This window comes from Tyto alba, unplaced genomic scaffold (genome assembly GCF_018691265.1).
Source record: "Tyto alba isolate M040663 unplaced genomic scaffold, T.alba_DEE_v4.0 Super-Scaffold_21, whole genome shotgun sequence".
Lineage (NCBI taxonomy): Eukaryota > Metazoa > Chordata > Aves > Strigiformes > Tytonidae > Tyto > Tyto alba.
The window spans coordinates 1,762,516-1,833,813 of NW_024881295.1; the positions used below are offsets into that span (position 1 = coordinate 1,762,516).

At 43.8% G+C, this 71,298-nt stretch overlaps 3 protein-coding genes across 5 annotated transcripts; 1 reads left to right on the forward strand and 2 right to left on the reverse strand.

The window, feature by feature from the left end:
* Positions 1 to 1,387: 1,387 nt before the first annotated feature.
* STYK1 (serine/threonine/tyrosine kinase 1) lies at positions 1,388 to 22,241 on the reverse strand. 3 transcript variants are annotated; one of them, XM_042795467.1, is made up of 12 exons: positions 22,021 to 22,241; positions 16,646 to 16,692; positions 16,155 to 16,509; positions 8,336 to 8,436; positions 7,282 to 7,428; positions 6,066 to 6,314; positions 5,568 to 5,749; positions 3,869 to 3,952; positions 3,406 to 3,614; positions 3,119 to 3,159; positions 2,742 to 2,838; positions 1,388 to 2,036 (listed from the first exon to the last, which is right to left on the reverse strand). In XM_042795467.1, exons 4-12 carry the CDS (start codon positions 8,400 to 8,402, stop codon positions 1,832 to 1,834), a joined length of 1,281 nt encoding a protein of 426 aa, XP_042651401.1. In that variant the 5' UTR covers positions 8,403 to 8,436; positions 16,155 to 16,509; positions 16,646 to 16,692; positions 22,021 to 22,241; the 3' UTR covers positions 1,388 to 1,831. The 3 variants fall into 3 exon arrangements, with proteins under 3 accessions (XP_042651401.1, XP_042651404.1, XP_042651402.1); XM_042795470.1 differs by lacking the exon at positions 22,021 to 22,241 and adding an exon at positions 17,226 to 18,843; XM_042795468.1 differs by lacking the exon at positions 22,021 to 22,241 and adding an exon at positions 17,061 to 18,843.
* A 148-nt stretch (positions 22,242 to 22,389) lies between these two features.
* SYCE3 (synaptonemal complex central element protein 3) lies at positions 22,390 to 25,889 on the forward strand. Its single transcript, XM_042795471.1, has 3 exons — positions 22,390 to 22,553; positions 23,734 to 23,842; positions 24,916 to 25,889. Exons 2-3 carry the CDS (start codon positions 23,734 to 23,736, stop codon positions 25,074 to 25,076), a joined length of 270 nt encoding a protein of 89 aa, XP_042651405.1. The 5' UTR covers positions 22,390 to 22,553; the 3' UTR covers positions 25,077 to 25,889.
* A 7,217-nt stretch (positions 25,890 to 33,106) lies between these two features.
* YBX3 (Y-box binding protein 3) lies at positions 33,107 to 57,800 on the reverse strand. The gene is made up of 9 exons (XM_042795387.1): positions 57,052 to 57,800; positions 53,185 to 53,248; positions 51,429 to 51,462; positions 46,373 to 46,462; positions 45,548 to 45,670; positions 39,207 to 39,301; positions 34,840 to 35,011; positions 34,103 to 34,203; positions 33,107 to 33,656 (listed from the first exon to the last, which is right to left on the reverse strand). The coding sequence occupies exons 1-8, from the start codon at positions 57,311 to 57,313 to the stop codon at positions 34,138 to 34,140; spliced, it is 906 nt and encodes a 301-aa protein (XP_042651321.1). The 5' UTR covers positions 57,314 to 57,800; the 3' UTR covers positions 33,107 to 33,656; positions 34,103 to 34,137.
* Positions 57,801 to 71,298: the final 13,498 nt, after the last annotated feature.

A 71,298-nucleotide genomic window follows, 5' to 3' on the forward strand; every position in this document is an offset into this window, starting at 1 on the left:
CGGTCTGTAAGGACTTTTTCCTGAGACAAGCATGGGATAATACACTTTTGTCTTGGAGTACACACTTGACTGAAGAGCTACTGCAATGAAGGTACACTCTATGTGAAGATGTGTTACATTAATGTAATCTCTGCATCCACAAATATGCAAGGGATTTGGTGTGGGGTTTTTGTTTTGTTTGGTTGGTTGTTTTTTTTTTTTTTTAATACAGTACCCATTCTCCCATGGGAAGCTAGAGTATGAAGTACTGAAGAAACCCCAGACATTTATTGAACACTTAAAAGGCAAGAACACAACTACCTTGAAGAGGTCCTTAGTGAATGGACAGGAGATTACCCATTTGTATTACCTACTTTGTGTACTTTTTCCTATCAGGCTGTGCCCCGTAGCGTATTCCCCAGGACATCTCTTGAGTATCTAACTGATAGAATTTCCCGGAGCAGAAAGGATAGGGAAAGATTTCCAGAAACCTATTTGTGGTGGGTTGACCCTGGCTGGACGCCAGGTGCCTCCCAAAGCTGCTCTATCACTCTCCTCTTCAGCTGGACAGGGGAGAGGAAATACAACAGAAGGCTCGTGGGTCGAGATAAGGACGGGGAGATCACTCGCCAGTTACCGTCGCTGGCCAAACAGGCTTGACTTGGGAAAATTAATTTAATTTATTATCAATCAAATCAGAGTAGAATAATGAGAAATAAAACCAAAATCTTAAAAAACACCTTCCCCTCACCCTTCCCTTATTCCCAGGCTCAGCTTCACTCCTGATATTCTCCACCTCTTCCCTGCCAGCAGCCCAGGGGGACAGGGAATGGGGGTTGCAGTCGGTTCATCACCCCTTGTCTCTGCTGCTCCTTCCTCCTCAGGGGGAGGACCCCTCACACTTTTCCCTGCTCCAGCGTGGGGTCGCTCCCACAGGAGACAGTCCTCCAGGAACTTCTCCAGCGTGAGTCCTTCCCAGGGGCTGCAGTTCTTCATGAACTGCCCCAGCGTGGGTCCCCCCACGGGGTCACAAGTCCCACCAGCAAACCTGCTCCAGCGTGGGCTCCTCTCTCCACGGGGCCACAGGTCCTGCCCGGAGCCTGCTCCAGCGTGGGCTTCCCACGGGGTCACAGCCTCCTTTGGGCACATCCCCCTGCTCTGGGGGGGGGCCCTCCCAGGGCTGCAGGTGGAGCTCTGCCCCACCGTGGTCCTCCGTGGGCTGCAGGGGCACAGCCTGCCTCACCGTGCTCTTCACCAGGGGCTGCAGGGGAAGCTGTGCTCTGGCATCTGGAGCACCTCCTCCCCCTCCTTCTGCACTGACCTTGGGGTCTTCAGAGTTGTTTCTCTCACATATTCTCTCTCCTCTCTCCCAGCTGCTGTTGTGCTGTATTTTTTACCTTTTCTTAAACATTATCACAGAGGTGCTACCAGCGTTGCTGATGGGCTTGGCCTTGGCCAGCAGTGGGTCTGTCCTGGAGCCAGCTGGAACTGCCTCTATCAGACATGGTGAAGCTTCTGGCATCTTCTCACAGAAGCCACCCTTGTAGCCCCCCAGCTACCAAAACCTTGCCATGAAAATCCAATACACTCCCTTTAACTCAAGTTTCTCAGCTTCCTAAACCCAATTTGCTTCCAAATGACCACTGGCAGAACGATATCAACAGATTGATGTAATAAGGATAATAATAATAATAGTTTGTTGTTTCTGGCATGAAGGAGAGATCTGATATATATAAAGTGTCTGAAAAACAAACGCATCCCTCCCAACATACACACCTTATTCTGAGTTTGCAAAGTGTCTGAAACGGGCAAACTCAGATACTTCTCCTTTACCACCATGTGAAAGGGTCCTTCAGAGTATAGTGTATTCCCTCACTAGACTGTGCACATCAACACCAGCAACATTAGCATAGAGTTCAGGCACCACTAGCTCAGGCACCTGCAGCACTGCGTGGTCACTGCTGGTCTTTATAGCTGTTTGTAGGGACCAAATCAGGTCTGCTGGAGAAGGCCGGTTAGTTGCATTCCACTGCCAGCAGGACTTCATGATGCCGTACCTGTAGGATGGAGAAGTAGGGGAGCACTGGGAATGAGAAGCACCAACACAAAGTTTTACTACAGTCAAGTCATCTCCTATTTAAAATATCTAGAGACCTCCTCTTTTTTTTTTTTTTTTTTTTTTTTTTTTGCTTCAGATGAAGTTATTTCAATGACCCTTTGAAATTTGCAACCACGTAATAATGTATGGGGACAAAGGCATTCAGTTGTGTGCCAGGATGTCAGCTGTATGGGAAAAAAGGAGAAAGATTGCTTGGTATTCCCTTCTGAAACACAATTATGGAAGAAAAAGCCTCTAAATATTAAAAGAAATTATGTCTTCAGAAAAGGAAATATAATGTCTTAGATCTTCTCTGTGGATGCTTTTTTAATTTCAGGGAGAATCCTGCAACTTAGAGGAGAAGGATTCCTCCAGAACAGTCCTGCACCTTGCAGGGAAGCAGTGGAGCAACAAGCAGACAACAAAACAGAAACGAGAGCAGTTTTCAAAAGCAGGAAAGAAGGTATTTGGCAATCAAGGTTTCATGCACCAGAATCCAGTAAGGAGATGTGGCAGACATGTAAGAACAAGATTCCTCAGCTAACAGGTTACTGTTTCGTATAGCCTAGACTTTGAGGTATTCTGTAAGATCTATTTTTGTATGTCTCACTCCCATTTAGCTCTGCACATCTTGAGTTCAGTCGTCCGTAAAGAAGTGGCTTACATGGCTTGCTGGCAGCTTGAGGGCTGCTTCATAATGTTCTGTCTCTGCAGGTATGATAAAATGTCAGAAGGTGGCACCTCAGGATACGGTGGAGCACCTGGAAGGGCAAAAGGAATAGCAGTAGAAAAACTGTAAGGTAATGGTTGCAGATAGCAGCTTCTGTGTAAGTATGCCTTCTTCCCCTACCAAAATCCATTTTTCTCCTACCACAAATCAAACTGCCAAGAAGTCTAAAAGGAATTGTCATGACTTTGCAAGTTGGAAAAAACGGGATGTTTATTTAAACGGCCCAACTTTACATTCTAGAATTCGAGATTTTGGGTCTTGTTAATTTGCTGCTTCCTTACATATTTTTAATTATCATTAAATCTTCTCACCTAATGTAATCATTTCATACAGTAGAATTCCAAAAGACCATCTGCAAGAAAAGAAAACAAAGCAATGTTAAGTTTCCACTGTAGCTAGCTATCTAGCTTAAATACATATAAACAACTGAGAATGACCGGCAGAAACGAGAAGGGAAGGCATAAGCTGTGAAGTGAAGCATTACCCTAAGACTAGATATGCCTTAACGTGAACTTCGGGACACGAAATGATACATAAAAGAGTGAAAGAGATAGACCTGACAAACAGATGAACTTCTAGTCCAAAAATTAAATCATACATGTCTGCCTTAATGCTGGGGGGTTTCTTCATGAGCCGCTCTGGTGCCTGCCACTTGACTGGCACAATCTGCGTGACTGAGTTGGCTCCATACGTGTGAGTTTCATAGGCCAGACCCAAACCACAGATCTTAGCAGTGAAGTTGTGATGAAGGAGGACATTCCTGGCAGCAATGTCACCATGGAACAACTTCTTCTCTTCAAGGTAAGCCTGGAAAGTTGGAAAAGAAAGAGATCATGATCATTTTCAAAGGAATTTTAATTTATATAAATTTTCACGCAGTTTATGCCTGTCTTCCACGCTGTGGAATAGAGGCGTATGCTCACCAAAATAACACAAGCGTACTTGGCTCAGTTTTAACAAAGCACATCCTCAGTGCTTAGGCCAAGAAGACTTAGGCCAACATGTAGACTTGTGCTGAAATCAAGCAAGAAGGGAAAAACAGCAAATTTGAGCAGACTTACCAGAGCTGCTGCAACCTGCTGTCCAACTTCATATACCTGCCTCTCAGTGAGGTCGTAGGGGATACCATCCATTGTCATTACATCCTAGAGACAAAAGAGCAGACTTTGGTTCAGACAAACGCCATAGCTGTAGGGTACTGAGGAATGTTTCCTTCTAATCTCATGAGTACTCTCTAATCTTATGCTCCCCCAGCTGATTTCACAATTGGTCATAAAATTATTGAAATATAAGGGTGCATGGATGAATGATGCTGATGGATGGATGGTGTGCTGAAGGCTGGAGAAAAGATCAATAGGTTGGACAGAAATGGGCAGAATGACAGTGGAGAATGACAATCCATACAGATCAATGAAAGATATATTAGAAGGGAGAGTAGTAAAGCACTTTTATAACATACAAATGGTTACCTGGTATGAGACTAACAGTCCATCTCTCTTACTGCTCTGACTGTAACAGTGATCCTAGCTGAATGCCCAGATGAGAGAAAAAGGTAAGCACACAATGCTTTTCCTGTGTTGTTTTCCAGCCCCCAACTATTTTTAATTTAAGGAGTTCCTGAGATGTTTATGGTTTCAACACGTTTATTAACTTTTGAAAGGTTATCTTCCATTAATGTATTCAGCCTTGTCTTGAAACCACATAAAGTTTTGGTATCCATAGCTGTCAGTGGCAAAGAATTCTATTAGTCAACTCCCCAGTTCATGAAGAACCACCTCCTTTTTTTTGTTTTGAACATGGCACTGACTAGCTTTCTTTGCTATCACCTCGACCTTCTGCTGAAAAAGACAGCAAGCAATCTCTCTGTATTTAGTGTTCCAGATGTAGGAGAATGATGGATTTATATAGTGACACACCAGAGTTTTGTTTCTGTGCCTTTCTTAATAATGCCGAATATTTGGTTTCTTTTTTGGCTTGAGTTAGCATTTTCACCAGACTGTATATTTTCATACGATCAGAACCATCAGTTTACTCCTCATCAGCAATGGGCAGGTATGAAGCCATCATTACATATGTGAATCCTTTTATTTTTAACTATGCTGAATTTCATCTGTTCTTCTTATTGGTCAGTCCCTCAATCTTGGGATATTCTTCTGCAATTTCTCAGGGTCAGCCCTTGCCTTTACTGGGCTGGAATCATTAGCAATCATCATCACCTCACTGTCATCCCATTTTCTGGGTTACTGATACATGCAACAAACAACACCAGGTCTTAGGTGGGTAACCTCCCTCCAGTGCAGGTACTAACCCTTCACTCTTACGTTCTTGTCTTTAAATCAATTAGTTATTATTCAGTGATCTTCTCCCTGGTGTTGTAACTGCTCTGCTGTCTTAACAGCATTTGTAGTGAGACATTATTTTAAACTTTTTAGAAATTCAGGTATTTCTGTCAGGTCTCATTCTTATTCCAGTGCCTGCTATACCTTTCAAGGAACTCCAGTGGTCTGCAAAGTACGACTTAGCTTTACAAAAGTAAGTCAGCTTCTCCAAACTGTATCATATCAACTGAGATATCCACTAATTCTATTCCAGTTTAGACTTGTGTAGAACTTCTCTGGGGAATGGAGATAGTTTAGACTGATACAGAGGGATGCATGGAGAGATCAAAAAGTCATCTGTGACTTATGGACTATGACTTATGGATAGATATATACCCAAGGAATTTAAGAAGATATTCTATCATCACTTCTTTTGTCTCACCTTCCGACATGTCCACAGAAATGTCAACAGGTCACCGAGAGACACATCTTCCATGATCATATAAAGTGGGAGCTGGTCGACACAGCATCCAACCAATGCAACCAAGTTCTCATGATGGCCAAGATTTTGATGGAATTTAATCCTTCCCAGGAAATCCTTTACTTCCTGGGGACTAGCCAGGTCTGAAAGGAAAAAAAACAAAACAAAACAAAACAAAACCCAAACCAAACACCCCCCCCCTTCCAAAGAAAATTAAAAAACACAAAACCAAACAAACGCCCCTCAAAAAAAGCCCCAAACAAATGGAGGGAGCAAATAATAGGGTGAGTAGCTTAAAATCATGAACAGCAATCTTCTTTAGTCCTACCAAAACACCACTATGATTAGCTAATGTGATACTGAACACAGCTTGTTCTTGCCCAGGAATGACTGCAAAATTCTTCCCATCATCATGTCTCTGCTACAGAGATCTGTACAAATCCAGGCCATGTGCCTTACCTTGTAAGGCTTTCAGTACTACAGTCTTAGTCTTCCCGGGGCTCCCAGTTTCCAGCTGTGCTCTGTAGATGCTCCCATAGCGACCATGTTTTAGCAGCTGCAAGGTGCCTGCTAAGAGTTTCTCTCGCGGTATCTCCAGTTCCTTCAGAGTCAAAGACGCAGAATTTAGCAGGCTCTCCACAGATGTCTCACTCAGCTGGATATAGCAGTTCTCTGTTGAGCTGGATTCCTGCTGATTCTTGTCATTCACTGACAAAAGCAAATATACACGATGCGTAAAAACAAACAGATGAACTCTTGTAGTAGATGGCAGTGCCCCGCCTGCCATCCTCTTTAATTTTTGCTCCATATGGTTTTGGAAATCAGGACAAAGTAAGGAACTGTTATTGTATCTTACTTATCCTGGCTCTTGAAGAGAAGGAATTTATCTCCCGCTCTATCTGATGAAAAGGCAGAATGAGTCTGGAGACCTCCACTATATTTAACTATGTAAACTTTTTAGATAAGACACATTTGTCCTTGATTCCCATATGCTGAAGCAACGCCCATTTTCTTTTATTACCAGCTACCAGTTGTTATGAAAGTGACACGAACAGGGTGTTCCTACAAAGGCCTTATCTTTGTTCTCAATTATTTCCCTTAATATAGTCTGAAGAGGCTTTTCCTCTACAAAACCAAATTCAGTTTAGAACTGAATTTTCACTTCCACACAGCAACATGTGTTGGCGGTAGCAACAAACCTTTCCCTACCCCTTCACCAGTCCCTGTTTTATTTCCTGTTGTCTCCATAGGAAGTGGGAGACAGCAGCCTGAGATTACATTTCTGAAATTACAGTACAGAAAATGGATTAACTAGATGTGATCTACACTGAAACAACTGTTATTGACAATCACCCCAGTGCAGTAGCCTCTAGAAGGCTGTTACATAAACACATTTTGCAGCTCTCAAGTGAAGTTACCATGGTATGTTAAACAGCCTATATAGTATGTTGCTTTAGGTTTTCTTAGATCCATCTATACTGCAGATTCCACTACTACTATTGCAAGTGGGGTAGATCAGGGTTCCCAGCTTTTCTAATGTTCACTGGATTGCTGAATATGACTCAGGCTTTTCATAAATGCTACTGCCTAACAGCTCAAGCAATGGGGAAATGGGATTGACGTCCAGCCACTGAAACCAACACTCTTTCCTCTGGTTGAAAAACACTTTTTTTACCTTGGTGTCCAGATGATGATGATGACTGCTCCTGCTTTGCTCGCAAGCCTCGACAGTGGAGCCAAAGGATCACAGTTAGCACGATGACAAAAAAACCCACAAGGAGAACTGGGACAACAATCACTTCAGTCTGATATTCACGCACAACTATTAGCCAAAAAAGAAGATGGGAAACCAAGGAATAAGCAGCACTGCCTGATGTACATTCATTCTGTATAACAAATCAGTAATAACTCATTTCAGTAACTTTCAACCCCTAAAGCATGTGCATCTATCCTCTGCTCCTTGGAACAGCAACTGAACACTGTTAGTGCTGTTACCCTGTTTTTCAAAGGTGCTGAGTATCTAAGCTGCACGAAACCACTGGGACTCCCACATTTAAGGCCACTTATCTAGATCCCTTAATACAGAGGCTAGGAATTGTAGCCATGTGTAAGTATCACCCACCAGTGAAACAGAACTGGCCCTGGCAGAGGGACAGTAGGGAGGTGGGTAGGGATTGATATTACTACGCCATCATGAATACACGTGCAATTACAGCTTCGGGTCCTTCTATTAAAATTACAGGGAGGATTTTAAAGAAAACAGGGTGTAGTCACCTGATTTGGAATTTGACTGGAAGATATTGCAATTAACAAGGATGTTGCAGGTAACTAACTCTCTTATGTCCCCGTATTTGGAGGTGGTGCTATTTCCGCATAGGCCAAAACCACGTTTTGGTTCCCAAAGGTGACAGAAAGGAATGAAATCAAATCTTACAAAATTGGTCCTTACAGAAGTTGCAAGGGATCTTTAATGACTATATTATGTCTCATTCAAAGTAGAAATACTCTACAATGTCTAAAATTATGTGGGATGAATCCCAGCAGAAAGGCTGAATCCCCTTAAAAGTTTCTCCCCTGAGACACAATACAGGGAAAACTCAGTCAAATCCTTCTGTGTGGTCTGGGATGCAGATGAAGGAAGGGAAAGGGCTTGGCCCACTTTTTAGTAAAGTTGGACTTCCTGGTCAGTATGTGAAAGCTTATTACTTGAAGGAACCTGTGAATCTTACCACATAGCTTGTCATTGCTGTTACATTCCAGTAGCATGCGTGTGAATCTTTTTACATCCCTTTCCATGTTCAAATACACGCAAGTGGGTCTTCAACCTCTTCTGCACAGACATGAAGAATATTAATGAAATTTATTATGAGAAAGAATGATTTATGAAGCAACAGGTGAGCTGAGTATGGAGCTTTCTACCTCTTACGATCAGTGGTTGTGTGAAGAAAGAGCACTGGGACTTTGAGGTTTAGAGAATGACACCGGATATCCACTATCAAATCCTACAAATGGTAGACTGCATGATCAGAGAGAATTTAAGATTAAGCTTGTTCTACGGTGCTTCACAAGCAGTCACGTACCCCTAGGCCTGAAGGCTCACCTATGCACAAGAATTCATATTCATGAACTCAATTCTATTTAAAGAATAGGTAATACAGCTCATACACTTCTAGCTAACACACTTCTTAGATGCCAGAATGGCTTAGCCTTTTATCTTCTGGGCTGTTACAAATGAACAGACCAGCAGCATGCATACAAAATGTCCATCATTCTTGACTACAGACCCTGACACAACTCATCCACAACTCATACTATCGCTCCCCAAAGACAAGGCAAGAATAAGTCTTGTCATTAGGGCTCTCCGCTACCCACTCCTTAACACTGCCAGATCTATAACAAGTCTGAAGCACAATATCTGGAATTCTTCTGAATTTGGAGTTAAAAATTCAGAACCTGTGCAAGCATGCACCTTTCCATCTGTAATTTCAGCTAGCACTAATCCCTTAGCGTGTGCAATCACACACCTACAACACTTTCTGATTGTGCAAGTGCATTTGTCATTTGTACAACCCTGCTCAGATGGAGCTAGATTTACCAGCCAGTGTCTTTCAGTTGTGCCAGGACTGCAGACCAGCTGCAGGCCTCCCAAAACACATCCCTGATGTAGAATTTCAGCTGTTCTGCATGACAGGGGGAGATCACCCCTGTAGAAATTTGTATTTCCATTCAAATTGGTGTATGTGTTTTTGTTTATTCTCTGGAGAACGCAAAAACATTTTAAAGATGCCCCATTGCTACACAAAGTATACTATCTTTATTGAGGACTGAAGTCATAAGACAGGAATAGGCTCTCTGGTGCTGCATTGATTTACATCAGCAGAGGAGCTGGACTACTATTTTTAAATTATAAAAATCAGTGTGGTGATAGTGATGACTGACAGAAAGGCAAGGCATGTACATTTAGGCACTGTTTCTTATAAACATTGCCAAAAATGTAAAACTTAACAGCTTCACAAACAGTAGCATCTAGAATGTTTTACAGGCATTGGGACTTTTATCCTGCAAGTACTTACCTTATTTTCAGCTACGAGTTCAAGGCAATTAACCTCAATGGCAAACGTTAATAATAATGGCATTCTTACTGATATTAATATGGTTTTATGGAAATTGGTGATGTATGAAACATTGAACAGAGTTCATTCTCATGTTTAAAATTAATGGATGAAATTGTGCTTTATCAGTTGCACAACAGAGGCAGCAGAAAGAAGAAAATAGAATATATCTGCACTTTAAGGTATAACAAAACATCTGTTTAAATTTTTATTTCCTTCAATTTTTAACATGCTAGCAAATCCACCTGGTTTCAGGGTGTGGATACAACATGAATCCAGTCAAAGGATCAATAATACAACAGTAGGACCAAGCTTTTCACGTACACTCTGTAAGCAAGCACACTAAGTCAACCTACCTTGGCTAACACATACACACACTCAGGCACAAATACACAGGTATCACCTAAGAGGAACAGTCCTAGCTTCTTTCACTCTCAGATACACACAGATACTAAAGACACATATGAACAGACATAATGGCATCACAGAAAATAGACTTTAGGACCATCAGCCACCAATCATGTTGCATAATCTGGGTCATAAACAGTCCAAGCTTCACCTTAACACTAGTTAAAGGCTTTGCTTTGTACAGATGCGCACTAGCAATGCACATTTAGACAATGTGCATGCACAGGCATATATAGGCATACCCATACCAACTTCTACTTACACAGAAACATGCTCATGTCATCACAAAGATCCATGGAAAAAAAACATTGATGCAGCAGCCATGTCTATACTGGTCACCTGTCTGTACAACAGACCTCCTACCTACTCCCTTATGCACCTCCCAGCAGGGATGACAGAGGGTGACACCCATGTTTCATAACGATCCCCGGGGCAGAGCTATGGGATCCAGAAATAAGAACACTGGCACTTCATTTGCACTGGCACTCCCATTTGTTGCTGGTGTTTATGGAGCTGCACAGGTGTTACCACTGGAAAAGTTTGATTAGACAAGTCCATTTACACTCTGTGTGTCTATCCTCTTTCAAAACTTGGGAAGCAGGAAAAAAAAATACAGTTAATAAGCCTTTCAGTGCTACTTTCCAAGCTCAGACCAAATGAATTCTCACAATTAGCTCTTGCTGCAGCTGACTTGTAACATTTAACAGTAACATTATTGCAGTTCCAACATTTCCATCCTCACAACAGGAGTAGTAACTCAGAAATTCACAGATCTCACATTATGCATTTAATAAATATATATTGCAGTATACCATGGGGACATGGTAGTAGGGGACACATGGAGGTTGCACGGAACTAACATCTTCCGTGTCCAGGTGCATACTCACCACATAGCAAAAAGCATACTGGCAGTGCTCAACTACTTATTTTATTATTTGAAGACAGTTTTCTAGTACCAAGCCAGGATAAGGGGACAAAAATACCTTAAGAGGTTCAAAACCTGTACCTCACTGGCACGCTGATTTTCCTTGTCTGCGTTACGCTGTACCAAGACCAGTGCTGTCTAGATCGTGAGCACAGGAGAACATAACCTGCATTACTTCAATTTAGAATATGCACTGGGCAATTTGTGCAATCACAAGTAAATGTCAGCTTAGTTATTCCACTGTTTTTCTATTACTCTTTTAAATACACTGAAATCCACTCACTGAAATTGATTTCTCTTTATTGTTTACTTTCAAAACCACATTTGCTTCAACAGTCTGCTCTCCTTGCCTGGACCTATCTAACCTTCTAGATTATTCTGATTTTCTCCTCCGTCAGTTGAAACTCATTATTTTTGTTGTTTACACAAAATCTGGAACTTTCCTTTTTCTCTTAGACACGCATCTTTTTTCATCAGGTCCTCTATTGTGCAGCACATCAGTGTGACTTAACACCTTATTTAAGAAAACTGGTTGGCAGTGCAAGACAAAAATCAAACATGATAAGTAATAAGCACAGTACTAGGCCACTCTTCCTTCAGAATGCCAAGGCTCAAGGGAAGGATGGTATGTTCCCACTCAGTTTCAGCCACCAAACCCTTCCTGAAAGACACGTTCCCTTTGACAACAGTGACCAGAAAGCAAATGAGCTTTTCTAGAACAAAGCTTCTCAACACAAGGGACTCAATGGGAGCAACAAGGAGCTGTGAAGGTCTTCGTAAATGAGTTTTGGAAAGGTGTTTGTTCCCCTGACTAGAGCTCAGGAGGCGGGAACAGGGTTTCCACTAAACAGATTTGGAGAGATGTGGGAGCTTTTGCTGTGGCAGAGGGAAATGAGTATAAATCAGTGCAGATACAGGGGCCTATAGGGCAATGCTCAATGTATTACTGACTGTTCAGGTATTACACAGTTCCAGGCAGACTGCAACAACGATGGCAGCAAAGCCTTTCTGTAACTACTACCTGAATCCAAAGCTCCATGTCCAGGCTACATATACAATGAAGACCATGGTATCTAGAAATAGCAGCAGCAGCTGCCCATAGAAAATGAGAGATACGGGACAAAACCTTAGCAGAAGCTAACCTACAGTCAACAGCATTTGCAAACCTACAGTCAACAGCATTTGCAAACCGGTACTAGAAGGCTACTTGTGAACGGTGTGAAGCTGTTCTGCTGCCCTGGCAATTCAGACAAAGCACAGGGGGCAACACAGGGACAGGAATAAGTAGCTAAAGGATGGCATTTGCAGGGGCTGCTTAAACAGGTTCAGGAAGGCCTAATAGTGAGTGTGAATATGGTTTTGTGAATGCAGCTGGGCTGAATTAAGTGCTCACCAAAAGATGGGCGTATCTCTTCCCTCAGCTCTCTTCCCACTCCTTGTGTGGCTCCCAGCTGTGCAGTTGATTACATAATAAACTGATTCAAACCACTAACCTAGCAGGAAAAATTCACTGTTCTTTCACCATGGTAATTTCTTTCCATTTTAGTGAGTGATATTAGTTCACCAAGCAATTCAACAGACGACAGCACGGGCTTCAGGAAGTGGCAGGAGCACACATCCAGAAGTAGGAACAGGGAACACGGATCTCCTGCCACCGGGGGTGATGAATGGCTAATTCATCTAAAGCTGCATTGTGAAATCATTCCCTGTGTCAGCACAGATTCACAGACAGTGTGTGCCAGCATAAGCCCTACTAAGATTTTTCCAGTGCTCTGTCATTCATTCCCACATGTACACTGTCCCCTTAGTGCTAGCACAAGCATTCACATGGCAATGTGGTAAACTGGATCAGGAAGGCCATCTGCCCTAAAATAATCAATCCTCTCTTGCATTTTATGGACTTAAATTTCTCAGCAGGCTCAAATTATGCTATTTAAAGTGCCAGGACATAAGAGTAAAGAAGCCTGAGTGACAAACACTGTGGTGAAGAATGAAAAGGAAGAGAAGTATGTCTAACGTGTCCGTGGAATATACGGGAACAGACAGCTTGAGAACCTGACGCACAGAAACTGCCTGCTGCTTGCTCCTGCCCTGTTCAGAAAAATAAGATGTACATATTCACAGTAAATACACAGTTTTGCCAGTGAATATGTCTGACTTGGGAACTAACATCAGTTCCCATCATCGGTGAAAATGTGTAAATCCTTGAGTTTAGTTATACTGTCTAAAGAAACAGCTGATTAAATTAATTAAATATGACAATAATAAAGGCTAAGATTCATTTGGTTCTTTAGTAGATCTTTTAAACTGTGCTATGAGCTGATATGGAGTTAACGTAGTTATTTCTCCAGACTTCCTGGACTTCATTAACTGCACACCACTTTATTATAAAAATATTCTTACAGGTGTTTTTCATGCACTAATTGTTAGGACCAACTGTAATATGGCTACAGGCATGTAAAAAACAGGTGAGTAATTACTTCAGCCCAGCATACTGCCTGACTGAAAAAAGACAACATAAATCCTTTAACCATGATGCCTTCTATTGAATTTCTTACAGTGGTAGAACCGTACTCCCAAGCTTTTCCAGTCACCATTTCTGTACTGCTTTTATTATTTTCCTCCTCTTTTATAAGACCTTCGAACATGGCCACCAGCCAAGGCTTAGGCAACTGTTATGCACAAGCACACTGCCCTGGGTATGCAGCTGAAAGGTAGGGGAGATACCAGGGAACTGCACAAAGCAAAGTGGCAGTGAAACCACGATATGCAGGTTCACATCAGCTGAACAGCTGTGGACACTGAATGTGAGAGAATAGGAAGAAGAAAAGCACCATGGAAAAGCAAAAAGCGAAGCAGAGATTTCCTCCCCTGTAATGTCCACCATTTGACTAAAAGCAGCATCCAAAGCAAATAAAAAACAAGTCCCACAGGTTTCAAGCCTAACAACTTGATGCCGTAAGAACGTATTTCTGCAAAAAGCTATCTATTTGTTACACTACATATCCTGGCTCTTCTGCCTCCAGAAGACCTTCCAACGGCCTGGCAGATCATGACATCTTTGCAAGGTTTCCCTGGCCCATTGAGCCATCTCACCTCTTACCATAAGGCACATGTGGGTTACCAAGCAGCATCTCCAACTGTGCAGAATGGGAAATTCTGGCCAGTCAACCCCGGTTATAACATACCAGAGCCACCTCACTTCTGTCTTGAACTTCTATCCTGCGGTTTGCTGTACCAGCTGTAATAATGTCTTAGCTATAAAGATCTGGTACTCTAACTCACTTTCGCAACAGCTGGTAGCTGTAACACCCTGCAAGAAAACAAGTGTTTCAAGAAATCACATACAGTGACTCAAGACTTTCTCTCGGTCCAAAATTAGAAGTAGTACCTGAACATCAAACCTAGGCTAGCTGCTACTGAAGCACATTAAAGGACTGAAAGAAAATTAGGCTGACTGCTTCTGAAGAGCTAGACCATGGAGAGAACAGCAATAATGAAGTCAATGTTGCTACTTGAGCAGGTGGATTACTCAGGGCAAACTTGGCTTCTTTTCAAGGGTGCAACAGAAATAGGCAAAGTCAGCAGTCGCTACTGCATTGAAAAATGTGAGCCAGGAGGACTCTGCACTGCTGTGCTTTTATGATAACAAGGTTACGGCAAACTGGCACCTTATCAGTGGAGATATGCAGGTTCTCGTGGTGCTAAGTCTTGCTTAAACTCAGAACACCTCACAAAAATTAATTTATTTGTGCAGTGTGAGGAAGTCTGAGTACAGAAGTGTGAAACAGTACAGAAAACTGAATGGTGATTAAGACTTTTTTTTTTTTTTTCCTAATGCAGACACAGCCTACTATAGTTTCTGAAAAATTAACATATATCTTGATCACACTCCCCCTGAATTAAGGCCATGAAAAGTAATTCCTCACAGGTAGTCTGCAAAATAAAAGTTAAATTATTTTTTAAAGAGTGAGGAATGCATTAACCTTAAGCCATTAGTGAGCAAGCTGTTCGGAATATGAAAAGTCCAGAGGCCAAACTCTTAACAGCACACTCTTTCCTATGACTTCCTTTTTGCGTAATCAAAATCACACACTACTTTTGAAAACACTGGCCATTCTGTCTCTTTCTTACTGACTGACTTATGAGTTTGCTGAAGTACTAAGTCTGTATCAAACCCTGGCACAAACTGGATACAGATATTCTGAAAAACTGTGACAGCAAGAGCTGTGACCAGACATAAGAAGAATGAAGGAATTTTTCAAAGGACCATGCATGCATGTAGCTCTTGTTGTAAAAAACACTGTGTGATAAAAATACTGCATGGTATCACATCGTTGCATAATTGCTTAAGAATTTCGCAATTCTTATTAATTAAATGCTTAAATTAAATGCTTAAATGCTTAAGAATGTGAATCTGCTTTCATAAATGCACAGCCACGAGGAAACTGAGCTGAAGTTGCGTACACAACTTCAGCTTCACCATTTCTCAACTTCTGGATGTCTCTTGGTGCATTTAACATAGATTTCGTTTATAATTTAATCAGTAGCTCATGCACACACACACAGACAGATACATGCAAACAGATAAGCACGTAGAAAAATCTAGATATCTGCACCACTTTGGATTAGTTAGCTTCTTACAATCAAGCAACAGTGATGGAAGTCAAGTGCTAATTAGTCCAGAATTCAGCCGTAGGCATGTATTATTTAACCCAACACTGAACATATTTATACATACATGCACTGCATTGTCCTGCATTGTTTCAGTGAACTGAGACTAATTTTATATGAAATTTATTCCCTTTGTTGTTTTCTTCCTCTTTAAAATATGCCTGGAAGTTATTTCGCTTAACTCAACCTATGTGTAGAGGACATAACACTTTTTTATCTTCTCAGACCCCAATACCATAATGATCACAGAAATGTATTACTATAAATAACTTCAATACAAGCAGTAAGTACATGCACCAATGTATATACATACATACATGGAAGTACAGACTTTACAGTACAGCTATATGGTTCCAATCACATTTACGTTAATGTCTTTTTTTTTAAATAAATACTTGTTAGCTAATCTTCCAGCAGCGTTTTACTTACCTGAATTACACCACTTCTCTTGCCCTGCAGTAGTCTTTTCCTGAAGCTTGCCTGCTGCCAGTTCCCAGCTTGTAGGAGGCCACTCCTGATAACGCTGGTTACCTTGTGTGGTTGTAATTCTTATGACTAAGTTCCTCCTTACTGATTTTCCTACCCCAGACCGGCCCACCTTCAATTCTTTACTCCTCAAGGTCTTCTCAGCTGTCTCCTCAGGGTGATCCCTTGAGTGTATGTCCAACACGGGAGCTGACAAATAGGCACACACTTGTAAAACGGGTCTGCCTGGCTTCCACACACCCGCTGCTCACCCGGTGATGACAGAGACAGACAAAGCAAAGAGTCTTCGGGCGGGGACCTGCATCGTAATTGGAAACACAGGCAAACACAGATCAAGAGGGATAGGCTAACATAATAAACAGAAATAATACACTTCAGATTACAGGTTCACATTTAGAAAAAACGGGTTCTTGGAACAGAAAATCTGTACAAACCCCCTAAGACTTCAGATGCTGAAAAAGCTTTCTACCAGGTACACCATCTGCAAAGGAAGAACGATAGAAAAGATTAATAATACCAAAACATGCTACAACAGACAGCAACAACACGGGCTTTTTTCACATTCTGCCTTGCTTGTTTGTATCCTTCCTGCTTGGGCTGTCCATTTTCCAGCCCTGCCATCAGCTGTTCTCTGCCCTTTCCTCCCACCAGTCCAGCTCCCACACAGCCCTGGCAATGACCCTCGCTTACAAAATGACTTCAAAATCCAGCCTGAGCTCCCCAGCCAGACCAGATAATATTCTTGAACTTGCCCTGTGACCTCTTCCTGCTATGATACCCTTGGGGTCACTGCTGGCTCTGCTAGTGCCCTCAGTCCTCAGCAGCTGTGCGGCATAATCTTCACTGCACCTTAGTTCCTCGGCATTTTAGTTCTGGGGTCCTTCTTCCCACCCAACCCGTGTATGCAAGTCCCAGCTGTTGGCCTGCCCTCCCCTATCACTGAAAAATCTTGTATTAAGAGTTTCAGATTCCTGACTCCTGGTTATATGAGTCTGTACAAGATTATTTGCTTACCTACTTCACACAAGTGAGAGGCAGGTGCATTACAAGAGGAAACAACACAACACCTATTGTTGAGAGACAAAGTTCATTTCACAGTCAACAACAGGACACAGGTAGCTTTGGGAAGATATAGAAGATTATATGATCTCTGCCAACTGTCTGAGCAAAACCTACCTACTCCTGTTAACCCTTTGGTGCTGCATATATTATCTTGTTGTGAGAAACTTTTAGCTGCGGTAGAGACAATAGCTTTAGATACCGAAACATAATAGTTAAATCATCCATAAGAGAGACTGCATAGCAATATATTTGTACACCATTACATCCGAAACTTCTTTCTGGGGTTATTCTTTCAGCTGGCATTTACTGTCCACGTGTGCAAAATGGTGAAAACCAGCAGTGATTTTCTGCATTGCTTGATCTCTCTACAGAGACTGGCAGAAGTTGGCAAAATAGTATTAGTGAAATAGCTCTGTCATGTGGACTTTCATCCCCTGAGAAACCAGGAGAGACATCTAGACTGAAAATGTTCTTGAGTCATAAATATCACTACAGCTGCAGAGTGTAAGCTCAGATTGGTTTCAGTTTTCCTCTTATTCTGGTACTAACTTGCATTGAGTCTCCGCAGTATTTTCTCCATGAAGGAGCTGGAGATCTGTCCTATACCTCATTCCCCATTAAAAAGTGGCTAAACTGCAAAGGACAATTCCTCATTTAAACAAGTTCTTTACTGAAATGTATTATTTTCCACAGACAACTTTTCCAAGGGCACCTGGGGGAAACTATTCAGATTCCTGTTTAAACTTTAAATCTTCCTCCTTTTGCTCCTTCCTTCACAGTTTCTACAGTACCCAACTGTAGAAGAGTGGGAAAGGAAAAGGGTTAATATTCAAGGTATGCATATGTTAAAACAACAACTGCTGATGCTTAGTTTTCCCAGTCGATCTCCCTGCCTGTCCTCCCAGTCTGACTGGTTGGAGAAGATATTTTAATGGTTCAGAGTTCAGGCTTCAGATTATATAATCTTCCTCACTGATCCACAAGCCCCTCCCTCTGTTTAGTTAAGGAACAGCAGACTTTTATTGTCACGTTTTGTCCTGTGAAAAACAAACTTCTGCTCTAAATCCTGTATTGTGTGCACATCCACAAAGAAAACACTGTACTTTTGAATGCCTCTGTCCTCTGTTTTTTCCTTAAGCAAGTATGATTAGGTACATTGAAAGGCAGTACACTGGCAGTCTTATTAACAAAAATGTCCTCTTTATCTCCAACACAGCTATAGCACACCTAGCAACCATCCAAACCACATGGCATCTGCTCAATGGCCTCAAGATGTGTTTCTGGGACTAAGCAGCAATTCAACCACAAACCATTCAGTCTTTGTTCTATGTGCTGAGACTGTTAACAAGGGTGCTAATTCTGCAGCTCAACTTCCAGAAGGTAAGCATACTCCAAGTAACTGCTTCTGGAACAGAGAAAGCAAGCTTCAGATGAAAGGATCCCCTTCTTAAATGGCATTGGGGGATTTACTTTTTCTGCATTAATTTAGAGGCTGTAAGGTCTCTGACTACTCTCACATTCTAATGTAAGATTTAAAACTGTAGCTTGTGGCTGATAGACTGTGACTGATCTTTTGGTCAGCCTAAGCCCACTGAGGTTGGAAGGCTCAGTACCTGTTCTTACGTTTCTGCAAGGCAGGCATTTATCCCTGAATGGGGTAAGAATCAGAACAGATGATCTAGAAGGGAAAGAAAAATTCCCATCATTATCCCAAGTATCTGTTCTGCCTCATCAGCTCTGCCTCTCAAGATGGCAGATCTTCTGACTTGAGAACAATTCATTGCTTAGTCAATATTTAGATTTTTCTTGAAAATGGTAGTTCTAGTGTGATTTTCAGTTCATCCTTGCAGCTTTTGTTATTTAAAATTTCCAAGGGAACAAAGGCTAGGAGGGGGTAGCATTATATATTATTTATTTCTTTATAAATAAAAAAAAAAAAAAAAAGAGCTTCTCCTTATAAAAATGAAATGACTGAAGGATTATGAATCCATCTTCTTCACCCAGTTGAAGGTCCAGTAATTTGCCAGCATTTGCTCTCTTCAGGGCTAGGTGCATCTAGTAACAGTCTTTTTCCCCCACTTTCCTGCCAAATTGGACCTTATCACTTCCAACTCTTTTCTTAAAGCTAAATGGAAATTTCATTTGCACAGTTTCATGCAGTCACTGGCCTGGTCACTCCTCTCTTCTCAAACCAGATGCTTAAGAAATATCCTGAAGGTTGGTTATATGCTAAAGTAGGCTACAGTACAGGTGTAAGTAGGCTACAGTATAGTTTTCCCCTTCAGTTTCTTTGGCAGATTTTCCAGGCCCTGAAGCTGGGATTCATTGATTCATTCGACACAGCTGAGAAACTAAGTTAAGGCCATAACTGCCCTAGGTTCTCTGCAGAGTTAATACAAGGTCACAAGAACTTCTGTAAAGCAATATCAAATACTAAAATCCTCTCTCTCTGCACTGACGTCACAGGTACAAATGGTAACCTAGCTCCTCATTTACATGTCTTGGTCAAATGTCAGAAATTTCATACCATACATTTGGACTAAATTCCACTGTCTTTCTCTTCTTCAAAGAAGTAACTTCCCTGAGCAGGAGCTTTTTGGGTTCCCACAAGCCGTACTTATCCACAGCATAATGTGGTAGCTTGGCCACAGCCTCTCGCTGTACTTCAGGGCTGACAGATAAACTGTTAGACTGTAAGTTAGGTGCAACACATATCACATGCATTCAGTTCCACGTTGTCTAGTTCCTAAATGCTTTTGTCCTGAGCAACCAACATCCTGAGCCCAATATGTATGCATATTTCTCTGTTACTTTTACCTCTCCTCTTTCAGTTTCTTATGTTCTTTTTGTTAAATATATAAATTTTCCTTTTATCTTCCTGCTCTTTGCCACTGCATTTTTACACTCTTCCCATTTTCTAGTAAGAACCCAACAGCTCCTCTTGGCAAAACCTAGAACCTAGTGAACAGAACCATAGTGACCTAAACATCCAGTCTCAGGATGGAATAAAATGCAAGACGTCACACCAAAAAGAATCAGAGAAGGCAGCTATCCCCTGAAAAGGATACACATAGAGACTGTAGAAGAACTAGAAAGTATGTACCACTAAGAGCTGTATCACTGTTACATAAAAATGTATTTAAGAACTACTCCATTTAATAATATAATTTTTACACCTGTAATTCGCCCTCTAACACATTGCTGTGTCCTAATTATAGCAGAGAAGAATCACAAATAAACCAAGACATGTTGAAACAAAATGTGCTCCTATCTGCCAGTGTCACTGGAAATGGCTTCTAGCACATTTATTATTATGCAGTAGCAAGGTGGCTGCTAAACTATTGGAATTACATGCATAAACACACAATATTTGCTGCCCAGGTCTTCACAGAATAATGAAGCAGTATTAAAACCCACCACCTCTAGACCAAAAATCAGCCTTCTAACCACATATACACACATGTACAGAGGGGAGGCAGCATCCGGGAGACAGCTTAAAGGAGTTACTTCAGAAAGGACTGTGCCACCTCAAACCAAGAGTCCATCGGCCTAGTACTATGCCTCTGACAGGTGGCAGTGAGAGTGCCTTGGGAAATGAAAGACTGTAACACCATAAAATGATACTTCCTGTAACACTTTCTCCAGCTTCTAGTAGCCTGTGGTTCAAGGATTTATTTAGCCAAATATAACTTGTTCTGTCATGTGCCTTAAAGGATTTTGCTCAACTGCTTCTGAGCCCCTGCAAAATTTTAGCAACACAATGCTGTGATAAATTCCGCAGCATTTGTGTAACTTGGGTGAATAAATACCTCACATTATTTGTTTTGAAGACAGATGGCCCTCTTCAAACCAGCTACTCAGTTGGCAGTGAAATGAGTGGTGATATCAAGAGATGAGTAAGTTTCATGCATGATGAGAATACTAACATACTCAATCATTTAAAAACAAGACTAAGTTTCTGTTTCTGTGGATGAAAAAGGAGAAGAGACAGACCAAACCATTTAAGATCTGGAATGGGACACAATTTGGGGCATAAGTAATTCAGAGAAAGTACTTGATTCTCACCCTGCTATATACCAGATAATTTGTAGTATCTGCAAACTCTTGACAAATTTTGAGTCTTGTTGCTCAGTCATCAGAAAATTTCTAACCCTTCTTTGCCTACTCCTGCAAACACCTCTTTTAATTTTTTATTTTTTTAATAAGACAAAGATCATAGAATCACAGCACAGTTTGGGCTGAAAGGGGCCTTCAAAGATCATCTAGTTCCAACCCCCCTGCCATAGGCAGGGACACCTTCCACTAGATCAGGTTGCTCAAAGCCCCGTCCAGCCTGATGAACACTCCCAATGACGGGGCATTCACAACCTCTCTGGGCAATCCACCTAAACCTAGTCTCTTCTAGTTTAAAACTGTTGCCCCTTGTCCTGTCACCACAGGCCCTGGTCTGGAGCCTCTCTCCATCATGCAGGGCGGGAGATGGACCCCCACGCAAAAGAAGTAGGGGCACCACTCAAACTTTCGAACTTCGGGCTCAAGACGTAACTTTTGGGTTACTTTCAGGACAGTTCCCGCAATGACAGGTCATCTGGTGTGATCAGTCTTGCCACATCTTCGGTTGCCGACAGCTGGCCGTGACTTGGGGTGGGCAGCGGAGGGTGAAGGGAGACCCCACACCGGGCTAACATAAGGGGCGGGGGGAACGCAGGGACAGCCTGAGGGGCCGTAAGCAGGGAGAGGGGGTTACCTCCTCTTGTCCAGCCTCCAGGGAAGGGCAACTACCGCACCGCAGCAGGCAGGGGACGAGGCGCTGCCCAGCAGGCCCAGCCTGCCCCACAGGCCAGGTGGGTGACCAGGCCGGCTGAGGGGCCTCACAGTGTCGCGGTGCCGGGCCGGCTGAGGGTGCGCTGGAAGGAGAGGAGTGGCGAAACACGGAGCCGTGCCACAGTCCGGGCCCTGAGCCGCGAAGCGCCTCCCTGCCGCGGCTCGGGGCGGGGGGGCAAACCCCTGCCTTTCCCCTTCCTGTCCCTCGGCCGCCTAACTCCTCACCCAAGCGCCTGTTTTCGTGAAACAGAAAATTAATCGAGTTAGCGAGCTCAGGGGCAGAGCGGCCAGGAGAGGATAGAACGGCGGTTTTGGTTTTTTTTTTGGTGTCCCGTTCCCGCCCGCTCTTGTCCCCACTCCCGCTGGCGACAGCCGCATACGCGGGAGGCGGGAGCGCGCGGGCCCCTCGCGCTCGGGGAGCGGTGAAGCGTTTGGCGCCGGCGGGAAAAGGGGAGGGTGAGGGGCCGGCGGGGGCGGCCAGACACCCCCCTCGGCGGGAGGAGGGAGGGAGGGTCGACCCCGGCGGGGCAGGGAGGGCGCGGACTGAGGGCTGGTTGCGGGAGGGCCGCGGACGCCCACGGGGAACGGCCCCTCAAACGGCCCCGTGACTCGTCCCAGCCGTCCGCCAGCGGCGTGGGCGTAGCGCAGGCCTGGCGGGAAGTTCGAGCGTGCCCGTCGTGTGGTACAGCGAGGGGTTTGGGCTTTTTGAGGTCTCTGGGGTAAAGGGTTTGTCGGCACACGGTTACCTCATGGTTGTGTGAAGATACTCTTGGACACCCAGCGTCTTGATAAGGCTCGGCATCGCTTTGAAATGCTTAAAGCCGTTATAAACTGTTGCATTCCTCCCACATTTATCAACAATGAAAACCGGAAAATGGATACCCACTTCTTGAGTTTGAGAAATCGGATAGAAAAAAGCTGGCAAAAACGATGCCTGCTCTGTGATGTGTACAGCCACTACAGTGAAGCTCTTTGGTTTCCTTCTTCATAGTTTCGTGCCATCCATCCATGGTTTTCAGAAAAGGAAATTAAAGGCGAAGGCCGTGTGTCACATTTTTATTTAATATCAAGGTTCTGAAACTTTTGTGTAAATTGGGCCTCTGTTTTACTACCTACAACTTAAATAGAGGTTGGTAAATCATAAGCACTTAGCTGCTCATGTGGTGACAGAACAGCATGTGCAGCTACCGGCTATAGCATGCAAGTGTGAAATTCTGGATACAAATGAGGATTTTGCAACTAACTTTGAAAATGAGGAGTTGCCCTACATCAGAGTATTTGGGGCAGAAGCTTGAAGACAACTGTAACAGGATAATGGATACAATTTTCTATTGTCATGTTTGATGTGGTGATCTGTGTTACTACTGATACCAAAATCATTATTTGGCACAAACACAGCATATTTGAATATAATTCTTTCAACTTAAATTAATTTTAAAATGGATTGAGAATAGTGTGCAGCATACGGGTGATGACCAGTAACTTCGAGGTCAGATTCTTAATGAATTAATGTAAATTGAATATTTATATACATATTTTGGGTTTTAAAATGTATTGCAATGTTACTTTCTCTCAGCTGTGAAAATCAACTCACTGCAAAGTAAAATAAAGTATGAAATTACTGGCTTCCTTGTAGATGGCTGAATCAGAACCTCAGGAAGAAAACTATGATAACATGGTAAAGACGGTGGAGGATTTGAACAGGGACTTAGAAAAACTTCTGGAGGAAATGGAAAAACTAACAGGTACAGGTCTTTATTAAGAGTCATACAGATTTGTCTAGTAGAGTGAAGACGTTGAAGATTTATTATTTATATTTATTGCTGTGAACTACCATGTTATAGAAATGTAAGTGGAAAAAAATCACCATCAACTAATGCCCTCATCTTAATTGGGAGAAAGCGTGCAAATAATGGTTCAGAATTGAAAATTAATAGGTGATGGATGCTTAGTTCCGAGTGGTGGTTGAAAACAGAAATAATACCAAGGTATTTAATGTACAGTTATTAAAGCAAAGTATGTAAAATGAGATTTAATCCTGGAAATGGTGGGATACATAGTACTTCTCAGGTCAGTGCACAACGTGTTTAATTCCTCAGATAAAGACTCCTCTGCACATTTAATCTTAGTCCTGTATGTATGAAGAGGACTGCATATTCCTCTCCATGTTCTGCAACAATTCTGTCGGAAACTGTGTGAAACTAACAAGAATAGATGGAAACTGTTAATTAAACTGTTTGTAATTAAACACTATTTATGAGTGCCATTGAGAAAACTATGGTCTATTTATGGTAAAACAAAAAGGAAGTATGATATAAGAGCTAAAACTAGTTGCTCTGCTTTATCAGATACTCATTATTTCAAAATTAATTTTTCAGGTTGTTCTTAAAACTTTCATCTCTATGCTGCAGCCTCCTTGATCTTATCCTTTCTCACCCAACACAAGCCTCCTGACTGTAATTAGTCTGGAGAGAGGATTCTTCAGGTCATTTATTTTAAAACAGTCTGTTTAACCTTTCTTTTTGATTACCTGCTTTGTAGTAATTTTTAGGTGAAATGTCTATCTCCCTTTTGTAATTTAGATCAGTATACTTCCATTCTGAAGTATTTTGAGGCATTTATAAAGAAGTAATACTCAACAGTCTTTCATTTAATCTTGAGCATTACTGTGGGCAGCTTCCACTTTATTGGACAGCAATCCTTCTCTGATATAAGATCTGAACTGATAGTAATGGATGTCCTTTATTTGCTTATTGAGTCAGACATTACTGTTTTTTAGCCAAAATTCCTGGCTTAGTAGTATCTGTTGGGTTTGTAGTGCAGGCAGCCTGGATGGCATATGATATGGTAGTCACACGTACCAACCCAGACCTGGCCAACTCCATGAGGCGTTTGGAAGATGCCTTCCTGAGTTGCAAAGAAGAGATGGAGAAGAAATGGCAAGAGGTGCTAATGGAACCTAAAGGTGAAGAGCAATAAAAGGAATAAATTTAATTCAGTCATACTGGCAGAACTACATCCCTTGGAAAATCACTCCAGTCTTTTTGTTTTCCAGTCACAGAGGTTTCACAAACACTGTGGAAAATGGATGTTTTAGTCTTTCTAAGAACTACTTACGTGTGTACATCTGTGGCAGTACTTTAATGAGATTACACACACACACACACACACACATATATAAGTATACATTGTTGAAGGTAAAAGGTAACAACATGCATGTTTTTATGATGATCATCAGTAATCCTTGTAGTGTGTGTGCATACGCAACTTCTGTGTCTTTCTTCCTGGAAGATCATACTCACTTTGTCATCAATATACGTGGAATTCTTTGTCACCTGAACAGATGGGGGGGGCAGGGGAGGTGCAGTGGAACATTGCAGTGATGCTGCACCAGCACATGCCTTTTAAGGAAAACAGAAAAATTACTTTTTTTTTTTCCAAATGAAAAACAGGTGAAATTCTAGATTTCCAGATAGATTTAGTTTGATGTGGGGATTGCCAACTATGTGTTATTACAGAATTTTATTATTCAGACAGCTCATATGTAGTTGTTTCATTGTGTTTCCTTGGATTTTTAAATATTTCTTTGGCCTGGTCTTCCCAAAAATATTGCTCTTCTCAAACCCTCTGAAGGTAGATCTCATTTAAGAAATAAATTGTTTACCACTATAGACTGCACTGTGTGTGTGTTGTAGTCTGTGGGATTGCTGTAGAAAGCAAATTAACCAATGTTAGAAAACGTTTTTCTCTGTATGTTCCTACTGTGTAATATTAAAAAAGAAAAAAACCCTACTTTTCTTTTGTAGTCAAAATGTCAACTAAGAGCACCACCTTGTGGCTTGCAGTTAATGCATAAATGAGTATTTTATCTGAGATGGAAATCAGTGCAAGTTTTGAGGAGAAGGCTCTTCCCTTTCTTTAAAATCAGTCTCTCTTAACTAGAAAGTATGCACTATGTAGCAAGTGAGAGCATCTCCAGCTACTTTGAAGAGGCATTTAATGATTTAAATCACACCTCAATAATCCACCAAAAGTTTCCTCGTTTTTAGACTAAAACGGGTTAATCTTGATTCACAGACAGAATGTTTATCCCACCAAAGTGAAAAATACTTTATTGTGTTTGTTTGGTTTGTTTTTTTCCCCCCAATACTAAGTGTTCTAGAGGTACAAAGGGTAAAACTTTGAACTCTACTCTTGACTTTCCAGTGGGTAGGTCTTCATTCCAGCCAAGGTAAGGCAAAATGGCAGACCAGCACGAGGAAACTTACACTTGGATTAATCTCTGGAGGATTTTTAATGGCACGTTGTCACTTCGGTACTTCTGACTACCTCGTCTTCACTCTTTAATTTTGTATTAAAAATTAAATTCTTTGAAGAGGCACTGTCTTTAACAGCTTGTGGAGGAATGTATTGAATTTTGTGATTTTGTGTGATCTTTTGGAGACAAAGTACTAAGTATAGATTGACTGTAGATTTTCCATAAAGCTCAGTTTTCATTGAGACACTTAAGCCAAGGGGCCAGTGTTAAAAAAAAATGAAAAAAAAGATCTTTCTGAATCCAGGAGTCCTATTGGGAATAGAGAATACAGCTCAAAACCAACACTTCTAAAAAATATGTCTTTTAACTAATTGTGACATTCAAGGAAGTTGTATCTTTTACATAAAATTGAGTCCTACTTCCTGTGGTTGGAAGGCTACAATGAGTCTGTCACAATAGTGTGTTTCTCCAGAAGAAAGGCCCACGATCAGACAGTGTAACTGGAAGGAGAGGAGGCATCTGGTAACGTTTTTTTCAGTCCTCAAGTCTCACCACTTTACAGCTTTCCCTTTCTGAATTTTAGAAAATTGATTTATTTTTTTTTTCCCCTGTATAACTGCTGAGGCATTAGGCATTACAGCACCGTCAACGATGGCATTAAAAGCATTTTAATTTTTTCCTCACTAAAAAGCAGACAAATGATAGCTATTAACCATCAGGCACCAATTTAGCCTCAAGAAGAGGTGCTTACACTGAGGTACCAGGCTCCCCCACGGTGAAGGGACAGAACGAGTTCAGAGGAGGGGTGCTGGAGGTACCTGTGAACATCTGTCAGCTCCACCACCCTTTTGCTGGCTCCTGAAAGTTCTCCCAGCTGTGACCACGAACACCTAATGGTGATGAGCAGTAGGGACAGAAGCTGGGAGGAGAGAACCAGGGGTTGTGGCTGGAAGCACAGAACAGACTCTGCCTGGGGAACCTGCCTGGCTGGGTAGGCTAGGTCTGCCTCTTCCTCCCTACGATTTTCTTCCCAGCTGTGCGACAGTAACTGGAGGGGAGCTAGGGATCTCCACCAGTGTAGGCTCAGTGCATATTCAGTGAAAAACTGTACAGCAAGATAGTTGTATTTTACTACGAAAATAATCCGTGTTTATTTTCAGTTGGTTTTCTTCTTTTACGTTTCAACCTGAGGATCTGCTTTTGGGGATTCATGCGTCTCACCATCTACCACATTTCAGCCCAGCTAGATGCTTCAAGCTTACTGCAGAAACCAGATAGCCCACACCGAAACACTCCGATTTCCTATCACAAAGGTGCATCATAAATTTTCAGTAAAAAGCATGTGGAGCAACAGCCCCATCTAGCGCACCCATAATTTCAAACTGTAACAGTAAACCAGATTGCTGGGTTGGCGTCTCTTAATCCCCCATCACCAACGATTTCTGTAACGAAAAGCAGCAGCAGCAGTATACCTTTATGTCCTCTCAGTGAACCCCAGTTTTGTGATCTGAGCCTGTAGAGCAGTTATGTGCAGGTGCTTCCTGTACTTGTACTGAAGGCAAAGCATGCTTCTGCAAAATACCTTCAGGAGCAAGAGAAATTGGCACTGGAGCACTGCCAGGCCGTATGCCCAAATACAGCAGTAAGGAATTCTGTTTCCTTATTCGTTTCCTTAGCCTCTGTTAAGCAACACTTAATAAGCATGTCGCACACCAGTTGAAATTTTTAAATTTCTTGTTGACACCTGGCCAGATGCTGGAATCTGTGCTTACCCTGGTTCATTTTGCATGAGTAGACAGGCCAAGTCTTATTTCAACCACTGGATATCAGCTTTAATCAAGACGTGTGTGAAGCTTAGCAAAGAGGTTATGGGCTCAACGCTTAAAAAGAACCCCCCATTAAGATGCTTTAGTGTTTAACTTTTACTGTCCTTGTCACAACAAAATTTACTGATCTTAGTTACGTACTTAGCCTGTCAGCAAGGTGCGAGGCGGGTGTCTGAAAAGCAACCCGAGCCGTGCCTTGCCTGATGCGAACAGCCTGCAATGCCGCGGCTCAGAGCGCCTTCCTCTTCTGAATGAAAACAGCTTCTGCACTCCGAGCTGCCTGGATTCTCAGCACTGTTTACTTTCCAGTAACAGTTTCTTACCGGGAAAGAGAGGTGCCGTAGCTAAAAGGCCAATGCGCAGCCTCCCAGAAATTCTGATTGTTGAAACCGTGCCCTTCTCTCCGGTGTAACACAGCTGAGATCGGGCTGGGGACACTTCACATGTCCCCTTAGTTGGATCGCTCCTTGTCAGAACGTGGCCTAGAACTTTGTTTAGCATATTTATTTCATTTAGTATTAGTGCTTTCCAGTTCTTGATTATTGCCCCAATTCAGATTATTTCTGAAAGGCTCAAGAAGAGAATCCATACCAATTGTTTTGCTTGCTGGCATAAACAGTTTCAAAATTTCAGTCCAGACCCTTGCAGCAATTTTTCCTGAAAAATGTATGGAGATATTGAATCTATAACAGCCCTATTTACACATACTAGTATTAAAATAATGTTCTTTTTGCTGGCAATCTTTGCAGAGAAGCAAAGAGCTTTTTGAGAATGAAGGCGGTGAACAACATTCCTTCCGAGTCAGTCACTTCCTTCAGGGCAAGGACTGTATCACCTAGGCACTATCACAGCATGAAAGTGTCAGTAACTTTTCTGTGTACATTCCATTAATACTGATTTACTTTTTGTAACACTGCCTCCTCCTTGCTTCTGCACCGCAGTAAAACATGTTTACATTTTTTCAATAAAAACATATTACTGTATTTTCTCTTTTTTCTGTTTCTGCTAAACTACTGTCTGCTTGCCTGGTTTTCTGTAGGTGCTCTGGGTTTGGGTCATTGGAATATAGGCATAGGCAGTAATATTACAAGGTTTTGATGTGACATAGAATTTTACACTTGGATGGAGTTCTGCTGGTAACTAGAAAATTCTCTGTGGCTCCTTGGAAAGTCAAAAAGTGAATAAAGAGGATACATGGCATTAGGCTGACACTAATACAAGCTGCTTATCTGAGCTACGACTGTGGATCTCCACAATTCAACGCCCACTGAATTTTTGAGATCTCTTTCCCTACTACAGACATATACTTTATGGCCAGTCATCCTTAGAATTCCTGACTAATTCTACTGGTCCTCCAAAAGTCCCAGTTTACAAGTCGAAACTCCAGACTGATAGCCAAGCACTGAAGAATGATGGAGTCAGGAAAAGTGATGAAATTCTGAACGCAGTGACAACTTCCTGTGTGTATTTCCTATCACATTTTAAAACCTTAAGATATTAGAATTATTCATCTCATCAGCTGGTGGTATTAAGTCATCAGGATCCATTTTCTGCTCACTGCATCACTGTCTAGCTCTAACACTCAAAAAAATCAAACGACATCCGCATTGCTCCACTGTCAACAGCACAAAATAACGTGCAAGCTGCCACTTGTTTGCCATGGCCTCCAAAACTTTGTCCCCTTTATGCTTGACCAAGGGTCCCACTGCCATTTGGCTCACGCAGCTGTTTCCCCCCTGCCAGCATGTCCAAACATCTCAGAGCATGCACTTTCTTTCTACAGAATCAGAGCAACACTGAAAAGTACCTGGTTCTCCAAAAAGCCAAACCAGCAGAAAGGATAATAATGTCCAAGGCTGCGGATTTGAACTCAAGATCTAAAACCAGACTTTCTAAAAAGCACAACAAATAACCAAGTGTCAGACTTGCAGACTTTTCCCATTTCATTAGACATTTCCATGGATCTACAAAGAGTTTGAAAACCACTGTTCTAGAGCTATTAGGGGCATTATAACTCCTGCTATCCAGATCACATGCAAGTTCATTCGAATATCCCGTCAAGGACTCTCAAGGATGTGCCCTGGCATGAAGTAAGTATGCACACAGCTCGTCACAACAGCTGAGAGAAAAAAGTTTGTGCTACACAGAACTTGAATCTCCAAAGGTCTTTCAAACGCAGCAGAAAGGCCATTTCACTTCCAGGGATTTTGTTGCATGTGTGTACAGTCCTCCCGTGGAAGTGGGTCGGAAGGGCTGCACAGGGATATAATATTGTTCAATGCAGATGTTTACAGGATACGTATTTCTGTGAATCAATGAATTTGTCATTGCAAGACTATTATGTTTAAATGAGACTGTGCACAATGGCCAACAGAACTTTCTTCTTCTTTATCCTCCTCAAAAGGTCACAAGCCACAGGGAATTTTTTTTTTTTTTTTTTTTTTTTGCAGCTAAATAACAGTAGACAGCAGCCTTCACAAGCAAAAAGCCTGGTTTGAGCCAGGCACTATAAAAGTGTAAGCCGCCCCAAGGGTAAGCTGTTGTAAGCGCCCATGAAAGGGAAGAATGCTGGAATAAGAGAACAAACATAGCACAAAACCAACAGCTCCAAGCAGGTATAAAAGCATGTTAACTACTCTGCAAATTCAAAATCCTTGTAGCTAAAAGTCTTTAAAAATAACTAAGTACTCCACTGAAGTTCTGCGTGAGGCAAATAACCCACAGCCTTATTCACAAGTACACAAGCACCACAGCTGCCAAGAGAACTGACCCTCATTATTGATCACCAGTTTTACATTTCTTCAGCCAAAGTTCAGCTAACTGGAGAACAAGTGGCCTAGGAAGGGAACAATTTATGCCCAGCCTGAGACATCTAAAATGCCATTTCAGTAAGTGCTTTAGACTTGAGACAGTTGAGCCTGTATTTTCATAACCAGGAATTCAAGGATGAAGTGGGTTATGTCAGTCACAAGCTTGTTTTATGCAAAGATGCTTCTTATCACAAAGGTAAGACTTAACTAACAGAAATAAAACTTGACACTAGGATACTAATAACATCTCTCCCTCAATTTCGCCTTTCATGAAATAAAGATGGCTAGTTTGGTACTTTTGTTAAACTGATTCAATCTGACCTACATTTTTCAAAGATTAAGAAAATTCTATTTGGCCTGCCAAATCTTACTTTAAAAAAAAAAAAAAAAACACTTTTGAACAACTGAAGGCAGTTCAAGTAGCTTTTATGACAAGTTCTACAGTGATGTTTCAGTATTTATGAATATCTTACATCTGTTTATATTACGACAAAACTGCCAATCTCACCCCAATCTGCCTGAAATAATTTAATTCTGAACAAAACTGAAGCCTACTAAAGATTATCCTTCTTAAAAATTTTTAAAAGGTACATTACTTATGCTTTCCTCCTTACTAAGTTTTGTTCTGTATCAAAGCAGCCATACTCTTTATATTCCAACGACAGACATTAGAATACCACCGTGTCCATCTCTAGGTCTTTCCCACTCTACAGCTTACCACATTTGGTGTGGGAACTCAGTCTCATAGCAATCCTACCCATATATTTTCAGAACTGCTGGGTATGTGATCCAGCACAGCAGTGGCAGGTTACACCACAGGAGCCTGCAGCAAATGCAGCAACGTAGGTACTCGGGGGAGTCCGGAGTGCTCTCCCTCCTGAACCCGACCTGTAGCTTTCACTTCACACCCCATTAAAAGTTCCTAATTCATTGCAGAAGCAAGCATGAAATCCCCAGCGCGGTCAGCTGTGGGCAGTACAACTCCTGCATCACTAAACCTTCCCTCTACCCTGCCGAGGCAAAGGCAGCAGAGTGCAAGGGCCATTCCTCTCCTTCCCAGAAGCTGGAAGCAAAGTGGTTTGGAGTGCAATTATCCCCTGCGCTTCTCCTACTTCTCATTTTCAGAGGAGTAACATGAGAAAGTACGTCTCCAGAGAACCTGGTTGAGTTTTTTTAATTATTAATAGTGTGCAAGAATGAGAAAACTAGAGGAGACAAAGATGGAAAGTACCTGCCAAGAATCTCTCCACTCCCATTTAGTCCTACATGCGTACAGCTACAGTGTTGCTCCAGACCAATGGATTTTACATGAAATGTTCTTTAGTTAAGGCTGAGTAAAGATTGCATGGCCAAGAACAGAAAGAGGTGTTTTAAGGAAACACGTATACTATCTAAGGTTCGGATAACAGCAACTGCAAGACAGGAACATGAGAAATGTTGTACTAGAGAATGAAGGACAAGAAGATAGCTGAAGAAACACACACATATTCAACAGCTGGAAGCAGACTGATAACGTTTGTAAGACATCCAAGTCTTAGGGAGAAACATTGGTAACGTATGTGTTTTTCTAAGACAGCTGAGTACTTTGCTCATTAGCACAGGATAGCACAGGTACAGAGATTTTACTGGTTTCAAATAAGGAAACCTGGAACATACTGCCATTATTTGGAACAGAAGCTTGAATAAAGTGGCAGTTACTAAGCCCACTTTGTCTTTTTGAGCAGGAGACTCAAAGCTTAGATTCTATTGTTTTACAGAACATAAAAGCCTAGCAAAAGAGATGGGGAAAATAATATCTCAATAACCCCCTCCAGATCCCCCAAACTCCTGCCACAAGATGGAGAAACCCAACCACTAACACCATTTGAGCCAGAAGGGCAGAGAAGACAATGTAAGTTATAGCTTATTGTGTAATTTCTTTGCAGAAGCTGTTTTGGATGCAAGTAGGTTCACCTCACCTAGCCATGTCCTTCAACATGTATCAGCCAGCATGGTTTTAGACAACATATATCACAGACTTTAAGGGGAAGCTCTCATTTTCACATATAAATGCTGAAGCAGCAAGATTAAAATAATTATTTTAAAGGTAAACATGAACAAGCATACTGAAATGGATTTTTTTTGGTAGTTGAAATCACTTTTATTTGTGAGGAACGTCACCCATGCTGCACAGTTGCAAATAGACCTTACCAAGGAAAGCGGAAGTTTCTCCTCCCCGTATCCTGCAGTGAACAGGACTGGCACAGAAAAAAAAAAAAACTCATCACACCTGGGAGGTTTAGCACCAGCATCCAATAAAAAAAGCATCTGATTTCAATTTCAGTTCTTTGGTTGGGTTTTCTCCCTTTTCAGTTTGATACCAAAAGAAAAAATGAAAAATTCAATACTAGCGAAACAGTGAAATTCTAGGGAAAAAAAAAAAAAAAAAAAAAAAAAAATCAAAAACCCCACAGTTGCTGTTGAAACTGGGGAGGTTGCTCTTTCTGAATCTCGCTCTCTTTCTCTCTTCATGCATCTATCTTGCAGGCGTTCCCTGGATCTCAGCTGCTGGTAAATTTTTTTTTTCAAGTTCCGATGTGTCAAATCTTTGCTTTAGTCATCACTGTTGACAATTTATTGCTTGTGTGTTTCTTTGGTGTTACTTTTAAGTCGTATTGTAGGACACCTGTTGAAGAGCCAAATTAAAACAATGCCTTTTAAGTTTCATTTTCCCATTGAAAAGCTGAGTTGTCAGGTTCAGAGGCAGTTGTTATAACAACAGACAGGATAAGCACGACTGGCTTATCTTCTCCATAAGCTGAGAGCACAGTATCTTCCTAAAGGAAAGCATTATCTGCATCAGCAGATGCTACTGCTATATAGACCAGACAGATCTTCCTGAAAAAAATCAGAATTATAAAGCAAAGTTTACTTTGTGACAAATACAGACACAAGGGCAGAGGAGGGAAATGAGAGAAATGCAGCTGACTGTTCTGGGTTTGCCTATACAGCACCCTCAGAAGTTATGACAAATACCTAGCCATACCTAAGGAGATGTGCCCAGAGTCCAAGCCCTAGAAGCATACACAATGGTGCTTTAGTTGGAGAACAGGAACTATCTGTATTCCTTACCTGAGCGGTGGTAAAGGTGCCTGGGGAGCTGGACATTACTCAGCACCACTCTGCTCTGTCACTGGAGCAGGATTTTCAGCAGGTGTTTCAGTCACCTTTGTCTGAGACACAATAAACCTTTATTATAGGCAAAGACTGACCTCCAGACCCTTCCTCTGTTCTGTGATAGGAACAGCATAACCCAGGTTTGAAAATAATCAAGGAAGACAAATCCTCAGAAAAAAATATCAACTATAGGAAATTACACAACAGATTCTGTCAGGGGACCACCTCAAGTAGATGTAGAAAGAGAAAGTCTTTCCTCATGAAGGTAAAATCTGTGTTTGCAAACAGTTCCCTGAAATCATCTGGTTTGAGCAGTTCAGGAGATGGATCTGGAGCTTTCAAATCCATCTCTTCTACTACATACAGACTGAAGGTCTGAGGAAGCTGGAATACACAACTGTTTCTCTCCACTTCAGAAATATTTGTTACAGTCTGACCCCAATTAAAAACTAACCAGAAGCAATCCCTATCCCACAGCTGGTTCCGCTGAAGATAAGCAGCTCCTTCTCAGAGAAGGTCACAAGGAACAGGCAACGAAACCAGCCACCTTCAGCCACCAGCACTCTGGACTTGGCCATCAGGCTCCTCCAGCACACCACCACCACACCCATTAATGCTCCCACAGAACAGGCCTTCAACATTCACCCCATCGAAAGTCAGTCTCTGCCGTGTTCTGCCAGGAGTGGGCTTACCTCTTTCCCGTCCTGAGCTGGAGCGTTAGGCGGACGAGGTCGACGCCTGTAGTTGTATGGACGCCTGTACCCACGGCGAAGGGGCTGCTGGCTCATAGCGCTGGCATCATGGTGGTTCTCTTTGTTTTCAGTCTCTCCAGCCACCGGGGCAGGGCGTGGACGTGGGGGCCCTCTAAAGGGGCGGGGGGGGAGAAATATATACTAAATACGAGAAGCCTGAGACGGTTAAACTACCATACTTTTAGCCCAGCAAGAACCTCTAACCAAGTACCATCTTTAACAATTTTGAATGCCAGCAAATCGTCCCTTTGGGTGGCATGTAGCTGGAAGGGAAAGACAAGCAACCTGGGATCTTCACTCCTGAAGATACATCAGCACGTTCTACTGTCTACCCAACCACAAAGACATAGCTAGCTCATGTGAATTGCTGGCTAGAAGAAACAAGCCAATAGTGCCCTTACAGGCTGATGCTGCTAAGTTCACCTTGGCATAGCTATACACCAGCCCGGCCCTATGCACAATTAATGGTGCCAACCCTGGGAATCTTTCACCTCTAAACCATTCCCCAATCTTTGCTCTTTGCCTTCTGTTCCTCCTCCTGACCAGAGGGGCAGCTGATTGGTCTTGGTGCAGAGGCAGGTGCAACTTGGAGTCAGGGGAGCTTAGAGAAGCTTCTCACAGGGGGTCGCTGCTGTAGCCCCCTCCCCTGCTACCCAACCCCCTACCACTCAAACCCAGGACACCATGTAAGAAATCATAGCATGTATCTTGGTCAGGCCAGCTGGACCTCATTAACACTAAGCTACCAAGTCCCTGTTCCTGAAGTATGCCAGAGCATTTCATTCCATTTCCAGTACAAGGTATGCTTATAAACTGTCACCACACAGCTGAAAGTGATTACAAAGTCACTGCCTACTACCTAGTTCCTGTTAGCTGTTTTAGCTAATCCACAGCTATCTAATCCCAAAAGTCAAATTAGGTTTTCCAAAGGAATCTAACAAAGGCACTAGTATCACCAGATCTAGTCCATGTAAGTGCAAGCAATACCTACCTGTTAACTCAAACAGAAGCATTCCACACTCCTATAGAATATATCATACCTCCTACAGGGAAAAATGCATCGGAAATGCATAAAATCCCATTAGCCATGGGCAAATTATCCAGCTTGTGATTCACCCACCACACACAAAAGCTCAGGTGCCTCATTGTACTTGGTGTGGTGCTGTTCCTCACTGCACAATGCTAATGAATACTTTGAGGAATAAAATTTATTCAGCTCAGATCCCTACAAGCAGCAGCATCAATATTACTCCATTTCCCACAATCCTAGATAAGAGAGCCAACCTTAACACAAACATTCACAGATAGAAAAGCTCAGAGTAAAGGTAGAGGGCTTGTGGTTCTAGATGTAGCATCCAGCAAGATGAATCCATTTTGCATGGAACAGGTAGTCATTATAATTAAGGACAAGATTGTTATTCCTATGAAGTTCAGATTCTTGTTGCTCTTGCACCATTATTTACCTCTTGCTGTTTGTTTTTAACAAGCATGCATATGAAATAATGGGGATTACATCCATTTCACAGTTCATCTTTCAACGCAGTGTTGGAACTTGACTTCTTAAAATAGTTGATAGGAAGACAAGGACAAGATGAAGAGGAGGAAGTGGCACACTAATACTAATCAGCTCCTTGAAAGCAGAACCATAGAATCATAGAATAGTTACAGCATCCTGTCCCTAAGGCTGTCAGCTGCACCACTCAGTCTGCAAACTTGCCGAGGGTGCACTCAATCCCACTGTTTATGTCATTGATGAAGATATCACATACTACTGGTCCCAGTACGAACCCCCGAGGGACACCACTCATCACTAATCTTCATCTGGACATTGAATCGTTGACCACTACCCTCTGGATGTGACCATCCAAGCAATTCCTCATCCACCAAACAGTCCACCCATCAAATCCGTCTCTCTCCAATTTAGAGAGAAGAATGTTGGGGAGGGAACACCACATCACAATGATTTATACAGAACACCAGTGAAAGTAATCTAGTGTTTATTTAATTTGTCACTCATTCTCCAAGATAAAACAAGTCACAAGAAGCCAGGTATCTGAATAAGCTTTTCCACTCAAAGGAATTCAATTAAAAAAAAAAAAGTGATGCAACATCTCAAAAGATATGACAGCCAGAGGCTGACTATTTCACACTGATATTTTTAACTGCACTAAATTCCTCAGCTATGGAATTGTTCCCTCAGTGTAGAGGCTGGAAGCTGTAGTGGTCATGTCAGAACTAAGGCTGGAAAATTAAGAAAACAATCCTGCACTGGCCAATTTAAGGTATGACTAACACAGGTAACGCAGCAAATTACTCCACGTATCTCCCTGGAAAGCATCAATGTTTATGTTAACTCCATGGGATCTTTACTAAGAATGGCCCACTAGGTCTTCAAGTGTCCATTTTTCCCAGTTTTATGGATCCCTAGGGAAAAATAAGGACAAGGAAGCCTACTTCCCAAATAGCCTCCCAGTTTCCAATTGGTTTCCACACCGGTATTTCCAGATCCAGACAGAGCTTGCCTATTTAGAGATAACACAATGGTGTTCTCTTCTAGTCATTAGACCAGTCTCCTCCGTGCTCGTGCAAGCTTTTAACATTGCCAACATCCCGTGGCAAAAAGCTCCAGCGACCTGCTGTATGCGTAACAACCCGAGTCAGCAAGCTGAACGCGAGTCAGCAGTGCACCAGCACAGCAGAGGCAAAACAGACGCTGGGCTGCATCCACAGAGGCATTAGCAGCAGACAGAAAGGTGAACATCCCACTCTACCCGGCGCTTATCAGGCCACACCTGGAGTACTGTGTCCAGTTCTGGTCCCCACAATTCAAAAAGGAACAGACAGACTAGCTATGGCCTAAAGAAGGGCCCAGGTGATCAAAGGGCTGGAGGAACTGCTCTGTGAGAGAAGACTGAGGGAGTCGGGTCTTTTCTCTCTGGAGAAGAGAAGGCTTAGGGGGGAATTCATCACAGTATTCCAGTACTTAAAGGGCATCTACAAAGAGGACAGAGGCCTTCTCTTCACAAGGAGCCACACTGAGAACACAATGGACAACAGGTACAAGTTGCACTATGAGAGGTTTTGTCTTGATAAAAGATTTACAGTGACAACAATCACTTGCTGGAACAGCCTCTCCAGGAATGTGGCAGTCACCATCACTGAGGGCTTCAGGATGCGATTGGACAGGGTGCTAGATAGTCTCATCTAGGCTCCCTTTCCCACAAGAGGTTCAGCTAGATGATTTTTTTTTTTTTTGAGGTCCCTTCCAACCTCGGCTGTCCTATGGTTCTATGAACCTCCCTTTGCTTTTCACCATGTCTCCCACTTCCTTTATTTGAAGCCTCCTCAGTGTATTCTTTTAACAGAAGAAAGAAAAAATTTAATCCATCCTTTTCATGCTATGCATTCTGCAGACGTCTATAATCTCTCTTCATTTGTCTCTTCTCCCAGTCTCAGAGCCATCAGTCACTTCCACTCTTCACAGATTATTTTTTTTTCCCCCTTCAATCATTTGGATGATTTTTATCTTACTCTGGAAGCTCTCCAGTCTCTCTAGCAACTCCCTTCTCCAAAAGTTCTAGCAAGAGTAACTAATAATCCTATTTTGTAACCCTTTCCTTTAGGAGCCCACAAGGAACCTAGAATTTCCACCTTGGCTGACAGCAATACCCTCCACTAGCACAGGATACTACAAGGCAACTATATTGCTACCATACAATCTAACGGCCTGGAAGAGAGAGGACACAGCATCTGCTTTTACAGAGGAAAACCTACTGCTCAGTACCCACGGGTAGCACTAGTGCATAAAACCAAGCCTACGTGACATGCAGGACTAAGCTGGATGTGCACAAGCTACCAGTCCAGTGCTGAACTGCAAACTACTATCTGGAGTCCACAAGAAAAGTTGTAAAGCACACCCTGCCCTGGCAGATGGTGGGCCTAGCTGTCCCAATCAAGTGGGATTTTGATTCTTTACTTGTCCAGAAAAGCATAAGAGTTCAGCTGGGGAGACACAGATGCTACAACTCACTTCAGTATGTTACTCAATTGTGAGAAGTAACAGGATACAAAGAATTCTTCACTCCTTGAGCTATTCCTGAGTAATACATAAACATATTAAACAAATTTTACAGTTACTTCCTTATTCCTATAGCTCACCTTTCTCCTTGTAATTAAAACGCCTCTCATGGTCCCTACCATTTGCAAACACATTAATGCCAGGGAGTACAGCTTCCTACTCTTAATGAAGCCTGTATAGATCACAAAAGCACCTGAATTTAACGATAAGCGAAGGAAGCAGTACAAACCTGCGATAGCGGGGACGATATGTAGGATTCCTATTGACTTGTTGATGAAGTTGACCTCCTTCTGTCACCCCATCCTTGATTTCTCCCTCGCCACCCTACAACCAAAAGAAAACAGATGAAGTGTTACCTTATTTCACAGGCAGTGTATTAACTATCAAGCCCAATGATCTGAACACAAGTTCAAAAACAGTGTATCAGTACAAAACCACCAGCACATAGGCTAACAAGAAGCAGATACACAAGAGTTTAACGTGGGCAAAGATAAGAGTAGGACCGAACAAGAGCAAATAACACTGCCCCTGTTCCTCACAGTAACAGACTAAGCAGCTACTTGATGATGCCTCCTCCCTGTCTTCCAAGAAAGGCAGAGAACCTGACAGTTCTCTCCAATGCACATGTAAGTGCTTTTCAAGACATGACAATGCATTTTAAGGGTTAAACGTGTTATAGAGAGGCAGCTATTGATCAGGACACTTCTGAATTTGGAAAGCTAACTGAAAGACATCACACAAGCTTGCCAGAGACCACTTCTGGCTTCTTTTCTTTCTACACAAACCCCATTCCACAGAGAACTCTCACCAAAACATCAAGAAATTTAAAGATAGAAAAACCGTACTACATGTCAAATACTCTTCTACACACTCAACATTTTCAGCCTTTCAGAGATGCAGTGGTTATCTTTCCCCTTTAGTTGTTAACTGATAAAGCTGTATTTCAGTTTGTTTTTTCTAGTTTGTTGCTTATTTGTTTTGGTTTTTTAAATGCCAGCCATCAATGTTTGTTTTATAAAAAGTTACATTATTAACTATTCCCATTACACTATTTTTCTTCCCTTTAAAATAAAGGATTTAATAAGAGATGAACTTCTGTTTCCAGATCTTCTGGATTTGATCCAGCAAGAAACAAAAGTTATTGCTTCCTGACAGCCTTGAGTAGTCTATACGAAGTTTGATAGGTCTCCTTCCAATTCCACACAACTATTTTGACCACAACCATCATATTTTAACTGGCAATCTCAGGTAACTACATGGGCAGCGAACTTTCCCTTAGCTAATATAACGTGATGATTAGCATTTTAAAAGGCTGGAGTGCTGTAGTTTGTAACTAGAAAACTTGGGGAAATAAAAAGCATTCTTTGTAGCTTTTGAAGTTTTCAAAAAGCAGAGACACAGCCTCAAGGCAACTGGAATATTTTGCATGCTGTACCTAGAAATAGCTATACCATCTATTCTTAACAATATGACAGTGTCAGCTGCTGAGATGAGTAGAGAGAAATCAGAATTCAGTTACAAAGCCACCATGATAAATAACATTATCCATTATGTTGTCTCATGTATAAAACTGATATGAAACTAAGTATCAAAAGGAACTTCCAGTGACTAAATGGACAGTAATAATAGGTAGCATCTGATAGTGTATGAGAAGTACTCAAGAGACTCAGAAATCAAAATGAAAATGACAATTCCTACTTTACAACAACATTTTACTAATCTACTTTGCAGTACCAGTCTGTCCTGTTCATATCAAGATGCTTTGTACTACATAACTTTACAGTTTTAGACCTGTGACAGGTGGCCAGAAGTGTCTCGGTCAGTAAGGTGAGAAATAGCACCGCCAGTATTGTGTGTGGAAATAGCGATTCAGAGGTCTTGGGATTTGCCTTTTGAGAAGCAAGGACATAACGCTGCTCCTGCCCTCACTCGCTTCCTCATGTGAGGACTGGCAAAGCACAGAAACATATGAGAGCAGCAAGATGAGAATGGACAAGAGGACACAGAACTAAACCAATCCTGAACGCGTACCACGTTTCTGCCATTTCTCTCCCCTAGGACTTGAGCAAGCACACACAGAATCAGTGCTCAGTTCTAGCAGTGCAGTGCCAGAAATACGGAACCACTGAGGCCTAGTAGGTCTCGTCAGAGAGACAAATGTGTCAGAAGCTAACAAAGGATCAACCAACCTAACAGTAGGGAGGGGCACACAGTATTTTTCATCAGCCAAAGCTCTCCTATAGCACTTGACAACCAGCATCACGTTCACAGCTCTTTAAGAGGCAGTATTGAAATTCTAAATGTTTTTAATAGCACAGCCCAAGTCCACTCCTCTCTACAGAGGGCCACACTGGAATCTCAGATAAAAGACTCCATCTTCTGTAGTGACGGGAAGAATGACTAAACCTTACGAAGCACTACTAAAAAACAACTCAACCATTTTCCTATTCATCTTGAACTGAATGTTGCTTTGTCAGTATTTTAAAAAGGTTTGGCTTAAACAATCAGTTGAAAACAGAGCAGCAAAGCAACTAAATTGCTTAGTCCCCGCATCTTCTGTAGTATCACAAAAATTCAATTAACACATTACATTAGTATCATTGTCAATTGGCCTAGGTCTACTGGCCAGAAGTGAAGTATAGCTCCAGAATAAAACAGTTACGCCGTCAGAAGTCACTGAAACAGATGCAATTTAACCAGAAGACAGAACCTGAGCTTTGAGGTCTTGTTTTACTATACCAATAGTAAGTGTATTAATTTATTAGGAAAGTTTTATTTCTACTCTTGAAAGCACCGTGCCATGTCTAGCACACACAATATCATGTTCTCTCAATCTCCTCCACAGGAACCTTCCAACTCAGTATAATACCTTCTACCAAAACATTAGGTCACCCTAAAGGACAAATTAATAAAGCTGGCCTGCTGTATTCTACATGTTCCTCTGAAGAGGGCCAAAATAGGCAGGCAGGCTGTGACTCCCCATGAAGACATCACAGATTTCTCTAACCGTAAAAAGTACAAAGTTTTATTGCTGTCCCCCAAAGAAAAGTTTTGTAAGCATTAACTGTAACTGCAATGAGTTTTTTATCCATCTGCTTCCCTTAATTTCTTCTTACACCTCTTCAGATCAGTCTCTAGCTTGCCTTTTTTTTTTTTTTTTAAACTATTCACTTTTTCAGGTCTCCTCTCTACAAGAAATAGTGCTATCTTACAGAACAACTTTTAAAGTATTTCGCTTATTTTCCAACTCACTTGTACAGAGGCTTCTTCTATTAGTAATGCACACTATATGCACATGAGGACATCATCAGTGCTCAAGGTTATTCCATGATTCATTGTCTGTTCTAGCATCCTGACTACAGCTCCATGCCATGTCTGTGTTGTCACAGTTTAGTTAACAGCACAGATGCTTTTCTCTGGCAGATACAATTAAGAAATTTCTGATAGGAACAACTACATCTACTTTCCACAGAACTCTTCATGCAATCCAGATACAGTTCCACTGGAGTTGGCTAAATACCTCAGATTCCTCAAGGTTCCCTTCACATGAGAAATTCACACAATGTGTTCAAAACCAGACCCAAGTTACATACAGAATACAGGCACATTTGAGCTAGACTGGCAAACAAAGGGTAAGCTTTAGTTTGCCTAAAACCATGCCAGTAAGCAAGGATAAATTAACTCTTGCTGCACAGCAAGATTGGACTGGAGTTGCTAACACACATCAATTAGAAGTTCTTGAAACCTAGAAGGCCACCACATCAGAAGTCATCTCAACAAATTAAACAATTTTTTTTCACTAAGTACAGATTGATGACATGTTCTGCTGAGCTCTGGGATAATCTTTAACCTCTGCAGCCTAGTACATCTTTAAGCACAGCCGGCCTGGGTACAGCAAGACTTTTCCTTTCAGGTGTGCAGCAAGAGTTGCCTGCAGCTGAGTAAATATCCTTTCAACAAACACAGCCCAAGTGCCATACCATCAGCACCTCAAACTAGTCTCAGAAATATCCTGCAGGACAGTTAACCAAAAACACTTCCTCAAGTAGAGTGGCACAACCTGTTAATGGGACCATACAGAATAGTGTATGCATATTGCTATGGCTCCTACACCTTGCAATTTTTCTTCCCCCTTTACACACATGGGAATGGGAGGGGAAGGAGGAAAAGGATATTAGGAAGAAGCATCTTTCTAGATGCAGTAGACAGGCAGTTCCAATGCGAAGAATGTGTTAACTGATGCCAGTGAAAAACCTACAAAAGGAAATACTGATAGCTTCAAATGAGGATTTAATTCTAGTCTTAATCGATCCATAAAAGGACACACGCATGGCATGACAACATTTGAACAAGTTTGAGTGGTTTCACTCACCTACACTAGGACAACTTCAGGGACAGTCCTCACACAACCCTTTGCAGCCCCTGCAAAGATTTCCTTAAAGTGCAGCTTTGACTTGTTCAGGCAACTAATAAGTGAGTGGGTAAGAAGGCCCAGCAGAATTGATCACACATCAAGGCAGCTCAGAACACAAGAAAGGTCCAGTGCAATATGCAGGAAGTTGAGCGGGCATAGTAGAATGTCAACTTTCGCTGGACAAGGAACTCCTGACTGAGCTCAAACATGAAAAAGAAGTATCACTTAGACAAGTCCCACACATACAAGTCTATGAAACTACACAGGATACATCTGAGAGTGCTGAAGGTGCTGGCCAATATCACTGCCTAGCCAGTATCATCTTTGAAAGGTCACAGCAGTCACGGAACTTACCTTTTTATCTGTCAGAGTAGCATGCTAAGGGACTAATACTACAACATCTTCATCATCCTTGAATGAAACAGACTTTACTCTTAATTTTAACAGATGATACCAAATCCAGAGAAGCCAATGCATTGATGGGCAGGCCTGACATTCAAAGGATACTCAACAAGCTAAAGGACCAAACAACCTAATGAAACATGGAAAACAGCGAACACGCAGGTTAGTGTCCCGTTGTAAATCATCACTTGCAAGTTTTGAAGGCTGTAATTCTTCCCGGGTCAATGATCCCAGAGAAAGTGCAGGATGTTTTAGGTTATGAAATGAGAGATGACTTCAGAGGACATCAGGCACTAGTCACACAACAGCTAAGGTCTGGTACCTACATCAAATCAGTCTGGGGACTCAGGTATAAGCAAGCCAGAGGAAAACAGTGTGATTTATTCCCCTTGTGTACATCTTCAAGTACTAGGATCCAAGTGTGTTAGGGTCACATGCAAGCCAGATTTTTAGCTGCATGAGTCTGCATTAGACATCAAGAGAAAATGTCCCAGCATGAGTACTCTGAGACTTGAATGTACCCCACACCGCAGTTGGGTCTCACATTATCACTCTTCAGGCAGAAAGAAACAGCTGCTTTCTGTACTCAGCAGTACAGAGGGTTGTCTAAGCCTTGATATGTCTGCTCATTTAAAATCTGAAGCAGCTCCAAGACAAGACCAATACCACAAACTAAAGCATTCACTCCCAATAAAGACAGTTGAGGGGGATTTTAATCTCAGAAGAGCAAAAGGAAACTGAATCAATACTGGAATGTAGGTGGTTGATGAGCTAACAGATAAGACTGGAAACATCAAAAAGCTGAACAAAACCAAGTATCCCCGTTCTCTGCCACTTGGCATGAAAGCTGAAGCTGCAAACAATATCACCACAAAAACGTACTCAGTAATAAGCCATCAGTTACCAGCACCAACTTCTAGCTGTCTTCAAGGGACTCGGAAAGAACACCATTCATGTATTTAAGGCTCAGTGGCATACAGCAGGATTAAAGAAAACACCTCATGACAGCTAATATAAACAGCTAGGCTTTAAGGAGGGATTTGACAATGCTTGTTCTGTTTGCCCCCATGCTGTCAACTCTGTAGAGCAAATGAGAAGGGTTATGTTGTTTGGGCAGAGCCTTCCACCAGGGCTCTCCTCCTGGATCGCTCACACATTTCTGCAAGTGATGGTCACAGACTCAACTATTAAAGAAAAGTTAATCAAGCCTGGAGGATGTTCCAATTTGTTGGATTGTTTCAGACACCGATTTAGCTCAAGCACAATGTGGATGGGAGTAGTAACTGATAGAACTACAGTCAGGTACCTCATACTTACTTCTCCCTCTGCAAAAACATGCAGGGAAGAAGATGTTATGAACAGCAGTGCATAGCTAGTTTAAAGAAAAGAACGCATTAACTTTACAATGAAGTGCTGTAAGTAGAGGCCTATGACGGGATGATACATGGAAGTTTCAACCAGCTGGTCAAACTACTACCATGCTATGCAAAAGTGACTAACTTCTAAACAAATCTCATTTTCCAAGTAACCCTTCCGAGTTACAGAGGGCCTACAGGACACCAATTAATAAAAATAAATTGGTATCATCATCAACAATGTGCTGGAGGAACCCAGATTACTGAAGAACACTCACAACTTAGTTAAGCATTGACAGCTTACTATGTGCCAGTGCTGAACTTGTAGTTCCCCTTCACGAGAGGATCAGAAGACTGCTGAAGAGGAACGATGACCATCATTAAAGAAATTAAACTTACACTTCGAGGTGGTCCACGGCGTCGGCCAAAATAACCACGTCGATAGCGGCGCCGGTCTGCAGCATAGCGGCTGCCTTCTACTGGGACTCCATCTGGACCAGTGACATTAGCTGCTTCTGCACCCTAAAAGGCCAAAAGGAAGCAAACCAGGGTGGTGTGAGAAAAGAATAACCAGCTACAGGGGGAAGACGAAACACCAAAGAGGCTTTTTTGCATCAGTTCCAAGATACAGATAACTCCTTCCTCCCACACACTGCAAAACCAGGTGTTTTTACTGTCAACCCCATAACCAAAAGTTATCATAGTAAGACCCTATCAACCAGGATTAGCTCAGAGGAAAATGTACAAAGTAACTGATTAAAGACAAAAAAAAAAAAGGAATCATTCAAAAAAGCTCAGAAAACTCAAAATAATGTTTGAGAAAGTAGAAGGGCAAAGAACCTGAAAGTTCTTACAGTTATTAAGCTATCAGACTCCAAGACAAATTCTTCAGGGCAGTATATGCCTCAGTTAATGATTATTGGGCAGGCTACAAGTTTCAGATGCTCCATCAAGTAAAAATTACAGATTCTAGAAGCACTAAGATGTAGTTTGAGTTTTGATACATATCTAGAAATACTTCTTAATGAAGCCTTTAAAAAGAAAAAAAAACAAAACAAAAAAACAAACAGATCTTCCACAGAAAAGCTACATGAATGCCACCCACACCAGGGATTAACACATTAGGCAAAACCACCAGATACACAGCTAAGGTTCTGTGTTACTCCCCACTTGAGTGATGTTAACTCTGTTGGACAGCACCCCTAAATCTCTATAATCTCTCACCTTCTCTCCCTCGACCACATCAAATTCTACAGTCTCTCCATCACCAACACTGCGCAGGTATTTCCGTGGGTTGTTTTTCTTTATTGCTGTCTTTAAAAAAAAGACACAGAAAAATATATTATTTTACCTTACGTATACTTGTACACTCATAGCCCTGTAGATGAGAGAAGGACAGTATTCTTCTGCTGCAATCTCAACTCTACACACCACATCAGTTGCCACACCAAGATATTTCAAATACATAGATGTCTCCCATATTCCACAGGCCCTCCAATACTCAGTCAAGGTTTGCTCCTTTCTCAGTACTTATGAGCTAATCAGCTGTTGCTCCAGGATCCCCTCTGTCAAACCTACTAAATATCCCGATCATTACATATTTCTTTATGAACAGAGTTCACACTGAGCATGTGATCTGCAAGCTGTATCAAGGAAGATCCAGCAACAAGTGTGACCCATGCTTTCACAGTCATTAGGAGATATGTAGACCACCTACAGAGAACTTAAGACCAGTAGCATTTTTGTAGATGACATTAAGGTATCGTGGCAATTCATAGGAACTGGAGAAGAATTACTTATTATAACTCTGGTGTAACATAAACAAGCATTTTACCTAAGTGCTGCAAGGGAACCCCTCAAAAATTAGGCAAGCCCCTAAAGAACACAGGAATAGTACCAGAACAGACAATCGCAGTCTTAGTTATCTCCTAGATGGAAACTCCAAAATGCTACTAACACAGCTTCAGATCAAAACCAGTTGAAAACCTCCTCAGACCCACAGAATGCTCAAACCTCCTGGAGCGATATTTAACCTGTCAACTACCAACACCTTTCACTCTGTGGAGTATTTCTAACTGCTTTTTATGGAATCCTAGAAAGACAAGCCTACTACCTGTGCATTAGGTAAAGGGATTCACAAACTGAAAGAGGCGAGGGGAGAAAAAAAACAAAACAAACCCAACACACACACATTGTACAAGGTAGTCTAGCAGCCAACTTTTTACTGAAGTTCTTAGATTAATAAAGACCAATTCACTTTAAGTTTCCTGATTCAGGCATTTTTTGTCAGCATGAAGGAGACAGGTATAGATTCAGTAGACAGAAGGACACATGGAAAAACAGGGCACAAATCTGGCTTAAGAAGTGGTATGCAGGGCAGAAGCAGAAGAGACAGTTGTCATATCTGTCCACAGTTGAAGAAAAACAGGCAGAATGAAGATCAGTTGAGTTGTTGCCTGTGCGTAGCAACTATATTCATTCAGTCAACAGCAGACCTTTTCTTCAGTGGGAATATTTTTGGGCTAATCAGTTTGAAGTTGAGCTTGACCAGTTTAGGAAAAGAATTCTCACTGCTGCTGAACACAGTCCCCTTTGTGTTTCAGGCAAGAGGCCAGCATGTCCTTTTAGCCCTACATCTAGCCACAACTTTCCCTGTACCCTGCAGTATCCCTGAATGGCTTAAGGAAAAATGCAAGAGTGTACATATTATTGCTACCAAAGCAAAAATAACCCAAGAGGGTTTCTTCTGATATAGGAAGATGAGCTGCTCAAAGGAATCCTTTTGGAAATTACTTTAGCCAGCAGAGACTCCCATCAGTTGAGACAAAAGCTTTGTTCACTTTCTGCTCACCTGTTAAGAGTAACTGCTCCGTTTCTAAAATCAGCTGGAAGTCCTAGATTTTCCATGAATGCTATATACCACTACTAAAATAATTACCTTCACTGCAGATTAAGGGTTTAGTTCTTTCACTACCACTTGTACTGAGACAACTGACTGAAACTTGCAAGACGTGCTCTGCATATGACAGCGATGTCAACAACCTGTTTTCAAACTCCTTCCCCTTCCTTGTAAATGCAGAGGAAGAAAGAACTACTGGGTTTCTTTTCACCAGAGGGTGTACTTAAGAACAATGAAGCTCCTCCAAGAAGGGTAACAGAAGATAAATTCAACAGGATTCCACATGTTCTGTTCCAGCGTTATGGACAGAGACTTCAAAAATTCAGCTTTGCACCTAAATAACCTGCCAACAGGAAATAGAGGCTGCCACACAGTAGCCTGGGGTTTGTTTATAACCAGGCAACTAGGAACAATTTTGAGTAAATCCTAGAGTTCAGAGCAGAAACTACACAGCTTTACTACCTACTACTTCAGCTGCAGGTAAACATTGGTGAAATAAGCCTCTAAGAAGCCTAAACTCTAAGCGTGATGAAAAGACTTTTACTCTGTATATCCAGAGGGGAAGAGAGAGCACTACTCTGCCTGTCACTGTTCACCAGCATCCTGCAAACTCCAGCTTCTTCAACTCAAAATGCAAATGTTTTGTGCTAACATAGACAGCACTAACAATTAAGGCAAAGCCTTTCCTTTCCCAAGGGGACACTGATGAACAGACAGCTTTAACAGTCTTCAGAGCTAGTTCAGTATTTTGCTTGGAAGAGTTCTTTCCATTATCCTCATATCACCACATCATGTACACATCCAGCATTGTCACAGCGATAGCCAAAGTTTGTTACAGCAGTTACTGGTGCACATACACCAGACTGTCCATGATGCATAAAATCCAGTGAAGTAAAGAAAAAGACAGACCTGTGCAACAGAAGATATTAGCTCCTCCTCACCCCTTGTTGATTCAAACTATGCCCAATTAAGTTGGGCTTCTCTGCCTACTGACCCTTTTAATTGTGTTAAGCTGCAACACCCTCCTCCCCACCTCAGACACACTTCACCCCACAAGGCAGACCAACCTCTATTGCTCAGACCACCTCTAACTGACAGAGGTACCCTAGACAGCACCTTGCACAAACAAACTAGTCAAGGATGCAAGCGAGACAAAGCAGGTGAAGAACTGCCCTTCTCCAAAACACCGCTTGGGTCCCTGGCAAAACAAAGGGTTAATTCAAAGCAAGCCATGCATGCCCTAAAGAGAAAAGCATTTTAATCTGTACTAGGTTTATAAATAGCATCCAATAGCTAGACACCGAGCTTTAACCCCCATTCCAATCACGAGACCAGCCCGTTCCCTCCCCACTGAGGATGGTGCAGGGGAGGCAGGGAGGAGGCTGTATCTATTCAACTAGGTCAGCCTTATTCTGAAGGGATTAGGCATGTAATCCAGCCCCTCCCGAGATGGGCGCGAGGAGGAGGGGCAGAACTGGCACTAACGGTGGAGAGGGAGCTCATAGCAGGATGTTTGCTTACGCCAGAGATTTGCCTCCCTTACTGGGCGGCCCCCAGCAGAAGCTCTGGCCAGAAAGCTCCAGGCTCTGGTAGGGAGCACATTCACATACAGGAACAGCTCAAGACGGAAGAACTGAGGAACATCTGATTGCAGCCAAGCCAGGCCAAAACTGGAAGCATCTACTCTGCCACGCACAGCCCACCAAGGCGGTTAATCAGATGCAGGCTTGCATGTGATGTGGTATTTCTGAAACATCAAGCCAGTTTTGCTCCACGCTCGCTCCAAGAGGATTTCGGCCACAAGAGATAGGAAATAAATTTGTTTCTTTTGCCCCACCCCACTTTATTCACCTAGATGTAATCTCCTCCACAGGTGAAGGAGACAAAACAGCACAGACAGCATCAGCGACCTTGCTGTTGGCCTTCACTGTTTGGGTCTCTGCAGGCAGCTTTCCCAAGCAGAGTAACACTGATCCATGTTATTTGTCATCAGCACAATCACCATTTTCCAGTATCTTTTCTCACAGGTCTCAAGACCTCATTTGTCTCCAAGGTAGTTTTACAGTGCTGCCTATCCGGAACATGTTTCTGTTACTGGAACTCTCCCCACCCTCCTCTGGACACACTCTCATCAGGCCGCAGATGCAGCGTCTGTATCAGCACACACACAGCAACACTCTCACTAGGGAAGGAGACTGACCATTAGAAACCAGTACACGCGGCGAAAGCTCTTGCTCCCAACTCCACCAGGAGCCCATACTGCACACGCTTCCCAACATCATCTTCACTCATTACAGGCACTAGATTTATTCACTTACAGCTTCATCCATTTTCAGATAGTGAGTCTACACCCCTTGACCCTGAGAAACCATTATCGCAGGCTATGTCATGACAAAGCCACACAACTGAACTCACTCTTAACATTGACCAGCACATTTAACACAACTACATGTGCACATACCCTCATTCTTTGTTACCAACTCTGAGTGCAAGTCTCCTGGTTACGATTGATGAAAATACTGCTGCTTACCCCACAGAAAGTTCATGCTTTTAAGTATCACATGGGCCTGCAGACATTTCATACAGGACAAGCTCCAGAAGCAGTATTTCACTTTCTGGTGAAGTAAAAGTCTCAGATGATGCAAAACTAGATTGAAGACAACTAATCAGTTTACTTTTCATGGAAACAGCATCCTCTGTCTTCCCATTAGTTGCCTGCGACCTGAGAGTCACAGTATAAACTTAGAACAGCCTACTGACAGTTCAAGGAAAGTTAGCTAATGCCAAGCTGCTGGGCAACCTCTCTCTGCCTGGGTACACTTGGCACACAGCCTTCCTCTTCTTCCTAAGAGCAGCTGCCTCACACAGCAACAGCTGATGGCAACCCAGGCTGGTCAAGAGCCAGACTAAATCACTTTCTCTCCCAATACCAGGGAGGGCAGACAACAGATCTGCAAACGAAGAGGGTAGGAAGAAACACAAGACACCAGGAGCATGAAGAAATGGAGGGGAAGGGCAGACAAGTAGCAAGGTATTTAATAAATCATGAGTCATGTCCCCAGGGGAGGGACAACCAAACAACAAAAAAACACCAACACCCACCCGCCCCCCCCCCCCCCCCGAAAACCTTTAGTGTTCAAATCAGAGCAGACAAAAGAAAGCATGAAGGGTTATAATACCTACTCCTTCAGTTATAACCCCAGAGAGAAGGAAAACACACCCTAATATTTCTCCCTGAAAACGTCAACATAATGTCCATTGAAGGTATTTGTGGTAAATACTCTCAGGAAAAGCCAGGACAAGGTAGGGTGGCTGTTTCAGGAAGCTGCACTAGAAACCTATCACCATGCACATCTCTAAGTACAATTACTGCTGTCTTACCTGATGAACAAAGACATCTTCTTTGGTATCATTTCTGTGAAAAGAAAGAGAGAAGCCATAAGAGTTTAGACTAAGAGCCTTAAATAGAAATCCCTGACTTCACAAGTGAAACCCTCTTTCCCCCAGCCTGTAGTACATCCCCTGGATTCCATACATTCTGTCTAAATCTATGCTACCAAGACCTTGCTCTGAATTTCCAGGGTCATATGCTTCACAGCAGAAGGACCTCCTCACCCTTCAGAAGGGTTCTCTGTAGCCTCCTGGCAAACATTCAGTATTTTGTTTTGACATAGGGCAGAGTTAATGACTGGACTGCTTGCCTTTCACTATTCCACTCCCCCCACCCCCACCAATAACACTTCCACAGGGGCTGCAACCTGAGCTGTTATCCCAGAGGTCAAGCAAGACTATCAACAGGACTGGCCACAGCTGTTAGTAGAGCTCTCCTTTCAGTGAAACTCAAAGCAACCATGCACAAGAGGTGTTAGGGGACTCCATTAGAGAGGGGCCCAGACATGAACCTGAAGTTGCCTGGATCGAGCAGCCAGTTCAGGCTTCCACATGCAGAACATGACCACAGGTCTGAGACCTTGATTCCGTGTTCCCACACACCAGAAAGAGCCTAGACCCTGCTGTCTGTTCACTCAATTCTTTCTCTGCAGGGGGAACAGCTGGGTCAAAGAGTTTGTGAAAATAATAAGTAACCCAAAACTTGTTGTACTGGACTGAAGTAATAGCAGACTTCAGTTTAGCAAGAAATCCAACAAGTTATTGCACCATATCCAGCTGAAGACTCTCACATCAACTGCTATGAACAGCTTTGAGTGCTTCCTAATTCAAGCTTTTCTTCTAAGCTTACGTAACATTGGATAGTAGTCTCCAGAGACTGATATTAATACTGTAGCAGAACTGGCTTCAGATCCATGAAATGGGGCTCTTTGGTCCCCTTCTACACTGTCCAACTTACCCAAATCTACCTGCTGTGTAACAGTTCAAGGACTTGCAGGACAAAGTAACTTGCCAGGTATGTCTTTTGCAAGACAAGCATTCTCCACACAGGAGGTTTGTTTTTCATAAAGCACCCAAGACCTTTAAGCCCCTCAACCCCACAGCTATGCCAGTATTAAAAGCCAGTTTCCTGTAGTAATTTGGAAGAGTGGGTCTTGTGCACCTAAGGTTGGAGTGTGATCAAAATCACATATAGCTATTTGGCTTACTGATGCCATTCAGAGGTTTGTTTGTGTTCAGAGAAGAAAGACGCAGAGAAAAAATTTCTGTGGACTCAAGCCTGAAGTATCTTCAGTTAAATGGTATCAGAGAACCCTAATGTTTATTTAGAATATGTATTTTGACCAATCGGTTAACACTTGACTTTTTATCCAAAGATATTTCTCAACATCCTCCAACCTTACTTGCACCTTTAAAAAAAGCCAAGCAGTCAGTGAAAGCACATACAGCTCATTAAAGGTATAGTGTGACTAACAAGAGAAACAAGTAACAGACTCAAATGGTAATGAGTTTGACCCTTTCTGTTTTCTCCCCATACACACAGCCTTCCACGGAGGAGTGGGAAGAGGGTGGGTAGAGCCCTGAAATTATATCCAAGTCTACTGAATGCCTGGCCAAATCTGGCTATCAATGCCATGAACTTGTAGTCAGGTCCTCAGGTCTCTGCTGCAATTACCAACCCAGGGCATATTATCTGTACCATTAGTCTCAGTACAGTATAAACATGACTATCATAATTTAAACATACCTGTTGATAAAGCCATATCCATTTCTGACATTGAACCACTTGACTGTGCCAAGAACTTTGGTGGCTGGAAATAAAAAGTTCAAGTTACTCTAAAACACAGGGAAATACAAGAACATTACAAAAATACCTTTATTTTGCACATGAAGTCACACCCAGACCTATTCTGCTCCCTAAACACTCAAGGTATATCTCCATCTCCACTTCAGTTTACACTAACCCAGTAGCATAAAGTCCAACTCTATTTTCAGAATTGGCCATCCATCCCTTCTCTTTTTTTATTTTCTTATCCCAGAAATGGGCAGTGAAGCTGAAAATCCCAACTGCCATTCACCAGTTTTCTTTAGCTTAGGAGCCAGACTTGAAACACAGCTGAGGGAAGATATTTAGAAGTCCCCCGTTTCACTCGGGCTTATCCTTCCTTTCTTCCTTGGAATCCAGAACTGGCCAATGAAGCAGTATCAAGCACCATGCAACTCTCAGGTGGAGAGCCAGCACACCCTTATTTTGGACAAGCTCTTTCTTGCACTGTCAACACCGCTCCAAACAAACAAGACACCACAAGATGTTATTCCTCTCATATTCCTACTTCTAGAGACCTTCTATGATTTACCAGCTATGAACTGGCCAACTTTATGTTCCAAGGCTTCCAGGATCAAGACAAGCTCTCGTCTCACACAACACCAAAGCAGCATCTTACTCAGAAGCCATACTGCAGTGTCTTATAGGACCTGGTGAAACCTGTTCCTCCAACATATAGGAACGTGTGGGAGGAACTCAACAGCCATGGAGGTAGTACAACCTCTCCTTCCCTCTCAGCAATAGGGTGGAGACCACAAACTTGTACTTTTCAAACCTGTAGGAAAGGGAGATTTTGGGGCTCTAGACTTTAATAGATGTTACTTATTACATAGCATGACCACAACTATTTAAGCAATCTACCTAGTACTTATTTGAAAAGGGTCTGGTCACCTATAGGTGACGGACGGCTTGTTGAAACCCTTATGTATGTTTGGGGAGATGGGAGGAACCTAAGAGGCAATTAAAAGGAAAATAATCTAGAGACAATCTCCAGTTCAGAAGTCCAAGCCAGTCTGCTAGAAGCAAGAACACCACACTGCAAATTGTCACCTTCATCTGCTCTACACCTACATTATTCTCTAACCATCCAGGAGGAGATGACAGAGCTAGACAGATCTTTGGTCTCATGCAGTCTTGCCATTCTTGTATGCCCCCCCCAACAGACAAAAAGAGCAACCTCTTCCTCCTCCCCCAAATACAGAGCTAAAGCAGGAAAGTTTACTGATACCAGTCCATTGTAGTATTACTAACATTACTAAAAGCAGTAACAGGTCATTTTTCATACACTTTTAGACGTGAAGGTTTTGGTCGTCTTTAATACACTTTCTTAAGAGAAAATGTTCTTATTTAGAAGAAGCAGAACCACGTTAAGGCTGAGCCAGTCACTAGAGGAAAAGGTTCTACCTAGTGCAGTACCCATTCCCAAGACTTCTCATTTACAGTGATAAACCCCTTCAGTTTCACTGCCTAGCACTGATTCAGTCACAACAACAGTCTTCAGCATCAACATTTATAGTTATGCTTTTAAGTTTAGTTCCACAGGCACATCACTAGGTACAGACCCTGCTGCCACAGAGGCACGAGCTACATGCAAGAGCTCACTGCACTAAGACAAGTCAACAGGGGAAGAGGGGATGGGGGAAGCACAGCAACAGGTGCCCATGGCACACGCAGGTTTTAGCCTGCTTTAGGAAACAAGGCTAATACCACCTTGCCATCCTCTTTTCCCTCCCCCACAAAACAGCTCTAAAAATCTGTTGGCCTATTTCAGTCAGATTAGGAAGAGGGCAATAAGCCTAGGAAACCTGACGAAAACCTTCAGAGAAGTCAGAAAGCTAGTGGAAGGAGAGGTGGTCAAAACTGACTCCCCATGGCCAGCTGGCTGCTGCTAAGTGGACATTCACGCACACGGCTTCAGAGCAACACTGCTTCTTTTGCACAAGCTGCCGGTGACCACGGGTGAGTTTCCTAAGACAGTGTACTGAGGAAAACACCGTTCCCTACCCACACTAGTCTCCCCTAAACATTACCACGGTGAGGGAAGAACCTCAGACAACAGCATGACACTGAGCATGCATGTGGCAGTGGCGCAGCCATTAAGCTTGAGCTGTCGCAGCAGGGAGATCAGCCAAGGAGGAGGGCAAGCCTGAAGAAACCATAACCAGTTTTATTGACAAGTCAGAGAAGGTAGTTGGTGTGATGATACCTATCCCACTAGCAAGTGAAAGCCCACATACTTCTACAAGATGCTGTACTTTGAGGCTATCAGAGGAAACAATGACCAGCTACTCTGAACCATGACAAAATAGCCTTTTCACTACTTTTAACAAGGAAAGCCAAAGCTTCCAGTGACCAAGAGAGAAGAGAAGATTGAATAACTTTCATCCTTATTCCTAGAACTCGTACATCTGGATGCCCTGGGCAAGCATGAGACCTAATGGGATCTTTGTAAGAGGAGGCTTAAGTGAACATAATGACAAAATCATTAGTAGGGACACTTGTGGGAGGCATGAACATACATCCATTTTCAATTAAGTGTTAACAGTGATCATCTTCCTTACAAATCCTGCTGGCCTAGCAATAAGGCCAGCACGTAAAGCCATCACCACAGTAATTGTCTTTTTCCTGCTAGACCAGGAAAGGCACTTGTGCCTTCATTATTTCCTCCCCTCCCCAATCAACAGAAGTAAGTGGAGAAGGTAAAAACACTACCAGTAGTGAAACAAGCCACGTTAAGGCAAGAAGCAGTCAGACACACCAGCAGATATGGTTGTGCCTTAACCAATTACTAACAAATTGGATGACAGAACGGGGTGGGGTGGGGGGGGAAAAAAAAAAAATCAAGCAAACCATACCTCCAATTTCTCTTTTGCTAGATTCCTTCCTACCTCAGTTCTGGAGAAATCCTTTACCTCGTTCCTCTATCTGCTGCAGTAACACCTCAGTCTTTCCCTTCAGAAGAGAAAATGCTGTCTTTCCTTAGTGAAGTTCAGGACTCTGCACTAGTAGTCAGCCTCAACTTGGCCTTTGCTAACCTCTTAAAATCACACAGTTATAAACAGTAGGTCCTTATTTCCACTGGATACTGAAGTCTTGTCCTTTTCAACAGGTTGATGACAATGAAAAAAAAAAAAACAGCACACTAGCTATGCACTGGGCTTGAGCATAAAGATGGCAACTTGGCATTTCGCTCACCTTTTTACTGACAAAGTAGAAACTAAAAAAACAAAGAAACAACAAAACACCCACTGAACCTACAGGCATTGCTGAAGCAGTATTTATTCTTCACGGGCAGAAAGGTAGCGCAAAGACGTTAGGATGAAAGGGGGGGCACGCAGCGCTCCCCAGGCACCCCTTTCCGAGCGGAGATGCCCCTCGGGGGCCGGGGCCGGCGGCAGGTGCCGGGAAGCCCCGCCAACATGGCTGCACTTGGCTCGCGATCCCCGCCCGGCCCCGCAGAACCGCCCGCGGCCGTTTGTCCGGGGCCGGGCGGGGCAGGGGACGCCGCCGCCGCCGCCGCCGCACACAGGTGCTCCGGCCCAACCCCGAGCTGGCGTCCCGGCCGGGCGCCGCTCGGCCAGAGGAGGAGGAGGAGGAGGAGGAGGAGGAGGAGGAGGAGGAGGAGGAGGAGGAGGAGGAGGGCAGCCTGACTCACAGCCACGGGGCGGCGAGGAGTGTGGGGGGGGGGGAGCTCGGCTGGGCCCCGGGCGGCTGCCATGTGCTGTGTGTGTGTCCCCCCCCCCCCGCCGCAGGTGCCCCGGGAAGTCGGGCGCGGGGCCCGGCACTCACCCAGCACTTTCTTCTCCGTCTCGGCCACGGTGGTTGTGGTGGTGGCGGGAGGAGGCGGGGGGGGTGCGGCGGCGCCGGCAGCCGCTTCCCCACCAGCCGCGCCCGGCGCGGAAGCGCTGACGGGGCTCTTGGGCTTGGCGTCCGGGGCGGCGGGCGCCGGCAGCGCCGAGGCTGCGGCCGGAGCGGCGGCGGTGGCGGTGGCGGTGGCGGTGGTGCTGGCGGGCGCCGGGCTGGCGGTGCTGGTCTCCGCCGCCTCACTCATGGTGGCGGGCGGTGGGCGCGCAGCAGCGGGTGTCCCCTGGGGCCGCGCTGGGTCTTACTGCCCCCAAAATGGCCCCGCCGAAGTTTTAACACAGTCAGCGGGGGCCGGCGCCGGCACTCGCGCCGCCTCATTAGCATTTAAAGGGGCCGCGCCGACATGGAGCGGGAGGAGCGGCGTCCGGGCGCGTGGGGCGACGCGACACGACACGACAGGACATGAGGATGGGGTGGGCGTATGTGCTCCGGCCGCCTGTGCGTGCGCATCTCTGCGGGTATATCCCGTGGCCGCGCGTGTACCCAGGGCTGTTTGTACGTGCGTGGGCCGTGCGCGCGTCCGCGGGCGCGGTGGGGAGCGGAGCGCCGCGCGTCCCCGCGCGTCCCGCGTCTGCGGGTGCACGCGGGCGCGCCCCTGCGCACGGACGCGCAGCCGCGGGTACGTCTAGAAACGTGCGTGGGAGCCCGCAGAGCCCGAGCTGTTCGTACCCGCGCGTGGGACAGCGGTCCCGCGCCGCTCGCGCCGCGCTTTGCACGCCCACGGCCTGCGCGGGCGCCGGCGCGGGGGGGGTGAGGTGGGGGGGGGCAGGCTGAGGCTCCGTGGGTGTGCGAGCGCGCGCTTGGGGGCGTGGGTGCGTTGTGGGAGACACGAGCGAGTTGGCGGGTGGGTGTGCCCGGGCGTTGTCGCTCCTGTTTCTTTCCTTGTCGCCTTTTCCACGCCGGCACTTTTTCCCCCGCGGCCTCCCCCCGTCCGGGACTCCCCTCACCCCTAGTTTTCACCCCTGCTGCCCCGCTGCAGCCTCATTTCCTTCCCGCGGCCCTGGCATCTCCCTCACCTGCCTCCCAACCTCTCCTCTCCCCCCTGTCCTTCCCCCCCGCCCCGGTTTCTGTCCAGCCTCCTTGCCCATCCTTTGGGTGCGGTTTCTCCTCCCTTTTTCACACCAGCACCCCGGCCTCCTTCCCCACGCCCGCCACGTCACCTCCCACCGTTGCCTCTGCCTTGGGTCCATCCTTCCCCACGAGACGGGTGCCTGACCTGAAGCTTCATGCGCTTGGCCTCTCCACGCCCCTAGAAGTTCTGCTTTGCATCTCGCCACACCCGAACACTCGACGTGCGTGCTCCTCTTTGTGTTTCGCTCCGTACCCCCTCCTGACCTCCGCTTCTCCACGCGTTCCTTGGTGCTTCCCCCAACAAAACCAAAAGGCCTCGGAGGGCATCCCTTGCCGAGCGTCGCTGGGGTAGCAGTGCCAGCATCGGCTCCAAAGCCATCTAAGGTGAAGTGTTGCCGGGGGAGGCACGCCTGTGGGCATGTCCCCAGCTTGCACAGGGTCCCCTCGGCAGGCACTCCTCAGGAACCTCCGACCTGGGTTTGGCAGATGTCAGAGCCAAAAGAAAAAAAGATGCCACAGCGCGGACCCTCCCGCAGCTGCGCACGGGCTCAGGCTTAGCCGCTCGAGAGAGGGATAGTGAGCTGCTCTGAAATTCAAAATGCCTTCAGAGCATTCAGAGGCATTGCCACCCACACAGGCGTCACTGCTCCCAATTAAATTACTTACACTGTTTGCTAAATCCACGATGGAAATTCTTGTTACAGTTCTCCTCATTGCATCCCACTAAATACATATAAGAAACAAATATTTTTTGTCCTCCGCTCTCTGTTAATTTTACTATTTTAAGATGATGTCACTTTGTGCCCTTTCACGTTTTCAGAGTACATGGAAATTTCTGTGAGGATGCTCATTTAAATGAATTTTGAGAGGAAGGCTTATGTTAAGTAAAATGGGATATCAAGATCCATACACTGACATTCACTTGAGACACCAAATTTATTTTCAATGAAGTGTTAATTAATTTTTCTTAGGTTAATTTTTGAGGTTTTTTTTAATCCCCATTCAACAAAAAACTACAGCATACAAGCTGTGGAGATGTACTGTGCTTTATTCCATTCCTTTGTAGAAAATTGGCAATGTTTTCCTTTATTTTTTTTTTTCAATTATTTTAATAATGAGAAATTGTAAGAATTATAGAGTAGTCTCATTTTTCCTTTGTTGCTGACTATTGGTAATATATTTCCTCTGCTTCAGTATTAAATCTCTTTTCAAAAATTATGTTCGAAGAAATTAATTTACCAACTTGGGTAATAAATAATTATAACTGTTGCACGTGGAAGCTAATTTCTACATCTCTACATTTTCTGAATACTTCCTATCAACTAGTTGTAAATAACTACTTTAGAACATTTAGAACAGTACAGAATCACAGAACGGCTGAGGTTGGCAGGGACTTCTGGAAGTCTGTCTGGCCCAACCCGCCCCTACACCTGCACCAACCCCACCTCCAGCCAGTTGCCCAGGACCATGTCCAGACAGTTTTTTTAATATCTCCAAGGATGGAGACTCTACAACTTCTCTCTCTTTACTGTGAGTCAGCCTCGCCGTAGAAAAGTGTTTCCCAATGTTCAGAGGGAACCTCCTGTGTTTCAGTTTGTTCTCATTGCCTCTTGTCCCATCGCTGGGCACCACAAGAGCCCGGCTCTCTCCTCTCTGCACCCTTCCTTCAGGTATTTATACACATCTGTAAGATCCTTCTGAGCCTTCTCGGCAGTCCCAGCTATCAGCCTTTCCTCCTAGGCGAGGTGCTCCAGTCCCTTTGTCATTTTTGTGACCGTTCACTGCACCCTCTCCAGTTTGTCCCTGTCTTTTTTGTACTGGGGAGCCCAGCACTGGACGCAGTACTCGAGGTATGGCCTCCCCAGCGTGGAGGAGTTACCTGCTGGCAGCATTCTTCCTAACGCAGCCCAAGACACCGTTAGTCTTCTTTGCAGCAAGGGCACACTCTTAGCCAGGACCCTGGGGTCCTTTTCTGAAAATCTGCTCTCCAGTTGAGTGGCCTCCAGCATGTACCAGTGTCTGAGGTTGTTCCTCCCCAGGTGCAGGACTTTGCACTTCTTATTGAACTTCGTGAGGTGCCTGTCAGCTCATTTATCCAGCTTGTTGAGGTCCCTCTGGATAGCAGCACGATCCTCTGGCTTAACAGCCACTCCTCCCAGTTTGATGTCACCAGCAAACTTGCTGAGGGTACACATCATCCAGATCACAAATGAAGATGTGGGACAGTGTCGACCTCTGAGGCAGAGCACTAGTTACTGCCCTCCAGCCAGACTTCGTGCCACTCATCACCACTCTCTGGGTCCAGCCAGTTTCCAATCCATCACACCGTCTGCTCATCCAGCCCACACGTCAACAGCTTCTCTGTGAGGATCTTGTGTGAGACAGTGTTGAAAGCCAGGTAGACAATATCCACTGTTTTGCCCTTGCTTACCAAGCTAGTAATTTCATCACTGAAGATTTTGAGGCTGGTCAAGCATGATTTCCCCTTGGTGAGTCCATGCTGGCTACTCCCAATTATCATCTTCTCCTTCATGTGTCTGGAAATGATTTCCAGGATTAGCTGCTCCATCACTTTCCCATGGATCAAGGTGAGACTGATCAGCCTGTAATTTCGTGGGTCCTCCTTCCTCCCCTTATTGAAGATAGGAGCGACATTTGGTTTCTTCCAGTCCTTGGGCACTTCTCCCGGTTGCCATGATCAATCAAAGAGTATCGGGAGTTGCCTTGCAGTGACATCTGCCAGCTCCCTCCACGCTCATGGGTGCATCCCATCAGGGCCCATAGATCTGGGCGTGTCCAGCTTGTTTATGTATTCCCTGACCTGATCCTCTTCCCTCAAGGATACATTCTCCTTGCTCCAACCTTTCCCTACGGTCTGTGGGATGAGGGGTTCCTGCAGGCAGGTCTTGCTAATAAAGACCGAGGCAAAGAAGGCATTCAGTACCTCAGCCTTTTCCTGTCCCTGGTCTCATTCAGCAGTGGGCCCATGTTTTCCCTAGTCTTCCTTTTGTCACCTATGCACTTGTAGAAGCCTCCCTTGTTGCCTTTGACACCCGTCCCCAGATCCAATTCCTTTTGGGCTTTGGCTTTCCTAACCTCAGCCCTGCATGCTCAGACAGTGTCTCTGTGTTCCTTCCAGTTTACCTGTCCCTGCTTCCACGCTCTGTATGATTCTTTTTTAAGTTTCAGTGGTCTTTCCTTTTTGTGGGCGAGGAGCCCTTATTTCATCCACTCAGGCCTCCTGGCATTGTTGCCTGACTTCCTGCTCATTAGGATGGACAAATCTTGAGCTTGGAGGAGTTGATTGCTGAATATCAACCGGCTTTCTCGGACCCATTTTCCCTCCAGGGCCTTATCCCATGCAGCGACTCTTTAGAGCAGACTTTGAAGAGGCCATTCTGGTCCCTCTACAGGGTTATGAGCTTGCTTTTTGCAATGCTCCCACCTCTCAGGCTCTCCACCATCTCATGGTTGCTGCAACAAAGGCTGCCTTCGACCTCCACATCCCCAAGGAGCCCTTCCTTGTCTGTGAGTCCATCAGAGCATCTGTTCTCATCAGCTCCTCTATCACTTGGGTCAGGAAGTTGTCCCTGGTGCTCTCCATGACTGAAGTCCTCCATGAGGACAGGGCCTGGGAACATGAGGCTGTTCAGGGCCTCATCTGCTTGTTCCTCCTGGTCAGGTAACCTATAGCAGACACCCATTACAGTGTCATCCATACTGGTCTGCTGTTTAATCCTTGAGTTGCCCACATCCTTGTGTCAGCCCCTCACCCATCCCCAGGCAGAGCTTCAGGCACTCCAGCTGCTCTCTCACATAAGGGGCAACTCCTGGTCTTCTCAGCCTGTCCTTCCTAAAGAGCCAGTATCCCTCCATCGCAACACTCCAGTCATGGGAGCCACCCCATCATGTCTCTGTGATCCCAGTGGGGTCACAGGCATGGAACTGCACACACATCTCTAACTCATCCCGCTTATTCCCCACGCTGCGTGCACTGGTGCACAGGCACTTCAGAGAGGCACCCCAGCGTGCTCATTTCCCCGAAAAGGGTCTGAGGTTTTATTCCGTAATTTTGCCTTGGTTACGTGCAAATGCTTGAGTTTGGCTCAAGCCTTGATGTGTTGATTTCTTGTTCCCTTTTGTTCACATTTCCCCAGCCCCTTTGCTCGTCAGACCTGTCCCAGGGCTGCTGGTGACTGTCCCTCCTGTATCATTCCTAGCTGAAAGCTCTTCTTACCAGCTCAGCCATCCCGCTGGCAAGGACGCTGTTGTCCCACTTAGTGAGGTAGGTCCCATCTCTCCCAAGCAGATGTTGATCCTCAAACAAGGTCCCATGGTTATAGGAACCAAAACCCTGTCGCCGACACCAGCTCCTCAACCAGTTGACACGCGGTCATCTCCTCTTCCTCCTCACATCCTTTCCCCTCAACAGCAGGGTTGAGGAGAATCCCATGTGGGCAGGCCCTCATGCCCTGTCACCCCCAGAAGGCACACTGTTTGCAGAAGATGCTTTTTTAAGTGTCTTAAAATGTCTAAAAATTATTTTTATGCCTCTCTTTCCTAATTAATAGATGCACAGCACATCAACATCCTTCTGATATTGCAAGTGGTGGAAATTTCAGTCTAACACTGTTTAGGTTGCTTATAACTTGGCCCAACTGTGATAGCTTGGACTGAAATTTGCACTTCTTATTCAAAAAGTTCAGCAAAAGATACTCAGTCCTGACAATGAGATGAGGGGAAAAACACTTTGTTTTCCCTCATTTGAATTTGTTTTAGGACTTGGCTTTATAAGTCAGTGACTCTCTGCTTTTGAAAGTGGAAATTGAGCTGTGATAGAGGGATGTTCCTACTTGAGGGGAGAGAAAAAAAGCACCCCTCCAAACTGCTAGCAATCAAATTTCTCCAAGCTGTGCACTTCTGAAAAAAATATTTTTAGCACACGGTCAGTAGAGAAACGATCTGAAGGTGCCGTCTGGAGGTGCGCCGAGCGTGCTTCAGCTCTTGCCTGCTGCTTGAATCCCACGTCTGCCCCTCCTGCACGAGCACCACGGGACACTCCAGCTGGGGACAACTGAACAGTTCACCCTTGCGATTGCAGTTCCCTTGGGTCACTGTGTCACCAGTCACTGGTGTTTGGAGGGAGCAGACTATCCCGTCGGTGCTCTTCCACGGGCCTTCTGCTGCCCAGGTTTTAACAAAGGCAGGGAGCAAGGGGGATGGCTGGCGAGCGTGGGCTCCGCCAAATGCCAGACCGGGGACTGAAACATCCAGAATGAAGACACGTGTCAGAAGGAGTTGAAATACTGGGAGGAAAAGCCCAAACAGTGGCTGAGGGAGAGCAGAAAAGCCTGGCAATGGGTGTTTGAGACCCCTCTGATTCACACTTTGTGCGCTTTGCCCACTGCTGCTCTGAGCCCCGAAGTGGAAGGTGCCCAAGCTGAAGCCCTGGAGGGGCAGACCTGCGTCTCGCTCGGGTTACTCTGAGAGGGACAAAAGCGCTGTTTGCTAGCTTGGGGTATATTGCTGTTTTGCTTTTGGAGGGGAACTGAAATCCGTTCAACAAAAGTCAGTGAAGCCGCAAAGGTAAGCAAGGAAAGGTTGAGAAATACCAGGAATGAGGTTGCTTGTAAAACTTGAAGTTCAGCCCCCTTAAGTGTAGGGATAATTATACATCTCGTAATTAGGTGATCACATATTCCTCTTCCCACAGGATCCTGCCTTTTTACAGCAAATGAGCTGTTTTTCAATAGTCCCTTTCATCCTCCTCACTCGATGTGCAGCTCAAGCTGTTATTTAATGTGTATTACATAACCCTCAGACTAGATGCAGAATTATTCATTGCCCTCTTTCTTTGGGAACTTGAGGGGCTTTTACCGTTACGTGCCCATGGATCACAAGCATTAATGAATTTATTTTATCTAGCATCATCTGCAAACAGTTAGGATTATTATCTCCATTCTGGGGGTGGGGAACAAAAGCAAGAAGAGATTAATGCTACTGTTTTCAAGTATCTGCTGATTCTGGGTAGCTGTCTTGAACATACGTGCGTTTCTTTTTCAGGGAACTTACTGTTTTACAAGTCGGGGGGGACACGAGATGCCTGCGCGGTGCTGGGACATGTGGCATAGAAGCATGGGAGCTATTTTATGCCCCTGACTTCAGGGGAGGTTGCTCCTGCAGATCCTGAGTGAGAGGAGATGTCTCGCTGCAGCACGGGGTTGGCAGCCTGGCCTCCTTGGAGGGATGGGGTTTGAACCCCACCTTTTATGTCGCTGTTTCCCACCGGTGAGCGTAGGTCGTTGTTCGTCATGTCCCGTGAATTTCTCTCCTTCGGTGACTAATCCCTCCCACGCCCTGTGTGGGTGTCCCAGGCATCCAGCTCCGTCTTCTGAATCCACCAGGTACCTGCACGAGGTTGTGCAGCTCCTAAAAATGAAATACTTAGTGATTTTTATAACAAGTATTACATTTATTCGCAGGCTCCCTTTTACAATCCTAGCCTCTGGAGTCCTGTGATAACCCGAAAATCTTTGCTTTCATGTCTTTGTGCAGAACCTGCTTACTCCATGCTGGCTGCAGAAGAGATCTTAAAATGTACTGCTTAAGGCTTAGATACCAAAGGACAGATCAGAAGAGCTAAAATTCATCATCGTTCTAAAATTCTCATGATTTTAAATCAACCCCAGTGAATTTTGAGTGCTGGGAATTGGCAAGAGTACGCCATAAGAATTCTAGATTAGGTAGGTGAAGTGTATCTGATGATTTATGAATCTGAATAACATGTTCTACTTATAAAGTAGCTCTTTAGGGGCCTCAGGCTCTCCTGAGAAATCTAGGGAGAAAACAGGATTTCTGAAGAATTTACTCGGTGGATGATGTGCAAGGTAGCTGCATTCACCTGTCTGTAACAGGACACACGGATCCAATAGGCTAGTTCAAAGAGCAGGTTGAGCTAACAGGCTTTGTAATTAGAAAATGTGGTGTTCACCCAAGTGGAAACATTTTGCAGATACAAATCAGTTTATGGAATTGTATTTACTGGAAAAAAACTGAGATAACGCCTTCCAATAAAGTGGAAATGTTCTGTTTCAACAATTGTAGAAACTAACATTTCAGTATAACATTTCCAAATGATTTCATGTACTGAAATTTTTTTATGTAATATGGAAATAGTGTTGAAATATTTTTTTACAGTAAATTTCTGGAGATATATTTTATAAAATACAGGCATCTATAAATACTCCTTTTAATTCTTATTTATTTGGACAAGAGAGACATTTCAAGCTGAAGAATTTCCTTTAAAATGGAAAACCCTGGTCTTCCTAGGTCTAGCTCAACAAGTAAGAGATTTATTGGGCCTCAGCCCTGAATTTAAACCATAAATTCTTCAAATTACCCTTTAGTGTGCTCTTAATACACACCCCGGCGTAATTGGGACCTTATCTTCACTGCAGCCCATGCCTGTGTTGACATTGTCATAAAACTGATACTACAGTGATCTACCTACCACAGGCAGGTCATTTAAACTCTCTACTTACCTTTCTTATTTAGAAAATAAAGTTATAATATGTATTTACAAAAGCAAGTTTAAAAAATCAAAAAATCCTAAGCTAAAAAGTGTAGCATTTGATCCATCAAGTGAGTGGAAAAATGGGCTTGGAATTAAGCCCGAAGTGCATGGTTAGATCCAAAATGTAGTGGATTGATTGATCGTAGCTGCTTTTAAATGACTTTTTATATCATCAACAGCTACTTCTAAAGTAACATCTTTAATTCTGGGTTGAAGGCGGTTTTACAAAATCCAGCAAGTTGTTTGGGTTCTTTTTTTCGGAGGGCCAGCTCGCTGCCCTGGCTCAGCATCCTGCCGCGCGTTACCCTGCCGCAGCAGGGTCAGCCCTCACCATTCCCGTTCTCCGGAGGCTCCTTTGTATCGTGGCTCCAGCCAAGGCTTCTTGTCGTGTCTTAGGGGTTAAGGTGACATAAGCCAAGTGCACAATAGGCGGTGTTATTCTAACGGATTATAAAGTATAGCTGGAAGGACCTTATCAAGATAAGGAATTAGCTCACTAGAGCGCTGAATTGTGTAGTGACAGTCACACCGGCTTGCTTCCGGCTCTCTGTTTATTTACCATTTTAAGAAGACTGGATGACAGCCAGCCGTTGGCTCTGCGAGAAGGCAAAAGGACGAGATGTCTACCTTGGCAACGGATTTTGCAGGTTGTAATTTGCGTTATATCGCGAACAAGTACAGAACACGGTACCTAAATTTAAACTCAGAAAACTACTCCTCGGCCGCGTACACACACCACAAACCACACATTCACAAATCCGATTGCACACGGAAGGCAGAGGCTGCACACAGAGAGGACTACACCCTTTCTTAGGTCACGGGTGAGCATGCGCTACAAACTGCTGAACTATGAACTGCCTGCCCTACAAAACAAAACCTCACTTTGGCAGAACCCCTCCTCACCCCCCCGTGCTTGGTCAAGGAAGACAGGGGTGAACTGAGAGTAACCACTGGAGATCTGTGGGGGAGCCTTGACTGCACTGAGGCGGGGAGCAGCGGATCACACCCCCGGCAGAGGCGCGGCGTGAGCAGCTCAGCTCAGCGCAGCAGTGAGCGGGGTTGAGGTGAGAAAGTGACGGAGAGGTGCAGAATACGCCGCACTCCCTGGGGGACATGGAAACCATCTCCTTGTGTCCTCCAGCATCTCTCCTGGAGGTGGTCTTTCCCTTGCATTCCATGGTCATTTCTGAAGTCACGAGCGTTGACTGCCTTTGTAATCTTTTCTGAAGTGTTAGGCTCCATGTCACTGTGGAAAGTGCAAGGGCAGTAAGAATTGGGGCGAGTACGAGTGGAAGTGTGTAAAAGGAATGTAAACTGGCCTGCGACACACAGTAAATATACAGAGGTGTTGCTGAGGAGTATCCTCTACCCATCCACTTTGGAGAAAGTGAATTATATGTAAGCACTATACCAAGATTAAATATAATAAGAAGAAAATTAGACACTCGGAGGGGTGTGTCTACCCAGGAGTATCCTCCACCTGCGCACTTTGTGGAAACAGCATTACATGTAAGTGCTGTACCCAGGTGAAGAATATTGTGACATCCACCTACAGCACTAGATTCTCCTTTTGCCTCTCGTGGTGAATGAAGACCGCAGAGCTAATAAATTCCTTCTCTGCTCCTGAGTGTGCCATCAGCTTTTTCCTTTCTTGTCCTCAGGGAGTTTCGTGGAGGAAGTATGTGTCCAAGCAGACTTGGACACTGTGATTCAATTCTTAAGTCTGGGACCCGTTTTTCCGAAACAAGCTTTTGCCTTTTTCTCTGAGCCTGCTCCCACAAGCTGTAATGTAGCATATGACTGCACACGCCTCCAGGGAAAATGGGTTGGGAGATATATTGAACGTGGTCAATTCGAGGTTTTACGGCAAGTCACTGAAGATTTTTTAAAAGTTAAAAGTGGCAGGTGAAGAGGAAAATTGTCTGAGCCAGTGTGAAAGGTTTATAATTATGAAAGAAAGCACTGGAATAAAGAAAAGTTATCCTGGCCCGCGGGGCAGGTATCTGCAGGCAGGTGGCAACTCTGCCTGGCAGAAGGAGACATGCTGATAGCTAAGTGGCTCAATATTTTGTTCATAAAAGCAAGTGTCAGAATCCATGGGGGTGGCAAAAATCCCATTTAAAGCTAAGTTGCATTAAAACAAACCAGACCTCCAAAGAATAGATTACAGAGGGGAATCCTGCTCCAAGTAAGAAGAGAAGTGTCTAAAGGGTGATCTAATACAGTGCCTTTTCAGTAGGCATTTATAGGACCCCGTGAAATGCATATGCTCCAGGAATGCCTCCTGTCTGTGTTGCAACATGAGCTAAGTACTGTTGGACTCACAACAGCTCTCAGCAGACTGACAGCCCAAGATAGCAAGACTGCTTTTCTGGGAGGCTGTGTTGCCCTAACATGGAAGAGGCTGGATTTGGAGCCTGTACTGTTCTGTGCTGACACTGGGAGCACTGGTGCGTTCAGGTGGGCTTACCTCCTGCTGGCACATAAGACAGGAGAAGAAATCCATCAAGGGCCAACCATAATAAAAATCCATCCAATCTTGCCTCCCTCTATCAACAGGAAAAATCAAAGCATTGACCTTTTCCGAATGATTTCTGCCTGACTTAATGCCTATGTGATAATTTATAAGACACTAATTAAAGAGCTAGAATATAACCTGCAGCCATTTTCCTGAAGTGATGAAACCAGCCAATACTCGAATGATGTTGTTGCCTGACAGCACATATAAAGAGAGACACCCCACGGGGTGCTGCTGTCCAGGGAGACAGTTGCTTTCCTTCACCTGCGAGAGCTTCGAGGTGCTTCTTGGAGCCCTTTTGCGAGTCCTGGCTGCAGTTTAGGCCACAAAGCTGTAGTGCTCTGCGACTGACTCTAAAGATGCATGTTGGTCCCTTTTATAAAGCCCTATTTTAAATTAAACTTTGGGTGGGTTGTGGGGTTTGTTTTCAAACAAAAGCCTTGCTTCAAAGTAAAAACATATACATTCTTTGGTTTTAAGATGCTGAAATGTAATACTTGGCTTTTCTGGATTGTCTTCTCCTTTCTTTATTCATGACTTCTCCTCAAATATGGCCTGAGCTTGCCAGTATGCAAATGCTGCATTTCTCTGTTAATCTACCCCAAAAGCCGTCTCTGTGGGTGTCTTGTCAACAAGCTGCTGTCCCACGCCATACAAAGTGCTATGTGTCTCATGAGGGACCCCGCTGATAAGAAGCAACTCAGATCCCCTGCTCTAAACCCTGATGGTTTCTGATTATAAAATCTTGGGGGTGAATGCCAGCCATCCTCATGAACATGAGGGACATTCCCCACTGCTGCAAGAAGATGTGAGGCGGTGATGGAATTTACCTTCCTCTGAAAACATGACATATTCAGCATTGCCTGAGGTAATAAAAAGCAAGCCAGTTCCTACTAAAGCAAATCCCATTCCTCAGCTCTACATAGCTAGCCCTTTTCTTTACTTCTTCCCAGGAATTTCCAAACTCTCGCAGGAATCCTGCGGGGAGCGTCATCACATGCAGAAAGGCTGCTACACTGCCTGTACCTCCTCTTCCCTTTTGAGCCAAAAAGCCTTTTTTTTTTTTTTTTCCACTGGTAACTCAATGTGATATATCTGTGCAGAAGAGCTAACAGGGAATCAAATCAATTAAAATGGCAAGGAAGACAAACCTTCCAAGTCCAGCAGAAATAACGGTTTTATCAAAAGTTGTAGCTCTTAAGTAAATAGAGTAAACTACAGATATTTATTCAAGGTCCTGTGATGCGTCCATTCAGTCAGAGCCAGTAGAAGGCAGTGAAAGATGGGCAATAAGGAAGATTAAACCTGTAATTGGGAAGTAGCAGGAGGGTTCTCATTTCAGCGCAGAGACTTCACTACACCGGTACCATACTCTGCAGGCAGCAAGGCATGGTTTCTTGCAGAGCCACTTTTTTTCTTACGCCTCATGCCTTTCTCTCTTTGGACATACAGGAAATGCCAGCGTATCCATACAGTAAATTTATGTTTTCACCATTTGGACATACAGGAAACGCCAGCGTATCCATACAGTAAATTTATGTTTTCACCATTTGGACATACAGGAAATGCCAGCGTATCCATACAGTAAATTTATATTTTCACCATTCAACCCCACAGATAAGATTCCCTGAAGAAGAGTTGCACGCCCCGTGCCCAGTTGATAGGCGGGATCACACACAGGCTGCTGAAAGTCGGCTCCCCCCTGAGCGAAGGCCCAGTAGCTGGTGGGTACGATCCAGCAGCTGCACGACAGCTCGGGGAGAAGGGGAAGCCTGCAGCCAGCTGGCATGCACATCGCCAGCTGAAGTCGCAGGGAGCCCATTTGTCGACAGCAATGTCTGGTCAGCATTTGGATCAGCAAATTGAATATGGCAAAGAAAAAAACCATCCCGGGACCCTGAACGAGTGTGGTGGTCAAAGCCCAGACTGCGGATTTTAGTACAAAGCAAAACCTTTGTACAGCAGAACGCCGTGTAGTCCCCACATTGTGTGAGCTGAATGAAACGCTTGGCATTGCGGTCTGTGTTAGTCGTGCTGGCACCCTGCAACAACGGAGTGCTTCCCACCTGGGTATTAAGGGACACAACTCTCATCTGTCACACTGAGAGGGATGAAACACGGGAGCGCAGGACTGCAGAGAGCCCTGGGACCCTGGCTTTGCCTGCTTTGTCATCACAGTATATCCTTAGAAAATGTATTAAGCTCCATCTCAAAACTAGTTTGCTCTCCTCCTCTTCACCCCCATAAATGCCCTCTGATTATCACCTGTAGTATCCCATGGGCTTCACTCTGCTCCAGCTATGACATATTCCATAATTCTATAAACTGCAATGAACATAAACACAATTATTTTTATATAATATATAAAAATATAAAATTCTATATTTTTCTATATAAAAGTCTACAATATTTATATATTATATAAAATATAGAATCAATATAATAAATTAAAATACATTGAAAAGTCTAACTATAAATAATAAAATGTCCATTTTCACATTTTTCACATTCTGAAAATGGCTTCTTGACATTTTTCACGGAAAATGGCTTCTGATAAGTGAAAAATTAATTCAGAGTTCATCAAAATCTAAAACATTTCCAGCAGGTAAAACTTTGCACAGAAACTTTTTCAGCGAAAGTAGTAGAAGCATTAATTCCACTGAAAAGTTTTCTCAGGGGAAAGCTGCTTAATCACAAGCTGTATGTAACACCTAGAGGAAATAGCATCCTTAGCTGAGTCATCAGCAACCACAAAGACTCCTGGATTTTATATTCTGGGCCTGTCCCTGCTGAGAGTGAGAGATCCCTCATGTCATGGGCCTAGGAGGGTTTAAATTAAACCAACCTCATTGTGCAGGGTTGAACTTAATTTAATGGCTTCTGCCTGATACCCTAGAGGGATGTGTGTTCTCTGAAGACGCTTCAACAAGACCCTTTGGTAAGTCCCACTTTGTTTGAATTTATCATTGAAATGCACTTTTCCCTCTCCGTTTCGCAACTGTCCCCATTT

Coding starts and splice junctions, on each gene's coding strand:
- YBX3 (XM_042795387.1), bottom strand. CDS start 57,313: ATGAGTGAGGCGGCGGAGACCAGCACCGCCAGCCCGGCGCCCGCCAGC. Junction 53,249..57,051: donor GACGGAGAAGAAAGTGCTGG/GTGAGTGCCGGG, acceptor TTTTATTTCCAG/CCACCAAAGTTCTTGGCACA. Junction 46,463..51,428: donor AAGATGTCTTTGTTCATCAG/GTAAGACAGCAG, acceptor TTTTTTTTAAAG/ACAGCAATAAAGAAAAACAA.
- STYK1 (XM_042795467.1), bottom strand. CDS start 8,402: ATGGAAAGGGATGTAAAAAGATTCACACGCATGCTACTGGAATGTAAC. Junction 3,953..5,567: donor TTCTGTGGACATGTCGGAAG/GTGAGACAAAAG, acceptor TTTTGTCTCTAG/GATGTAATGACAATGGATGG. Junction 3,615..3,868: donor AGCAGGTTGCAGCAGCTCTG/GTAAGTCTGCTC, acceptor CCAACTTTCCAG/GCTTACCTTGAAGAGAAGAA.
- SYCE3 (XM_042795471.1), top strand. CDS start 23,734: ATGGCTGAATCAGAACCTCAGGAAGAAAACTATGATAACATGGTAAAG. Junction 23,843..24,915: donor GGAAATGGAAAAACTAACAG/GTACAGGTCTTT, acceptor TTGGGTTTGTAG/TGCAGGCAGCCTGGATGGCA.